This window comes from Uranotaenia lowii, chromosome 1 (assembly GCF_029784155.1).
Source record: "Uranotaenia lowii strain MFRU-FL chromosome 1, ASM2978415v1, whole genome shotgun sequence".
Taxonomy (NCBI): Eukaryota; Metazoa; Arthropoda; class Insecta; order Diptera; family Culicidae; genus Uranotaenia; species Uranotaenia lowii.
In genome coordinates, this window is record NC_073691.1 from 159,496,665 (window position 1) to 159,568,753 (window position 72,089).

At 38.4% G+C, this 72,089-nt stretch overlaps 3 protein-coding genes and 1 long non-coding RNA gene across 4 annotated transcripts; 2 read left to right on the forward strand and 2 right to left on the reverse strand.

Moving 5' to 3' along the window:
• The first annotated feature begins 1,695 nt into the window (after positions 1-1,695).
• LOC129738830 (uncharacterized) lies at positions 1,696-2,475 on the forward strand. The gene is made up of 2 exons (XR_008735653.1): positions 1,696-2,064; positions 2,156-2,475. It is a non-coding gene; the product is annotated as an uncharacterized LOC129738830 (long non-coding RNA).
• A 1,105-nt stretch (positions 2,476-3,580) lies between these two features.
• LOC129740686 (5'-3' exoribonuclease 2 homolog) lies at positions 3,581-19,785 on the reverse strand. The gene is made up of 4 exons (XM_055732447.1): positions 19,503-19,785; positions 15,998-17,942; positions 13,878-14,354; positions 3,581-4,504 (listed from the first exon to the last, which is right to left on the reverse strand). Exons 1-4 carry the CDS (start codon positions 19,575-19,577, stop codon positions 4,005-4,007), a joined length of 2,997 nt encoding a protein of 998 aa, XP_055588422.1. The 5' UTR covers positions 19,578-19,785; the 3' UTR covers positions 3,581-4,004.
• Positions 19,786-23,056: 3,271 nt separating this feature from the next.
• On the reverse strand, positions 23,057-37,000 carry LOC129738075 (alkyldihydroxyacetonephosphate synthase-like). The gene is made up of 2 exons (XM_055729259.1): positions 35,678-37,000; positions 23,057-23,515 (listed from the first exon to the last, which is right to left on the reverse strand). Exons 1-2 carry the CDS (start codon positions 36,998-37,000, stop codon positions 23,057-23,059), a joined length of 1,782 nt encoding a protein of 593 aa, XP_055585234.1.
• Positions 37,001-47,648: 10,648 nt separating this feature from the next.
• On the forward strand, positions 47,649-49,506 carry LOC129738076 (alkyldihydroxyacetonephosphate synthase-like). Its single transcript, XM_055729260.1, has 2 exons — positions 47,649-48,971; positions 49,048-49,506. The coding sequence occupies exons 1-2, from the start codon at positions 47,649-47,651 to the stop codon at positions 49,504-49,506; spliced, it is 1,782 nt and encodes a 593-aa protein (XP_055585235.1).
• The last annotated feature ends 22,583 nt before the right edge of the window (positions 49,507-72,089 follow it).

The following is a 72,089-nucleotide window of genomic DNA, read 5'->3' on the forward strand; positions in this document are numbered from 1 at the left end:
TGGTTGTCAGAGCGATCTGTCAACCGATTTTTTTTTTCAGCGCGTGGAGAGTTTTTTATATTCTCTTAAGGGCTGTATAGCGTTCTCTTCAGCCAATGAAACGAACTTGAAAGTAGCTTTAATGACTTAAATTTTGGGCTGATTAGCATTCTCTTCAGACAGAAACGAGAGCTGATTAAGCTTCTATGAACCCGTTTAAAGGGAATTCTGGTTGCTTGGGAAGTTCTGGCTGTGGAAGTACGATTAGTGAGTGATTAGTACACCCTTTCATTCCCACGAGGTTTTCCGCGTTAAAAAAATTGTTTTAATTGTTCCTAAAACAAAAGATGTCAAATTTAAGACTTTGTTACGGAAAAATATCCTGGAAAAAGATAGCGATCAATCTTTAAAAACTATAAACATTTTGAGGAATGGCTCTCTAGATAGACAAAAAAATGCTTGAAAATTCAGTGCTGTCATCGTCGTCTCTTTGCGTGAGCATATACATATTTCTACATGTTGTTGAAATACGCATCATCTGCTTCTTTTATTTATCAAGCTCAAAAAAGTAAGAAAAATTTACTTACATAATTAAAAATACACCCGCTAATTTCATCGATGGGGAACCTAAAGTGCATAACAAAAATATGCTCATACGATTATAATCTTAGTTTTGTCATGAACTTTCACGTGGAAAAGGAATTTTTGATGAAACATCAATAAGTCACGCAAACGCAACCAATTTTCAAATCATAGCTTGTGGGGAATCATGGGCCACACATCTTGAATCACCTATATTTTTATGTTTTTACACACATTCAGAACTTAAAATACGTTTTTCCTATCTGTAAAGTTTTCTTATGCCAAATGAAGATTCATGAAAAATATTTTGTCCATCCTATATAAGAAATTTTGCCAAAACGTTCGCGAGCCAGGTTTTGGAATCTATGCGATCATACGCAGCGCTCTTTTTTATTTCATCCTCTGAAATTGCTTTAAAATAACGGAATGAATTAGGAAATCACAGTTTTGGATCAACTCATAAACTTTGCATGTCATTTGGTCAATTTGGACTTGGTGGCCCACGATTACCCACCATTTTTCAAAATCCAAAAATATTGCTTTTTTTTTCAAACAGTCAGAATTTGGGGAAAATACCTTTTAAATTTTTTTTAAAAATTGCCTTATGATACCTTGAAAATGTAGAAAACCTTACCATTTTTTATTTTTATTTTATCTTTTATAATAAAGAAGTTATGGAACAACGAAAAAAAGTGGCCCATGATTCCCCACTCTCCCATACATTCAAATCAAAATTGATGATTTTGGTACTTACATCCCTCAATTCTAGTCAATGTTTTCATGCTAAAAATTGTTGTCAAAATTCCATTTCTTCCGGTCTCTGTAAAAACGTTCATTCGGGAGCAGAATCCCGCTTTACCACCTCCGTTAAGCGGACCATAGACTACACAAATGTAATAAATGTTTTCAAGATCGTGGGGCGTTGTTTTTCTTTACAAAAATGTTTCTATTTCAGCCGTATGTGATATTGCTATTTTTGCATCACAGCATGCGAAAATACAACACGTGTTGTAAAAAAAACTAGAAGGCCACAGATCTTGAAAATGTTTTTGTATGGCGAAATTTTCAAAATGTGCCGTAAGTGTAAAAATTTCTACCACTTTTTCCCAACACCAGTGAACTTGCTCTTAGGGCATCCGCAGCAATCGCGAGCAAAGTGAAAATGCTCACGAGTTTAATCACTTCCATACCGCACCGGGGGTTAGTATGAAGGTGAGCAAAATAGGGCCGATGCCGTCGGGACCGACGAAATCACCAAATTTGCTCACTAGAAAGGGGCGAGAGCAAACATGCACTGAAAAAAATTCTACCGTTTTGAGCAGAATTAAACAAACGATGTCGCAGCGTGTAGATGTTTGTTGATATTTATTTTAAGAAAAAACTGTATCAGATTAAAATTGTGGATGGTTTTTTTTGGAATTACCAGTTAAATTTGCAATTTCGTTACATTTTTTCGGGTTTTTCCAAGAATTGAACGAGAAAGTGTACATGCTGGTTCTGATGGTGAGTTATTTATTTTGTATTTTATACTGTTTTGGAATTTTTTCTATCTATGAATTTTAATAACATTTTTTCCTTTCTCACTCAATTTCAGATAAACAAACTTGAAGCATCGTAATTTGTGACCAAAAATGGTCACTCGGAGTTTCTCGGAGTAATAATAATCGAGACCAGTGCGCTGTGCAGGATTTTTGTATCCAACCGGCCAATATGGGTGGCATTCCAGTACTGTCCCTACCGATTCGGCTTTCGAAACGAGGTCTCTCAATAAGTTTGCAACTAATGGGACCCAGTTTTTCGGAGCAGCAACTATTTCAATCAGCACGTTGGATAGAAAAAGAAGTTGAAGATTTTTTAGAGAAGTATGATTTTAATATAAATATAATAAACAAATAAAGTTGAATTTTAGTTGAATTGTTTAGTTTGTTGAATTTTGTTTTTCGGGTGTGTTAGGGTGTGTTTCGGGGGTGTTTCGGGGGTGTTAAGAAATAAAAGTGCCCGGCGTTTTGAAAACAAAATCGAGCTTAATTCGAAAATATATTCTTATCTGAACTTATTCTTATCTGAATTTATTTTATTCAATCAAGTCGTCCTACAATGCAATAAGTTTTTAATCACAATCCAGCAAACGGGTGACACGGAATTGGAAACACCGTAAGGGAAACTCAACGCTTTACCGAAAGGATCAATGTTGAATCGGTCGCCGAAAACAACCACCACCGGTTGAAAGCGGTGTCCTATAGATATGATGACGAGGCCAAGCGAAGCAAACATCCTGCTCGGAAGTTCTTGCTGCATCCGTCATCGGACCCGATTACTGGTGTTCAAAGTTGCTTGGCCTTGCTGCTGCTGTACGGCATGTTCAACCAGGATGTATAGTCTTTGACGTCACGATACGGATAGCAGCTACCCCGTCAAATAACTGCCAACACCCCCAGGCCCTTTTAAGACCAACATTCATTAAAATTTCAGCAAAAAACTGACGACTCCGAAAATTTACTCGGTACGTATTAATTTAAGATTAAGATTTTCTTCAAAAGTTTTCTCAGTGCAATGCCAAATTTAAAAATAATTATGCTACCGCCCGGTGCGCAAAAGAGTGAGTATCCCAAAACCGGTCCGCTGAAATGAGCAAAACCGGGCCGCGTATACTCACTTATTGGTGCGTTTGCTCTTAGTAGAACAAATAAACGTACACAACAAATTTAGCTTACATTTTCGCTTTCTGATGTGTGTTCGCCAAAAAATAACTTTCACCATCTTCTATTTTTGTGACATTCTGAAACTAAATTTTAGTATCTTTAAGTTATACTTTTCTTGTATTATTTGAAATATTTATTGAGAGTCTATGATATTTTGTAAAAAAATAATTTTACAATCTTAATATGAGCCCGTTTTATTATTAAAGCACTGCATAGATTATAAATTTTTCAAATTGAAAATAAATTAAAAGTGACTCAATTTTTTACAGTTAAAGCAAGGTTTTCGGAATGTTCAGAGTTAGAAAACAAAATAAACATCAAAGTCAATCCTTTTTATTTTAGTACACTCTTTTCGCTAAATTTATTTTTAAATATCTGTATGATTTACCATAGAACAATGGTAAACAATAGCGTTAGCGATAGTCTACCAATTTTCTTCAAACTTTTTTTTTAGATTTCCTCCGCTGCGAAGAAACATCTTTTATCGATAGAACAAAATGAATCTAATCGTTCATTGGTTAAAATTGACGGATTTGTTGAATCGTCTATGTTGCAATGAAATTATTTTCATGGAAAAATGTTACACTTTACATACCTCGAAGTATGTCGATGTGTTGATTGTTAAGTGAAAACTGCGGATGGTAAACACAATTCGGTTTATCAACTCGAGCTAAACTGCGTACAAAATTTTAAGATTGGGAATTTTGCACGAAGTGGGTTTGATGGCTTGGTGGGACCTCTTCAGTAGTTTCTTCTATTGTTATTGAACCGATTGCCTCCACCGCCGTTGTTTTGACCAAATCGATTGCCCCTATTAAAGTTGAATCGTTGACCGCCTTGCTGATTCCGCTGTTGATAATTGTTCCCGCCCGAAGCGCCGCCCTGGTTGTGGTAGCTGTTTCCACCACCACCTCGTCCTCTGGCATTGAACTGGAACACACCACTGCGATCCGGCTGCTGATAGTCACCGCCGTTGCCGCTGTTCGATCTTGAACTGTTCGAATTGTTACCACTGGAGTTGTAATCGTAACGGAACTGATTTGCAAACGGATTGGGCAGGACGATTCCGCTGCTGCTGGCGTTTTGATTGATTTCGTTCATCATCTCCTGCTGGTATTGGTTGATCCGGCTGCTCAGCCGTTCGAAGACGGTCAAGTTGCCGGCGCCAGAGCCCCCGCCAGAGTTTCCAGTGCTGGGGCCATGGTGACTCCTGCCGAACGATGAGTTCGAATTGTTGTTATCTGTGACGAGAAGGGTGATTAATATTAGTACAATGAAAAAGGTTTGGGATGCTCATATATGAGACTCAGATAAATTATTCCTAAAACCGAACAATTGAAATTAATGATTCCCATTCACATAAAATTTGTTCCATATCAGATCACTTCAAGTGAAACGAATATTCTATAAGGTTGAAATATGCTATTGCTAAAAAAAATCAGAAAAAAAAACTTTGAATACATCTAGGATTAATGCTTGTTTCTATTTATAAAGTCAGATTATGAAGTGATAAAGACCAAAAAATTGTGAGTAAAACACTCGACCACAGGCATAACAGCTCGCAATGAGAGTTGAGAACGATTCATGGATTTTCAAACAGGAAGGAAGCGGATAAAAAATGGGAACAAAAAATCTGACAATAAATTGCAAATTGATTTCAAGAGGCTTAATGCAGGCACATTTTTTAAATCTTTCTACCTCTTATATCTCAGCAATACATTCGTTAGTGAAGAGTGCATTTTTTGCCGTCATTTAGTCCATTTATCCCAGCTGCAATGAGTGGATGGGTGTACCTATATGGGAATCTCTGTCAATGTCGATCCTTTAGGGGGGATTGGGAAGGTACTTATTAGGAAGAGGGAGAGAGTGGGATAAAAACCAGTGTCAATCGCAAGTGCCCAAGATTATACCACCCTATTGAGCGGGAACATTTGTTCGGTTTTGTGTGGAATTGTACGATGCTGGAAAGGACCCTTGCCGGTGCTGAGCCGGGGTCATCCAGAAGGACGTCACAATGTATTTTTTGGCCGTCTCCAGCAAAACTTCGCGATTTGGACCATATTTCTTGATCACTTTTTCAGATGATTTATGGCCAAGTTCCAATTTTTATCACTTCATGCAGTTTCCATAAGCGTAACTTCTTGCGTGATGGACTTGTTCAGAATGTGTTTTATCGCGGTTTCGTACGAACTTTAAAAAAATCTGTTTCTAGCCATTCTAAACGTTATTTTGTGATTGTGACTAAACTTGGTGATCACCAGTAGAAAAGTATTTCAGAATCATATTTTCAAGCACCCTGATTTCTGACCGTGCGTTTACTGGTTGGCAAGAAATCTTTCTGAAACAATTAGGTATCCGATTTGCAACGTCTTCAGATGGGATCGTGATAGCCGACCGGTAGCATTTAACTCCTCGTAACATGTAATTTGATGCCAATCGGAATTCTTTACAACAATAGACAACCGAACATCACTTTGAAACCAAAACAAAAACGCCTTCACCGCCAGCATGAAAAGAATTTAAAAAAAAGCGTTCAAACTTTTGAAAGATTCCACATCTTTTCCGACGCTAAATGGAAACCAACGAAAAATGCGATACCCATAAAATCCTTTGTCAGAGGGAATGAACTGGAGAAGAAAAAACAAATATTTGGGATCGAATATTAGAGCTAGTAGCAGAGCGTATCATTGGCCTAGATGCGACCCATCCGATAAAGGTACTTATGGAAGCCTAATTGAACCTATCATTATCTGTCAAGCAATCTACTTTTCTTTCTAGGAGCTGCGTTTTGCTTTGCCACGCACGACAATAAAAGCCTCCTCTTGGTGCGTCTTGTACGAAAGCTCGGGATCAAAATAATGGAATCAGCTTCCACAGAAAGGATGAATGAGAGGAAAAAAAAAGGATGCTCAACGAAAGATGAACGTGCGAGTGATATGGCCCTGTCTTCGGCATAATACCCAATTCAGATTCTGTCCTGTGCTTCCTGGTTTTGCAGAAATCCATATAACAAGGATAATACATGACTACATGTGTATGGTGTATTATTCCTGTTCACACATCGTCGCCCGGATGGAGAGTATCCCGCCGCCCGGCATGAGTCCTCTCGGATGGGACGGTTCACTGGCTGGCACGAAATACGTTATGGGAGATCAGAATTTAAAGAAAGGAATAAAAAACAATCGTATTATAATCATCGTCGGGTTGCCTGCGTCCTTTGTTTTTCATGGTGGCACCCTTTGGCCTGTTGTTGTGTCGTCTGCCTCGGTCGAAGCACTTTTGAATAATCTCTCGATATTTGCTTTGTACTTGCATTCCAATAAAGGCCGTCCGATTCAATCTCCTGCCGCAAACAATGCGATGCCGAAACGAAAAATTGGAGTAGTTTGATTGTTGGTGGGCGTTTTATTTGTTTGATAGCCTTCGAGAAAAGGAAGGATCGTCACGGCAAGAGCAAAAGCTGAGAAAGTTTCATCGAACAGGACAACAGATATAAAGTGATAACTGGAAGCCCTGTGACATTGATTGCAATACGATTACTGCAAACAACTTGAAGAAAACATTTTCAAACTCTTTTTTTCCACTGTAACTCCGAAATGTCTCAGCTGATTCGCAAAGAATTATTTTCAAAATATTCTGTAGGCTTTAGAGAAGGTTTTTATCAAATTTCAATTTCAAATTTCAGTTCAAGTCAAGTTTCTGTATAGTGTTTGTGAACGTCCACGGAATTCACCCGAAAACCGGTTTGACCTCCCTGAGATCCCCTGCGGTCTCGCACCCCAACGTTAAGGAACAGTATCTTCGTCCTCGGATTTTGCGGATCCCTAACTCTCAAAGAGGACTTCCCTTCACTTTTCGGCCTGTCCGGATACGGGGGACTCTCGTAGGCAGGCCGATTCAAAGCCAAAGAAGGAAGACGCCTGCAACGACCGTTACCGCTATATACCGAAGGATTTATGTTTGGCAAAGGTAGTTCTATCTTACATCCTCCATTTTTTAATTCTTTACTTCTAGATCATATTTCCCTTATAATTTTGCACCAATCACAGTTTCACCATCATCTGTAAAAAATCGCTGTTGGGATAATTTTTTACGGTTATGCTTATATCTTTGCCTATTGTTCTTTGCTAAACAGGCTAGATTTATTTTCCATTTCCAAATATTTACAACACAAATTATCCATAGTGCTTCAGTATTTGATTTTTTTTCCATTTCCTTAGGCACATCTGTTTGTTTCTCACTTTCAGTTTTTTTAATTTAAATGTTTGTTTCAGTAAAATGGTTCACAACCTTTTTCTTCTTTGGAACTTTTATTTAAATAAATGTCAATAGATTTTTGCAGGAGATCTTTTCTAGGATATAAATTTTTTTAGCACATTTTATTCCTACACTCAGGCGAATTCTTATTATTATTTTCATAAGATGCGACTTTTTAGAGTGTAAAATTGTATTTCATAAGAGTCTTATGCTTCAGTTTTCATAAGAATATCTTATGCAAAATAGGAGTACCGGCATTGTGGAAACAAAATGAACACATTCATTCATTCCATCAGTTTTCATCGTCAAACGAAGCACTCCTGGTGCAGCTTTTAATTTTTTAAAGTGAAATTAAATTGTATTTTTTTAATGGTAAGTTTTTCTTCTAGTCGTTAAATTTTTGCAAACTGAAATATATTTTCTGGCTTACTTTTCAGCATGCTGACCGGCAACAAACGCACGGTCAAAGATCCGGATGTGACAAATTGGAAATTAATTGTATGTGACTTAATTGGAACCGGGTGTTAATGTGCTGCTGATGGTGACCATGCATGAAATTATTCGACACAAATTTGCGAAAGAATAAAATGAAAATATCAAATATTTTAAATTTTTATTATTATACGTGAAATTTCCTGTTTCCATAAGATCATGAAAAGCGGAAACTTCTCATTGAAGTAGGTATTCATCTCAGAATTCATTCGCTTCATAAGACAATCTTATGAATTGCATTGATTTTTCTTATGGCGCCAGTTTATAAGAGAATCTTATGGCATGCTTAAGAGTATTTTTCTGAGTGTATTACCTACATGTTTGAGCTCTTTCAAATTCGTTATTGAAGTCGTGCCATCTCATAACTGTTAATGTAATTCTTCCAACTCGCAACTCTCAAGATTTTATTTCGGTCCACTGATAAGCTTTCATAACGGTCCTCTCAACTCGCATTCTTTCAACTGTCTTTGTGGTTCTTCTAAATCGCAATTCTTCAACTGACATTGCGGTCCTTCCAACACTCAATTCTTAATTTTTTTCTGCAGTCCTGCCTACTCGTAATCCTTAAAATGTTATTACGGTCCTCCCAACTCGCGTTTCTTAACTATCTATCATTGCGGTCTTCCCAACTCGCATTACTTAATCTCATTCAATTCAAGTGGTCCTCCCAACACACTTTTGCTTTCAGCTGTCCTCCCGACACGCTATTGTTTTAGGCGTTTATAGTGGTCCTCCCAACACACTACCTAAATACAGCAGTCCTCACGGGCTGTTTTGTAATCTATGCGGTCCTCCCAACTCGCATTTAATTTTTTTTCACAACTTATCAAATTTACCATACTTACATTTCTTTAAACGTTCTATGATTTTTGTTAGAACAAAAAAACTTAATTCAGCAACACTGGTTCCTCTTGTTTATGTTTTATCACTTTTCTCACTTTATTGCTATGGTGGGTGATCTCTGTTGAAGGTTCGGTTACATACAACAATTAAATCGTGAATTGTGATTGTTTTCATCAAAAAGAGAATTAATATCACAGAAAAAAGTTTGGAAAACTATCCTGTCGGTCGCCAAATGTGCAATTTCGATTGTCACACGAGATCACCCACCGGTAGCTAATCCATCACTCGGACGGTGTTACGGCTCGGGCGCAAACTCTCGTATCTTCATGAGGGAGATTCTTATGCCTACCCAGAGAGAATGTGTTTATGCTTTCATTCATCCATTGGCGTCCCACACAGTTATTTTAGTCAAAACGATGAAATGTATGGTCGAAAACTATGAATTCGAGGACGAAAATAATCGTTGTGTAAACCATACAATTTAAAGTCACCCTTATTCTCGTTTACGGCGTATCTAACTTTCGTTCGAACGGATACTTTCGAACGAATTCGAAAACTGTATTCTTGTTTTCTTACGAATGTGATACGTTCGAAGTTGGTGTTGTCACATCAACTTCGAAATTTTTAAGCCTAGTCCACACTAGGCAACATGAACTGCGATTTTTTTTATGAGACGAACTTTGTTGTCTGTTGTTGTTGTTCGAAACCTGAGACGGTCTCAGTGTCTCCCGAAGAAAATGGGAGACGCTGAGACCGTCTTGAGACGAACCGTCTCCATAGTGTGGACTAGGCTTTAGACAGCCCTGTTCTTTTCAAAACATTGCAGCTATTTTGTTTTTGGTGGAAATTGATTCATTGACCAGCGTAGGAAAATATTGAAAAAAAAAATGATTCGTCGTTTGCCGAGGGCGAATCAGAGAAGCAGCCTAAGATGAGCAGTCAGTAGTCGAGGTGTCTGATTCCAGTAGTAGATTTGACCGGCAAAGTTTCCATCTCCAGGTGCAGTCGACAAGCAGTGCAGAAAGCTGCATCCTAGATGACCCCCAGGAGCTGTTTTTTCCGAACGCAAGCAGCCGGTAGTGTTTGTGAGTTGTCAAAGTGATGCCGGATGCCGTTGCTAAAAATCTCACCCGCTGGGAGGAAGTGGCAAAATTTGGAAGTATAAAATTCAGGAAAAATATTCAGTTAGGCTTCCGATTTTCCAAATCCGAATTGCCGGGCTTCACGCTTAACCACTGCCATCAGATTTTGTACAGCCACCTTGTCCACCTTCTTCGCCGCAGAAAGCCAGTTTGCCTTGAACTGCTGCTCGCCCTTAGCAGTTTTTTGGTCTTCTCTAGGTTCCGCTTGACAATAGCCCAGTATTACTCAATTGGGCGGAACTCTGGCGTGTTGGGAGGGTTCTTGTCCTTGGGAACCACCTGCACGTTGTAGGCGGCGTACCACTCCATGGCCTTTTTACCGTAATGGCAAGATGCCAAATCAGGCCAAAACAGTACGAAACAACCGTGTTTCTTCAGGAAAGGCAGCAGACGTGTATTCAAACACTCATTCACGTAAATTTCTTGGTTGACAGTCCCGGAAGCTATGAAAATGCTGCTTTTCAAGCCACAGGTACAGATGGCTTGCCAAACCAGATATTTCTTCGCGAACTTTGACAGTTTCATGTGCTTGAAAATATCTGCTACCTTTCCCCTTCCTTTTGTCGTATAAAACTCCTGTTCCGGAAGCTGCTTGTAGTCGGCTTTGACGTAGGTTTCGTCGTCCATTACCACGCAGTCAAACTTCGTCAGCATCGTCGTGTACAGCCTCCGTGATCGCGCTTTGGCCGTCGTATTTTGTTTATCATCGCGATTTGGAGTCACTACCTTCTTGTAAGTCGATAGTCCGGCTCGTTTTTTAGCTCGATGCACGGTTGTAGACGATACACCCAGCTTATTTGCGGCATCTCGGAGAGAGAGGTTAGGGTTTCGCTTGAAACTACCGGCAACTCTCTTTGTCGTCTCAGCGGCTTCCGGTTTTCGATTTCTCCCCGACCCAGACTTCCTGGCTGTCGACAAACGTTCCCCAAACACTTTAATTACATTTGTAAAGGTTGATTTGGCAACTTTTAGCGATTTTGCCAGCTGTGCGTGCGAGTAGCTCGGATTTTCGCGATGCGCGAGCAAAATTTTGATACGCTGCTCTTCTTTCTTGGACGGCATTTTGACAACTGAGGAGTGAATTCCAAAATCAAAAGAGGAGCAACATTTTTCACACATACACCTTCAAAATGAGGGGTGTTCAGGTTTTTTAAATGCAAAATTGAAAGAAATATGTCAAGTTGATATTGACCATATTTTGACCGTATCACCCTTTAAAAAGCTCTCCTTAAGACGCTCATTATTGCCCGTCTTACTTCACAAACTTTTGCTTTAAATGCATTAGGTTCGAAACATCAGATATGCGTTTCAACTTCAAAAACGATCCCGGTTCGCAGCATCTGACTCGCTTTTGTTAAGCGGTAGTAAAATACAAATAGTTGTCATTTAAATTTAAATACAAATTTCAGCATTAAAACATATGAACATTCTTTATTATTTTAAACCACGTATCATTTCCTGAATCGTTCAATTTAAAAAAAAAAATATTTGAACGTCCAAGATTCGCAACATAAAACTAGCAGTTTTTTAACAAAGAACAAAAAATGTTTCATCTTTAAAATTTTGTTGTTTTACAACACACAATTTCGCGAATTACAGCAATATTCTTATTTTGAACAACTTTTGAACTCCACAATCGCGATATTAAACTTCACTAATTGCTTTAAACGATCATGATTCGCAGCATCAGACTTGCGTTTGACAGTACATAGAAAAAATACGTTCGATCGAAAACGGGAATGTACTGTTTCGTTCGTACGAACGATGTTCGAAAAATCGAACTGTTCTCATTCGTTCGAACGAAAACAAGAATGCGAAATTGCAAAACTTTCGAACGAATGCCATTCGACCGAAAACAAGAATAAGGGTGAGTATGTACAGTAGCAAAGGTAAAGTTGGACATCATCTGTGAACATGTATATTTGACAATGGTTAATAATTTTTGGCAAATCGTTGATAAACAGGCAAAACAGCAAAGGGCCCAAAACTGAACCCTGCGGTACACCAGAAATAACCGGATTTTGGCGGAATTGTTCTGCATTTCGTCGCGATTAGGGGCCTTTTGTATCTTGAACGTTCGAAGCCCAGCCTTAGTTTTGGCCTTCTGGACAAAACTTCCGCTTGTGGCCAGAATCCGTGCTCGAAAGCTGTACGACCAAGTGCTGACCAAGTTCGACGGATGTATTCTGATGGACGATGAGACCTAAAGTCTGCTTCATTTAATATTGGAACACAAACAATTGCGTGTAATTCAGTCATTTATTAACGAATTCATAATTTGTTTTTCATACAAATGTAGCATTTTCTTTACTTTCATAAAAAAAATTAAAAAAATTATTCATTGCTGTTTCGAAGAAATTCTCGTACTTGGACAACAATGGATTTTCAAGAAAACTGTGCACAATTTGAACTCTCCGTTCGGCTTCCATGGCGGTTGTTTACAAAATGCTATCGTTTGGTGTTATGACATAAATACATGGTGAAAGGTAATGAATTTCCCGACACGTGGGTGAAAAAAGTTTCCAAATCCGTCCACTAGGAGCGCCACAATGAGCAAAAGAATTTGTTCCAATATTAAATGAAGCAGACTTTAGGTGCGGCTTCTTAGCCACATCCCGAACGGAGGTGTTCGGATTTCGGCTGAAGGCCCCAACTACGCGTTTGTAATTTTTGGTGTTGTTCGGAATACTTTTTCCTTCACTTCTGGGCTTCTGATCGGTGGTCAATCGTTCCTCGAATGGCTTAATCACTGGCGACATCGTGGAATTCGCGATTCCCAACGTTTTAGCGATGGAACGATGTGAGAGATCCTTGTTCTCGTGATGAATGCGCAAGATTTTATCACGCACGAGCTGTTCTTTCGACTCCATTTCCGCCAGCTTTTATCACAGGACTTTAAAACTTGCAGGATTTAAACAATGCACTATGAACCAAATCCACCCAAATTTTCATTGAATTCTATCCAACGGTTAAAAAGTTAGAGCAATTTCATCGTGGACTAGCTTCGATTTAATGTCTCACAGTCTCAAATCCGTTTTGCCCTTCTACTAACATAGATTAATAATGTGATACACTCGGCAAAATGAAACTTTATAAGTAAAATGCCTTGATTAACAAACCTTAAAAAAAAGGCTCATATCCATAAGCTGTACAACTGGCCCAACCTACGTATCACTGCAAACGATTTTGCCATTTCCAAAATTCGAAGGGGAGAATAAATAAAGTTTGAGGTATTTTATTGAAAAAATTGTTGAATTCTTGGAAAAAAAAATCTACTACAAATCATGATAAACTCAATCTCCCAAGATTAACTTTTGGTTATTTACAAGTGCTTTACGAAATTGAAACATCAAAATCGTGTTCATTCCCACTTAGCATCGTTCCAACCGCAAAGCAAATCATTAACTTTTCTCCTGCGCTCGGCAATTCGTTGCTTCCCACTCACTTCTAAAGAGAATGTGGGCCCGTCACAATTCAGAAACCTCACGATCATAATTAACCTTCACACAGCAAAACGTGCTCTAGTGCTTAAATCAATCCCTTGCAAGCCAGCAACAAGAAGTAATCACAAATCACAACGACGGAAAGCCAAAATTTTGCTCCACTCAACACGCAAATGTCACGACCGTCGTCACTGCATTGTGTTCTTCTAGTCGGTGCTGTCATTCAAAGGAAGCCGGGAAGCATACAGTCAGTATCATACTAGATACCATCCCACCCAACTACGACTAACCCGGAGGCCGAACGAACAAGAGCGTTCAAATTTACCAAAAAAGTACTCCGTCTCTAACAAGCGAACAAACCGACAAGGAACGGCCACTGATAAAATCATTCGCACGGGAAAATAATAAGGGGCACAAAAAGTCTCTTTCATACTCACCCCTCGAGTAGTTGTTGAAACCTCCACGGTTGCCACTGCCGTTTCCTCCTCTGTTGCCAGCACCAGTATAATGGTTCATCATCCGGTGACCGGCATTGCCCAGTCGAGCCCGATCCGTCCTGGGGCCAAAGCCAATAACGGGACCCTCGTTTGCTCCCAGCACTTTGGGCTGATCCCTAGCGCCTTCCAGCTTCCGTGCCGGGAAGATGAAATCGTCGGCATACTGGGGGTCCAAGAATTTCATCGTCAGCACTTTGTTTTCGTCAACCGGGCTTTCGCCAGGGATAGGCGACGGCAGAACGCCATTATCCGGAATGTTCTCCACGGTTGGAATGATGCTGCCGCGCATACAATCGACCAAAATCGATACCTCCCGTTCATAGTCGACCGTGCCACTGTACAGACCCTTGACCATCCGATAGGCTTCGCTGCCGGGATACAGATATAATCGCGCTAGACCGTTTTCGTTTCTCAAACCTGGAATGGGGGAGATGGCGAATCGTTTGAATACGACAAGCAAATTACATAACCTTTCTGATAAGCAGAATGCTTAATAATCGCTTGTTTATTTGTTTGAACAAATGGTTTGTGCGAAAAAAAAAATTAAAGAATTGTATTCTCTATGTAGGTGAGGTACACCGGGATAAGTGGGGACGATGGCTGTTTAAACAATACTGTGTACTATTTTCATTAACTTTTTATGCAAAAAGTTTAATTAACATGAAATATACCCAATAGCCGTAAAAAAGCCATGATTTCTATAATGATGAATGTTAAAAGCAACTTTTTGTTTACTTTCTATTTTTAACTACGATTCACATCATTCGGAATAACAAGTTAGGAAAGGAAACAACTGATGAAAATAAAGAAAAGTTTTTTTTTTAAACACTAAAATTTTGGGTTTTTAACTTAACCTGAGGTAAGCGAGAACGACTTTATACAGACTTGATATTTCAATTTTCCTTTCGTCTCCAGCAGCTGTTTTCTTCTAGAATAAGTGTTATTATTTTTCATTTTATACTGTTAAGGTGTTTTGCTATGACATTATTAAACTATTACGTTTTCAAAGATTAAGAACTGTGTCAGCAAAAAAGTAACGTATCCAATAGACTGCCTCAAATTTGTATGGGAAATTCAAAACCTGTGAAATGTTATACTCTCCAGGCTTAAATTGATCCTAGTCCTAGTACAAGATCTCATGCCAAATTTGGGCCAGATCGGATCACGGGAAGGGGTCGCTCAACGAGCCTGAAGTTTGTATGGAATTTTGAGACATTTTGTTCGGGAGAAAGATGAAAACCCAGTTTTTCATCAATAACTTTGTTTCCCGTCGGCCGATTTCTTTCAAAAACGGGTTTTCTGAAAGCCTAAACTATGAAAAATATTTCATCCGAAGACTGCATTTCGATAAGAGTTGAGATAAAAAAAGTTATAAATCTTCAAAAATGGGCTTTTTTTTAAAGGATGGTATTCATCACTGTTCATGAGTCGGGGCGGTCGAACATATCGTCGCCTCATTAACACTGATAATTGAATACCACCGTTAAAAAAGTTAGCCCATTTTTAAAGTCTAATAACTTTTTTATCTTAACTCTTATCGAAATGCAGTCTTCGGATGAAATATTTATCATAGTTTAGGCTTTAAGAAAACCCGAATTCGACTAACGGAAATCAAAGTTATTCATGAAAAACTGGTTTTTCATGTTTCTCCCGAACAAAATGTCTCAAAATCTCATACAAACTTCAGGCTCGTTGAGCGACCCCTTCCCGTGGTCCGATCTAGCCCAAATTTGGCATGAGATCTTGTACTAGGCCTAGGATGAAATTTAGCCTGCAGCGTATAACTATTTCAAAAGTCGGGTCATTTGGGGCACTCTAATATCCAACAAAGAAAAGTTTTTTGAGCATTTTCCGCTAAATCAAAGAGAGAAACTATTGTCCCCACTTACACCATAAAGCAGGGTAAATGAGGACACTAGCAGCTCATTACAATTTACGTTAAATTTTTCTCGCTTTGCATTTATCAAGCTAAGACGAACTTTACGAAAAACTGTCGCACTTAGCCCGGTGTACCTTATAAGAAATTCTATTCAAAATCAAAATTTTAGAAATAAACTTACGTTCTTCCTTCGTCAGCAATGGCACCTTTGGATCGGTGGCTTTGAATAATCGCTTTTCGTCTACGAACGGCAGCAGTGCAACACCCTGCCAGGCAAATTTCTTCCCGTTGAGATCAATGTGAAAGTCCACCGGGTAGAAATCGATGATGGGCGATTTGGGATCAACCATCAGCTCGGCAAACGGTGCCGGAACGTGGCTTCTGCTGGCTGCCGGAAATACTCCCATCAGCTGCTGCAGTGGCTTGAACGGTGTTCCACGATCGAAATGTGTCTTAACGTTCTGTAGAGCCTTGAAATCCGATGCAAACGGGGCGTAGTGATAGGGGAAATACCATTCCCAGCTAGCACAACCTTGGTAGTAATATTTCAAAACCCAACAGAGGCCCCGAACGTACTCCCAGGCTACGGTTTGGCGAAATTTTATATTTTGTGGCGAAACATCGAATTTGGATTCGTAATAACGATCCTTGAATCCATCCTCCCATAAACGGACCTCGTCTGGGGCTTCCTCCTCTTCATCATTCTTGGACGAAGCTTGAGAAAGTGGTTCTTCGGCTTTACGTTTCTGACCTCTACGATCCTGCTGGTCATTATTGTCAGCATTTCTCTGCTGATTGTTGTTCATCATCCGGAAGTGGGCTGCTTCTTGCCTGGGATTGGTGATGGCCTGTGGTGTGATTCCCCTGCCTAGCGGTGTTGGTGCAAACTGGGAGTTGTTCATTTGTTGGAAATTGGGACGTTGCTCCCGCTCTTTTTGCATTTTCATGCGTTTGTTGCGTTCTTTGAAACGGTCTTCGGTGACCTTGCGATTACGAAAGATTTCATCTTCAGCATAGCCCAAATCCGTCATGATCAGTTCTACGCGATCCAACGTCACACTACCGGAATCCGTCAGGTACCCCTTGGTCTTGTAGACACACTTCTTATACAAAGTTACCAGTCTATCGATGGCGTTTTCACGAATTTCTAAACTGGGTAGATGTGGTAAAAAATCATTTCCCACAAAGAAACACATAAACACCCAATCATCGATAACTCGTTCAAAATCATACGGAAACGGCAAGTTTGGCATGTCCAGTTCTTTCTGTAGATATTCCTTCAAAACATTCAAACGTACGAAAATAAATTGCGTTTCTTTTCCGGGTGGAGGCGGGGACCTGTCAATGTCTCTCTCCGATTGCAAACCGGTGCAATCTTTCATTTCATGCCCTAAATGCTGGCAAATGTCGCAGGGTCGTTCTTTGTTGGGCAGAAATTCTTCTCGAATGATGGTGAAATGCGTTTCGTGGGTGGCCAGCCCTAACATAATCAAATCGGCATCGGCACCGCATAACACGTGATGAGTGTTTGGATCGTGATCTGGCTGTGCGCGTTGTTTCCGTATGTAATCCATAATTTTGTGCTCTCCTTCACCCGGTACGTTAGCATCCGATAGGATTACCTTGAGCCCTCGCCAGCCCGGATTCGTGTTCATTCGATCGTGGATGTAGTACTGCAAACACTTGCTCAGCCGGTCCATAAACGGCGTACCCGGCGTGATGCAGTTGGAGTCGAAATGGGCTCCCTTTTCCTTTTCCGGTGGCAATATGCATCCCTTGGCAGCGAGCTCCTCTCGGATTCGCTGCACTTCCGCAGTCTTCTCGGCCGCTTCCTTCGAGGCCCGGAAACGGCGGGACCGTTGCTGGTTCATCTTGGCTCGTGGAGCCACCCCATCGATGGCCATGTACAGCACCTTCCGGGGCCGGACGATGTTCATCAGCCGATCGATGCACTCGAAAATGGCGATCATCATTTCGTCCTCATTTTTCGGTGCCGGTTTGTCTTCCGGATGGGTGCACGGGTGTATGATACCGTTCATGTCCAGATACAGGTTATCGAACTCTACCTTGTTCGGGTTCGGTTTGGTCAGGTCGTCGTACAGTACCGCGCCATCCCCGTCCGCATGCTTTGGCGAGAGCAAGAGAAAAACGGCATTAAAATTTGTGGAGTGTGGTTTATGAAAAAGGTATTGATAATAATAAAATTGCAAGGCTTTATTTTCAGTTAAATGAAAGTTATCACTCATCAGTAAAATACCGATTTTGAAAACAAATTCAAAGACAATACACAGAGATGAATCTTTATACGATAGTTTCTTCATCATTACTGAATTTTGTGAAAATATTACTGAACTAAATATAATCACGCGTTTCCGATTAAGCAATAATGTAGTCAGAGATAAAGAGAGAGTGGGGTAACTTCATCACTATTCCTTGTGTTCATCATATCTTTTTGGAAAAGGTGAACAACTCACTGCTATTTTACTTATTTATACTGCTTATGCGTAATATTGAGTTGATATGCTCCAAAAAACTAAGGCGATATGTGGTCGGGTTCGACCAGACCGAACTGAACGGTTCGTGAGCAAAAATCTAAGAAACCCAAGAATACAATCAACACATCTTGTGAATTATTTAAGTTCTTTCTGTATAATACAAGTACCATAAGTTTCAAAATCTGCAGTTTGAAAATTTCTAATGGCGTTAACTTTGCTCTAGTCGGAGCCCACAGAACTAACTCGAGGTTTTTTCACTGCATCATTCTAGTGACCTTTGCAAAGAATCCACATCCAAAACTGGAAGATAGTGGAGTTTTTCATTTTTTATTTCATGACAGTATTTAGTTTTCAACTTTTCAAAAATTATCTTTATATTTCACACCACGGCAACGAAAAATTGAAAACTTAAAATAGAACCATGAAGGTTTTTATGTTAATCTTTATACGAATCAGAGATACACAAATATGAAGCAAGATTTATGTTTTGAGCCAAATTTTAAATGTGGTTAAGAAAAAAACGTAAGTACCTAAGCGTTTTCCTTAAGGTAGCCATTATGCCCTCTCTCCCCTATCTACTTAGTTATCAAAATCAGACGACAGAATCTGCGTCATAGCTCGAGGATTCAGAATAAAGAATTCAAATCCTCTAAAGACGAGAAGTCCTTGCCAGCATTCTGATTCTTCAAAAAAAAAAATAAAATATATATATATATATATATATATATATATATATATATATGATATATATATGATCTTTGAATTACAATTTAAGTGGCTCGGGGGTCATGGCTCTGTGATAGTGTATTGGATTTTTTGTTTTTGTTTTTATGAAAAGAAATCAACATCGGACACAGTTCCGTAGTCTATTCTTGGATTAGAGTTTTCAAAGTAATTAAACTATTCCTTCTGCCCAAGCTATACCAACTCTACTTTTTCCATCATTCTTCGACTAGAATTTCAACCTGTCTTAATGTACCTATGGCAGAAAAATTTTGTAGCATTAATATCCAGCTCAATATAGCTCACCCAGATGTTCTTATAAAATCTCATAAAAAACATTTTTATCGGTCATTCGATTTGTTAAAGGTACTTTCATCAGTCTTTATACTATGTGTAGTTTAATTTCTAGATCAAATAGGATAACTTTCATTTAAGCAATTTTCCCTCCATCTGAAACCCGCTGCTTACCTTTTCCTCCACGCACTCAACTATCACGGAGGGATACTTCCGCGACAGCCAGCGGAAAAATGCTGGTACTCCCATGGCGCTCGATCGGTTCCGGTCGTTTCCGCTTTACTGACGTTGCTGGACTTCCGGTGCTAAGGGTGGTCAACTTTTCGGTCCGAAATGCTGCCGGAACGGTACCGATTTAAGGGAAAACAAATTCCGATTTGGCCGAAAAAAAGTTGCTGCAAATGGATGCAAACAAAAGCCAACCAAACGCGACGACGAAGTGCGGGTTGTTTTTATCATTTTGACAGTTCCTTTTTGTGCTGCCATTTTGGTGATTTTGACTTGCTCTGCTGGTGAAGCTGTGAACAAAATTGAAAACGTGTTCTCTCACACATAGGTGTCTCTGTAAAAGAAACAGTGTCATTACTTTGAATATCGAAATGTAGGTGGCTCTCATCAAATGTTATCGACACATAGGTAGCTCTAACAACACTAAGAAGACTAAAATTTTTATTCCAAGTTAGGGATGTCCACTTATAAAAGATATTGAACAAAATAAACTTTAAATAAAATACCAAATTTGTCACACCCATGCCTAAGCCAAAAAACTAAATTTGGTTTCGATTTTTCAAAAGGGCGTTTGTCAATTTGAAAAATTCCTTTAAAAATCTATTTACCAACCGGAAGCGCATTTTAACAAGCTAGCGTTTGTGGACGACTATGCCACTGTCCTGAAAACTTCTGATGAAGTAGCACAGATGAAGAAATAGGCCGTGGACTGCACATTTGCAAGGAAAAACAGTATTGAACAAAGCAGTTTAGGATGAATAAACCCCAGAAATTTGAAATAAAAAAAAACAAGTGGAGGGGAGGTATTTAAGGACGAATTATAAATTGATTCAATTATAAACAGTCGAATATGAGTACAGTATTGTTCCGATTTTGTCAGCCCCATCTTGAATTTAGGGCTGACAAAACAGGGTACCTGACAAAATCGGGAAAAAAAAATTCTTGAATATAATTTCAATTTTGATTTGATAATTGTCCGTTTACTTGTTATTTCGATATTTTATGTCAATACCGTGATAAGGGGTGACATAGACCCCTTTTCTTTATTTTTTACTCTTCTTACAAAGAAGGGTATACATGTCGCTTGAAAAACCAACTTCCAATCCGAGGCCCAGGGGGCCAAGTGTCATATACCATTCGACTCAGTTTGTCGAGATCGGAACATGTCTGTATGTGTGTCTGTATGTGTGTATGTATGTGTGTATGTGTGTTCCCTAAAAGGCTATCCATAAACCATGTGATCAAAATGTGGTCAAGTTTAAACCTCCTTCCATTCCACATCAACGCACACTGGTACTGAACATAAATCTAGCGGAGCTAAATTAATGGCGCCCAGGGATGAAGGGATGGACTTTTAATGTCTTGGACAACATTGCATAGTTTTGCAAGGCGCATGCTTTGAAATAAAATATAGAGCTGAGGGGTCCACCAATGGCAGGATAAAAGAGCTAACTTTTCTGTTAAGCATTTTAGAGCTTTAGTTTCTTCTGCAAAGTTGTTTATCTTAACAAGATACATAACTTTGCTAAACAAGCCAAAGTTCTACAGTTTCATTCTAAGGAGTTGCAATGAGATTAGAAAAGTATCTTGAAATAAACAGTTTTTAAAGTCTGGAACGTTGTAGGTAAGAGAAAACAATTTTCAGTCTTCGAAACAAGTTGAAAAGTGTTAAGATCTACAATTGTTTGGTACATTATTATGTGTTTTGAAAATGCTGAAGTGCTGTAGAAAGCATTTAGTGTAATATATTAACAATTTTCAAAGAAAAGTTTATCGAATTGCGCAAATTTCCGCACCATTAGCCAATGTGGATTTTACTATTGGTGTTAAGAGGAATCATAACTATATAAAACTAGCGTGGAACTCGGTGAAACTCGAAGCAATTTTAAGATTGAAAATCTAGTATTTTGTTCACAAATATCATTTTTTTTAGACACGTTATTAGTTTCTTAGTTTCTTTGATGCAATAAACTTGCAGAATTTGAGAATTAGAAATAATTAGATGATTTACCCTGTTTTCCGTTTCAAATTGATCAATATAATCTGTTCATTATTATATAAATGATATCTGTACCAACACGTGAAAGTGATTTAACTCCAAAAGTAAAGTTGCTTTCAGCTTTCAGTGGCAGGCTAATTTTGGCTCGATTTATCGAAAAAAAAAACACTTTTGAGATAATACGTTTTCGTTGGATTACAAACTCAATTTGATTACAGGATATATGACCATTTTGATGAATTTGAAACGGAAAACCTGTTAAATCATCTAATTATTTCTAATTCTCAAATTGTGCAAGTTTATTGCATCAAAGAAACTAAGAAACTAATAAAGTGTCTAAAAAAAGTGATATTTGTGAACAAAATACTAGATTTTCAAATTCAAAATTGCTTCGAGTTCCACCGAGTTCTACGCAAGTTTTATATGGTTATGATTCCTCTTAACACCAAAAATAAAATCCACATTGAATGTTGGTGCGGAAATTTGCGCAATTCGATAAACTTTTCTTTGAAAATTGTTAATATATTACACTAAATGCTTTCTACAGCACTTCAGCATTTTCAAAACACATAATAATGTACTAAACAATTGTGGATCTTAACATTTTTCAACTTGTTTCGAAGACTGAAAATTGTTTTCTCTTACCTGCAACGTTCCAGATTTTAAAAACTGTTTATTTCAAGATGTTTTTTTAATTTCATTGTAGCTCCTTAGAATGTTAAGAATGTTAATTTTGTTAAGATAAACAGCTTTGTAGAAGAAACTAAAGCTCTAAAACGCTTAACAAAAAAGTTAGCTTTTTTATCTTGCTATTGGTGGACCCCTCGGCTCTGTATTTTATTTCAAAGTGTGCGCCTTGTGGAACTGTGCAATGTTGTCCAAGACATTGGAAGTCTGTCTTTTCATCCCTGGGCGCTATTAGTTTAGTTCCGCTAGATTGATGGTCTTTACCAGTGTGCAATGAAAAATCTTATGAACCTTTAATCACCCCCAACCCTTAAAATACCAAGTGGTTAATGGCTGGTCCTCTACGTGGGTCAGGACAACCCCCAAAAAACATACAGTCTTAAATGACAGGGAATTTTAATTCAAAAGCAGAAAATTTCAACTAAATTTAAAGGCTGACAAAATCGGGATAAAATGCTGACAAAATCGGGGATAGACAAAATCGGGGGTAGACAAAATCGGGAGCTGACAAAATCGGAACAATACTGTAATCATATTCTACTTAACAATATTCGAATTTGTTAGAGGGATGAATGACATGCAGATGTTAAAATCCTAAAGACCTAATCAATTTAAAAAAAATGGATTTGCGTCGCAAGATTTTTTTTTATAATTTCTGAATTGTAAAGATTCACATTTTACTTATTATAGTTGTGGTAGTAGTTTGTTCCAGAAACAAAATAATTAAATTGTTTTTTTGTTGCATTAAAATGTATTTTAAAAGCCAAACGCTTGACAACAGCTATTTACAATATGAGCAAAACACTTTTTCCCCTTAAAGCTTCGCCTTCTGTTGATCCCGGCCAATGAGATTTCCGGCCGCAAAAATGTTCCCCGGATCCAGTTCATTTTTGACGGCTTTAAACAAATCAACGCCGACCTGGGAAACGCTGGCCGGGTACCATTTGCTGCGCAGTTTTCCCACCCCGTGGTGATGCGATAGGGTTCCCCCGCAGGCCAACACCTCGTCCCGGGCAATGTCTTCGATTTCCATGTACAGCTTCAACGAATCTTCCGGCACGTCCAGATGTTTGAACAGGAAGTAGAAGTACACGCACGCCCCCGCATCGTAGCTCTGCGTAACCCGGCTCGAAACTGCGTAGTACTGGATGCCCCGCTCGTGGCACGATCGCACGATGCAGGCCTTCACGTTTTCGCAGAGCGCCTCGCATTTGTCCCAGGACACGGAGGTTTCGAAGGATTCGCCGACGATGTTCATGTCCCAGGCGAAATCCTGGAAGAAGAATAATCATTGCATATATTTAGGGGTAAAAACAATCTTAAAATCAACGACGCTTATGACAATTCTAGGGAAAATTGAAAGCCAGAACAGAATCGTCTGGATTGAATTCTGATAACACTTTTTCGATTAAATGTTCGAAAACAAGTCACTGTAGTAGTCAATATTGTAATTTGTGGAACTTTCTTATCCGCTAGCTTATAGAAAAATTATTGATAAAATCAATTCGTTAACAATTGGCACCAGTTGGTCTTCGGAGTTTTTAGCAAATCAGATTTTTTTTGCCGGACACTGTAGATTTCCATACTAGCAGATGTTCTTAAAAACCAATATATAGTAATAAAACCAATATACCTCACTCTTCAAAAAACAAGGCGACACATCAAGCACGCCGTCATGTGTTTTACTATATTTGATAAAAGGCATGAATGATTTATCATAAGAATTATAAGCATAAACTGAAGAAAAATGTACTTTAAAATTTCAGAAGCAAAGTTCTAAAACTCCATTTTTCCGAAAGAAGTCCTTAATGAATCCGACAAAAAAACTAAAATCATACAAACTGAAACCTTTGAATGCAAAGTGTGGTTAAAACTAGGGTGGTTTAACAGGTTTTACCGAAACCGATAAAACCGTCCATTTTCCAATACCGGAAATACCGGCCTTTGAGACAGTAAAAACTGGTATTTCCGGTAAATTTTTCATCATTCCTTGGCACTGTAATAAAATTGACACAGCTAAATGTTTTATTTTACCAAATATGTATGAGTACAAATACTGATATTTTGTTCAATCAGTTTCAAACTCTAAGCTCAATAAACCTTACTACAAGGTTTATGTGAGATTTGATTATTGCTAAAACTTGCCGATGTAACTTTTTGAATTTTAAGCTAGAGTTGCGTTTAAAAGAGCATTGACAAGCTGCCATCTCTCTCTCTCAGATGATATTTTTTCATGACACTTTAGGGGAGAGTGGGGATACTTGATCCCCTTTTCTTATTTTCACCATATCTTTTTGGAAAAATTTAGCAACTCGCCGTCTTTGACATTTTCTGACAGCTTGTAGCTTCAAGTTTCTATGCTCCAAAAATTAGAACGATACTTGAACCTGTTGATGAACTAGAAGCATTTTCGTGGGAGTAAAAAAATTGCGATTTTTCTGAAGTTAGGGAAGACTTGATCCCCTATTGAAGGAGATTTGATCTTTTATTCAGGAAGCCCTAATCCTTGTATAAAAATCAAACAAAACCCCAAGATAGAATGTTAATTGACTATTTTGGTCATGTTTGTTCTCATTTCACAATTTATAGCAGACATTAGAAGAAAATTCTACTTTGTCTCAACGATAATAACATTGCATACCTTAAGGCGCTATTTTTTATAATTAAGAGAAAATTAATTATTTTGGCTCTTTTCTTCAAACAATTGTTTGATAAATATTAGTTTTTGGATAAATATTAGTAATTTCCTAATCAGCAATCATAACGATCAAATCAGAAGAAGAATATGCCGTTTGGAAGGGGGATCAATTGTAATCATAATCAACATTTTAGAAAACTTTTTCTGAAAAAAGTTGAGAGTTTTCCATTGCTTTGAAAATATGGCATTATGAAGTTCATTTTACTCTCGAACGATTGATACATTGGAACAAATATTTTTTTATAATTTTCCCATGTAAGGAACATTTTAAAGTGATGAAAAAAGATCTTCAAGTTACATTTAGGGTAGGCTTGCCAGATACTTTCAGAAAAAAGCGGGACATTTCACGACAAAAAAGCGGGACACAGCCGAAAAAAGCGGGACATTTTAAAAACTCTTAGAAAAACTTGATTGTATAGCAAACTTATATTTACGAATGTATGTATACCATTAGCCAAAGTTGTTCATAGAAAGTACACTTAACTCAGTTTTTCTTACATGACTTCTATTTACATAATATTCACCATTTTGTCCATGGTTCTCATGGATTAACACGTTATTTGAGATAAAATATTTCAAGTCGTACATGTAAATCTTTGTGTAATTTGAAAAAAATTGGTATGTTTGGTAATTTGTTCAACAATTTGAAAATCTAAGAAAAAAAACATTCGATTTGTTAAAAGAAATCTTACTCTATTCCCAAAAAAAAAAATCTAAATTAACTTTCAATCTCAATCTAAATTCAAGTTTAAGTTTTAAATTTGGCTCTTGATAACACTGCAATAATATTTTTTATAGATTTTTTTACGGGATATTAGATAAATGTTTCTTCATCCGCAAATACTTTTCGTAAAAATGAATTTCTTAAATAAAATCCTGTGGATGTGGTTTTTTTTTCTTAAATAAAAACTGACTGACTTCAGTAAAAAAAATTTGTATGTTTACTCTGTATCAGAATTCTGAACCTGAATATAAATTCAGGTTCAAAGTTCAGCATAAATATTCAAAATTCAGATTAAGCTCATGAATAAGTAAACGTTATGAAGTTTACTAATTATGAAATTGAATTTAGGATTTTTTCCTAGTTTCAATATGATTTCTGGAATGTTAAAAAACTAATTTTAAATTCAGATTTCAGATCAATATTTCGATACGAGCCAAGAATTGAAACTTGTTTCAGAGCCCTCAATTATCAATACAGTATTTTATATTTGATGTCTTAGGTTTCAATATGTATTCATTATGTCATTTTTATATTTTGAATCTGAATAAAAATATGAACTTCGAATGGTGAATTTAATTTAAAGATTTAAATTCTGGATTGCCATTTTGAAGTTTTGGATTCTAGAAAGAATAAAGTTAAAGGATTTTAAATCTGAACATGAAACAAAAACTCAGGATCATTTCTAAAGCTACTATCATTTAGAGTCCGGGCCCTTCATTTCGGCCATACCTACATTCCTAAAGTTCGGATATGCAACATTTTGGCAGCGTTGTGTAGGTAATGAAAAAGATTATCTTGCCTTTTTTCAGATGTCTGAATTACGTGTATTTGAGATATTGACAATGAAAAAGGATATGGTATTATAGCGCCAGCACTAAATTTTACTTCGGAAGTCCGGACTTCCGATCCCGAACTTACTTCCGAACATTTGACAGTTGTGTTTAAAAAATAACAGTGTATTATATGCAACGTTGCCACACATAAATTTGTATCCACCAGACTATCTCTACATACTTTAAGCGGGCCACAGACTACACAACATTGGTACAAATGCGATGAAATTTTGTCGCTGTGAACACGATTTGCATCGTGAATGGCACTGCTTGTATGATCGCCTAAACGGTTTGAGTAAAATCGGTCGGGATCGAAATATTTTGTACAAACCACCCTCTGCCGGGGTGGAAATGTTTTTTTGCTGTTGCTGTTACTGTTTTCGCCAGCAATCGTTTGTGTTCGCGTGAAATATACTCTTCCGGGCAAGAATGAGATACACAAACGATTCAAATGAATTTTTGGCAACGTTGATTTTATGTGAATTTTGCGCACGCTTAAATAAAACGACTCAATATGTTTTGGTCGGAAGTCAGCCATGATGCCAGTTCACCAAAGACGTTTATAAAATTTTTATCTAAACGCACAATAAAAATATTTTTACACAACCATCTCGAAAATCTTTCTTTGTCGACTTGAAAACTCAAGTACTGTTGCTTTTTCTGAATTTTTTGGCTCAATTTGCACAGAAATATAAGGAGGCTCACTAGAATGCTCACGTTTTTCGACCAATCAAATAGTTTGAGTCATAAAAACTATGGATCAAATTTTAAATGAAATGCGAACTAAAAATCAAAAATCCTAAACCAGATAGGGTATGTGAGCCTTAACTTGGCATGCTCCTTATCTTGGCATGCCAAAATGCATTGTGGTAATTTATATGTCAAACATATGCCTAAAAATATAAAATAAATCAAACATAAAATAAAATCGCATTTGTCTACATTCTGCATAGCATTTGTCCGCAATTGAATATAAATAACTGAGTAATAATTTTTTTTCACATGACGAACTGGAAGTAAAATTACGATTTTCGGAAAAAATCTGAAATGAACCTACCTTGCTAGTGCATCTGCCACTTTCGGATCGATTTTAAAAACACACTTCCCTATGAAAAAATCACTAAAAAATACCGTTGGTTACAGCAAAACGTGGCAAAAAATATAAAATTTTAACCTACTCCAAACAACGTAAATATTTGATCTAAAATTGAAGAAAATAAAAACAATTTTTTCGCCTAATCTTGGCATGATATCCCACTAATTGAGGTTTGTATGTATGTGTGAGAACGAAATCAGAAGGCAGACGGTAGCCGGCAGCCGACAGCCGAATTGTCGGCCGTTAGTGCACAGTGGTCTGGAAATTTAAAACCGGTCGAAAGTAAAAAGAATGATTGAAATTTCAATCATTCTTTTTACTTAAAAATACCATTAATGTATTTTGGACTATAATCAATTTATTTATCTCTCAAGCGTATTTGGCATCTTAGATGGAATTATAATACTACAAGTTTAGCTGCCTTTTGTGGGTAAATTTCTAGAACTTTTCCTCTCAATTTCTGAGCACGAAATCAACAGGATTCGGATCCGAATCGATATCTTGGATCTCAACTTTGAAGTAACTTTATCCATACCCAAAAAAAATTTACAATTGGAAATAAGGTTCAACGTATTTTTATTTCATTTTATTTGTGCTGGAGATGAACATTTGCCGTATATGTGTCGCTTTGAAAGAAATGGTTACAAAGTTCAAATTATGACATTCTAAATATTATGTTTATTGAAAAAAGTAATGGCATTACAATGTTGAAAAATTATGTTATTTAGAGCTAAATTTTATTGTTTTCAATTTCATGTGAAATCAAAAATCATATTTTGACCAAGTTTGTTTTATATTATGGATCACTGTGCATCAGCAGAGGTGACGCATTTGTTTTCCGTAGGAAAGGAATATGCGAAGGAAGCGCTGCCGAGTTTGGATGATGATTTTGCATTAGTGCGAGTGAGATGCAGCTTGAATTTCACCCAGGTTGTAAATTTGTTGTTCGCTTCCATTGACTATAGTCCCCAAACGAACGAGTGAGATGCAAACTATTTCAATCAGGCTGGCTGGAGTGAGCGATAGTTTGTCTTGTTGTGCTATCCGGGTGTACGCAAACGATTGCTAGAAAATTCCTAAGGGCGACATTTTAAATATGTAGGTATGATTCAAAGAATCGTTCGCTTACTTGAGTTTTAGGTTTAGCTTGCTTCTTGCCTCGGTAATAATGGTTTTTAAAATGTCTTTCCTCCTTTTATGGGAGTGGAATAAAAAAAATATGAACATTCACAATCGTATGTTAACTTCAATGGAAACAGATCTATCATGATTATATTTTAAAAAAATGAACAAACGATTTGTTTGCTCGGTTAATAAACATATTTATGTTAACCAATGCAATATTTTGGAACCTATTTGTTCTAAATTGTCATTCTGATAATAGAAATTTTAAACACACCAAAAACTGAAACGAACAAGTGAAACTTTTTTACGTAAGATTATAATTCTGATTATAATTAAATTCTAAAAATTGGTTGACATTTCGTACTTTCGACTTTTTGAAAACAACACAGAACATTGTTGTGCTTCCTTCCAGGATATTATCAACGAATTCGTGGGGGCTGTTGTTGTATTAGTGAGGCAAATTTCTTCTAGAGGCGGCCAATTTAAGGAACTCATAAAGGGCCACAATTCGGAACGGGGGCCACAATAAGGAGCATTTCAATCAATAGTTTGATCAGGTTTATCTCAAATTATCCACCGCTTTAAAGCAAGAACATATTTTTACTACATTTCAGGCTAGTAAGCAATCATATTTGTCGAAGGACTTTTGAAGGTACATATTACAGGAAGACTACAATCATGGGAAATATAGTCAACCATGCCTTAGGGGCCAAGTTCGGGTACATTTACCCTACATAGTGCGAAATATGAAAACAAGACTACAATTTAGATTTTGATTTTGATAATAGGGAACCAGAACCCAGGAATGATTTTAAGATATTAAAATATAGTATTCAGAAATGAATTTCTATCATCAAGTTAGAAAATTTTGGAAATCTGTGGCAGAATTCCTCAAACATTGGTTGAACGTGCTTTAAGAACGTTAAACTGAATCAGAATCTTACTGTAATGCTAAGAACTTTACAGTTATTGAGCATTGTCTTATATTAACAAGGAACAATGCTGCTTATTTGAGAAAAAGATGTATTTGAAAGATCTTCTGTGTTAAACCAATTAATCTAAATGGAGACTAAAGTTTGATTTTTTCCAGTGTAAGTTAGTGAACATTGTAAAAATTTTCCTAGAGAAAAAGCGGGACATTTTGAGGAAAAAGCGGGACATTTTGAGGAAAAAGCGGGACAGCGGGACATTCAACTAAAAAGCGGGACATGTCCCGCTTTTGCGGGACGGATGGCAACCCTAATTTACCTAGTGAAATTTTTCAAAAAAAGTTCAATTACTCAAACAATTATTTTGTTAAAAAAATTTAAACTACAAGCATTGTTATTTTGCTCATTTTGGCACATTTTTCTAGAACATTTGATCTTTGTAAGACATTCCAGTTTCGAGATATAGCTAAGGAATCAAGTATCCCCAGGGATCAAGTATCCTCATTCTCCCCTACTGTTTTAATACAGAATAAATTCCCAAGCAACGAAAAGTCACATATTTACAATGAGGGCTTTTGAAGTTACATTTTGGATGACAAAGGGAAACAACTACCCAATTTCCTTGCGTGAATGATATGTTCTCATTGATGAATATGAAAGTTGTAAAATTGATTTATATGTACGTTGTGAGGAACAAAATTCACAAATAGTTTGTGTACCGGATTTACCGGATTTATTAGGTCATAAAAGGGCATCGAAGTGCTTTCTTCCTAGCTGGCTGGCGGTCTAGTTGGGCGGATGCGCCTGCACGTATGATACAAAATCATATCACCACTTCAAGTTTTAGTTTCAGTCAGATATTTTCAAGTTTCAAAACAAGTCTAAATGACCTTCTATTCAATTTCCATCCAAGCAACCAAAAGTTCGGAAAACATTCCTCTAACAAGTTTGATCAGCTCAATTGTGTATTGTAATACAACTTCTTTACACCTACCTTCATTTTGAAAGTAACTAAACGAGCTTTAAAGTTGGCAAAAAGTTCGCTAAAAAACCTCTAACCAGCTTCAAGAAGTACTTAAGCAGTGAAAAAAAATCGATAAAATAACTATTTCCCTCTTTCAAATGCCTTCTCAAGTCCGCTTATTTGATTCAAATTAATCAACCAAATTTGTAACTAACTCACATTTAAATACAAAATTCCAAAAAATCTCAAGAGAAAAGTTCTCGGACATAATTTCACATATCAAAAACTATATAAGACCCGGTGTGCTTTGCGGCGCCTTCCAAAAATTACTGAAATTTGTGGTATCTAGTTATTTAACTAGATTAAATTAAATTTCAAAATCATTAAAATGTTTTTTCAAAATTAAACTGCAACTTTTTTTTTTAAATTTTGTAAACTTAATTAATTTCTTTTTCAAATTTGAGTTTTAATCCTTTTTATGACTCTGGATTTCTTTGCTTCATAAGTTCAAAACTTATACCAAAATCTTCGCTGTCCCTTTTTAATGTGGAGAGGGTTTCAAACTATCCTTGAAACATGTTTTGTAACAAAATAACGCCACGGGACACTTATTTCACCTATTCGTTCTCGTAATATTATACAAATTTTGAGAGTGACCCTCCTCCATTCCTTTATTCCTTATGAAAGGAAGGGGAGGGGGGGGGGGGGGGGGGGTGATTCATAACATCAGAAGAACACTTCTTGTATGCAGATACGATCCCTTGTCATATATGGCTTTATTCTCGATAAGTTTTCGAGTTCTTCAAAAAATGGGTGACCCTCTCCCCACTTTATATCTCCCCTCTGGCAGGAGAAAGCGTCTCAAACCATCGAAGAAAGATTGCCCGTACGCAAATATGCACCCATGCCAATTTAGTTCCATTTTCTCGATAAATTCTCGAAATATAAAAAAACCACGAGTCACCCTTTTCCCACTTTTAATCGTTCCACTGAATGGAGGGAGGGGTGCCAAACAACTGTAAAAACGTGTCTTGTGCTCGAATACCCTCTCTTGCCAAATTTGGTTTCGTTAGCTTTATTAGTTGTCGAGTTAAATTTGTATCAGAGCCCCTCTTCCTACCCCCTACCTGGTAGGAGGGAGTCTAGATTAGGGTTACCATATCCTTCAACGCCAAAAAGAGTACGTTGAAATCATATTTCAAAATATTTAGGAAAAAACGGAAGAATCCAGGATATTTATATTCAAATAGTGACAATTAGTTGCTATTTATGTGACTGACCTGGCAATTAGGACTTTTCAAAAAATACTTTTACAAATTGAAAGTTCTCTATTTTTGTTCTTTTTCTTGCAGATTTTTCGAGAAAAGTCAAAGGGTCGCAGGATTATTCGAAGAGATAGAGATCAGAAAAACATGAGAAAATGTTGCATTTCAAAAAGATTTCAAAATGCTGTTGTGCTCTTTGCCAACTGTTTGGGCGCAAACTGCATATTCGATGGCGCTGATTGCCTGCAGAGTTTATTTCGACGCCTGGGAGAAGCTTTTGTCAAAAGCGGTTTTAAAACTTTCGAAATGGTTGTATTTTACTTATAGGAAAATACTGCTGATGAAATAGAAAACTTGTTTTTACGAAATTTTGGATTTTAATCGATTTGTGATGCTTTCCATTTTAATTCATCGTTTGGAAAACTCAACAAGTACCGGAGAACCATGCCATGGATGCCTAAGTTTGTTTCTCTTATAAAATGTCTTTCAACAAAAAAGAGTACAAACCGCAAGATTTCACAAAAAGAAGAGTACGCTCATTACTCGATCGAAAAAGAGTACATGTACTCTTAAAAGAGTACGTATGGTAACCCTAGTCTATATCAAACATTCCGTGTATTCAAATACACTACTATGTCCAATTCTGTTCCATTTGCTCGATTGTATGATTGTTCCCGTGTCATATTTGGTTCCATTTTTTAGATAAGTTCTTGGTTTATGCAAAACAATCGTATGTGAGCTCCAGTCTTCTCTAACTGTATCCCCAATTGAAGGAGAAAGAAGTCTCAAATAAGCAAATAACCATTTTACGTATCTAAATGCTTTTCCATTGCAAAGTTGTTTCCATTTGCTTGATTAGTTTTCGAGTTATGCGAGAAATTGTAAAGGAGCCCTCCTCTCTCCCTCTATCAAGCAACTTGAAGAAGTGCGTAGTACCAAATATTCGCAAAAACATTCCTTGTGCTTAAATACCCTCCCAAGCCAAATTTCGTTCCATTTGCTCGGTGTAAAAAATTGTATGTGAGCACTCTCCTCCCTCAAGATTTTCCGACTTGAAGAATGGAGGATTTCCAAAATATCAAAGAAACGATCCTTGTAATTAAATACCTTTCCACGCCAAATTTGGTTCATTTGCTTGATTATTTTTCCAGTTATGCTGAAAATTGTAAAGGAGTCCTCTCCCCACTTTCAATGTCCTCACTGGAAGGAGGGAGTGGTACCAAAATATTCATAGAACTATTTATCGTACCCAAATACCCGTCCGAGCCAAATTTGGTTTCATTAGCTCGAATAGTTTTCAAGTAATGCTATAAAAAAGGGGTTAAAGCCCCCCTCCCCCCTCCCTCCTTCTTGTATCTCTAATGGAAGGAGGGAGAGATCTGAAATAATCATAGAACCATTTCTCGTATTCCACTACCCTCCCATGCCAGGTTTTGTTCCATTAGCTTGATTAGTTCCCCAGTTATGTAAAAAATTGTAAGGTAGGCCCCCTTCTCTCCAAATATTCTTAGACACATTCCTCGAACCCAAGTACCGCCCCATGCCAAGTATGGCATGATTTGCTTAATCGGTTCTCGAGTTATGAAGACTTATTACTTTTATATGAGAGACACCCTCCCCTTTCCAGGAAGAGGGAAGGGTTCCAAACTATCAAAGGAACCTTTCCGGCCTCCAATATACCCTCATATGCCAAGTTTCACGCAAATCGGTTCAGTAGTTATCGAGTCTATAGGAAAGAGACAGACAGACAGACAGAAATTCATTTTTATATATGTACTAGCTGATCCCATACGAACTCCGTTTCGCTTTCAACTTGGAATATGTCATGAACAGTTTGTATGAAAGTCAATTGCCAAGCATTTTCCAGATGCAGTTTTGAATTCATTGCTAAGTAATAATTGCAAAAATATTGGAAGATCACTTTTCCTGTCCTCTGTTACTAAATTTGAAATCAGGAATCAATTGACAGTGCCAAAAAACCCCGTGTATAAATTTTGACTCGATCATTGCATAACAACGCAATTATGGCCGAAAAGGTAAACCCCTTTCGGTGGCCACTTATACAATCTTTATTATCTGAAATCGATTTCCCTTCCCTCAAAACTCCCGTGTGCAAATTTTCAAAGCAATCCATAATAACGTCAATATTGCTAAAAACAGTGAAAAATTTAATTAATATGGACGACCCCTTTCGTCGACCCCTGGCAAAACATTTGACATCCGAAATCGATTGCCCGTCGCTGAAAAGAACCGTGTTCAAATTTTCATCCCAATCCGATGTATAATAACGACAATATTGCAAAAATATTGAAATGTTAATATGGACGACCCCCTTCGCCGGCCCCTTACACTGAATTAAATACCTGAAATGGATTGCTCGTCCCTCAAAATCCTCGTGAACCAATTTTCATTTAAATCCGATGTAAAATAATGACAGTATCGCATTAACAGTGAATAGTTAATATGGACGACCCCTTTTGCTGACCCCTGACTTAAATTTGGATGAGTGAAATCAATTTTTTGTCCCTAATAACTCCTATGTGTAAATATTCATCCCAATCCGGTGTATAAAAACGTTAATATCACTGATATATTGAAAAGTTAAAATGTACGACCCTTTTGCCGGCCCCTTACACTGAATATGATACATCGAATCGATTGCACGTCACTCAAAACTATCGTATACCAATTTTCATCTGAATACGATCTATAATCACGTCAATATCACAAAAACAACGAACAGTTAATATGGGCGACCCTTTTGGCTGATCCCTTACACAAAATTTGACACCTGAAATCGATTACTCGTCTTTTAAAACACTCATGTGCAAATTTTCAACACAATCCGACAAAAAGTAACGTCAATATCGCGAAAACAATAATTGTCTTATATGGACGACCCCCTTCAGAAGGGGTCATCCGAAAATCTGAAAACATTTTTCATCATTCCTGGTCCTAATGAGCATCCATGCCAAATTTCAGGTCTCTTGCTGTTAAGACGGCCGAGTCTATAGAGGACAAACAATCAAACAAACAAACAAACATACAGAAATTGCTTTTTAAATATATAGATATAGATAACATCAATTTGTATTTTTTTTTCATATTGAAGGTGAATAAATTTGCTATCGATCACTTCACTTTACTTTTTTTATGAAATCAACAGTATTGTAACAGTAAGTAATTTTAATGTTACTGTTATCGGCATCTCTTTTACACACTTGCTCGTCGTCGTGTTTATTTGTATGTGAAAATTAATAAGAAGTTTTGGAATGCCGAACGCGATGTACGCCTTCAGTCAGATCAAATCATTCAGTTAACGAAATTTGAAGAGAAAGGTCGAGCGTCTTTTTAGCCGAAAAAAACATTTTAAAGAAAGTCACTACACTCAATATTATTTAGACAAACAAGCACAATTGATAGAGAAAAACAACCATAACTTTTACAACTTTCAACTGACTTTTTTAAACAACCTCTAGCATTCTTGGCTTTGAACTGACATATAAGGTCAATAGAAAATATTTTTTTTTTAATTTCAAAGCTGGTCCAAAACCTCTAATGAAATTAAATGACATATCTACATTGCTGTTGATTTCACAAGGAATGGATTAGAGATAACCACTGAAAGTTATTAATAAGTCGTGTTTCATCACCCAATTTAAAGATTGTTCGAAAGCGTTAATCTCATAATTTTTTGCCTTTGTCAATTCCAAAATCACTAGTTATCCAATTTGAACTCTAAAAACTTCTCAAATTTTTACTTTTTTTTATAATTTTTTCTAGTTCAAAATTAAAACTCACCCTCACGTAGGCAACGACGAACGTCAGCATGTAGCCTTTTTTGCCATTTTTTTCGCCACCCCTGATGCCGCCATGCTTCTTCGCTATGGAGCAAACCACCTTCTCGTGATCGGCCACCCGTCTGGATTCGCCCTCGAACAGCAAAGTCACTGCCACGATACTGTCCATTTGAAAGCCACAAATGGTGGTCAGATAAAACCGTTTGATGATCTCGTAGAATCCATCGAAGATCGAGCCAGCCGGATCCAGCAGGACCCCACATTTGAACTGAATATTATCGATCAGTCGGATACTGGCCGGTTGAAGTCGTTTTTCTGCAATTTCCCGCAAAAACCTCACACCTGTTGAGAAATCTGGAAAAACCAATGACTCGTACCGTCTGACATCCGGCATTCGGCGGATTTTTATCACAGCTTCCGTTACGATACCGAGGGTGCCTTCGGAACCGAAAATCACGTGATCAAAGTCAGGCCCTATCGATACTCTGGGGGCTGTGAAATTCTTTTCTAAAACTCCCTTGGGGGTAACCATTCGCACTCGAACCACAATGTCTTCGATGTTCCCATACAGGTTCTTCTTCATCCCGGAGGCACGGGTGGCAATCCACCCTCCCAACGTGGAAAACTCAAACGAATCCGGCTCGTGACCCAAGATGAATCCAAGTTTGTTCAGCTCTCGTTCGATGTCCTGTCCAACGATTCCGACCTCGAAACAAGCAGTCAAATTTTCCTCCGAAATCCACAACATCCGGTTCATCTGGGTCATATCGATCACAGCGATGGTTCGGTCGAAAATTTCCGGAGTTGTTGCGGCCAACGAGACCGATGTGTTCCCACCGACCGGAATCAACACAATTCCCGTTTCAACGGCCATTTGCACGACCTTCACTACCTGATCGTGACAGCTGGGCCACACAACCACATCCGGGATCCGTTTGTACTTATGTTTCCGCAAGGATTCCACATCGGTTAAGGTCTGCCCGTGGCATCGCATCATTCGATCCATTCCGTCCTCGGAAAAGTCTATCCCAGCGCTACCCAGCTCCGAAAGAAACTTTTCACACTTCACAGGTTCCGGAAACTCGGTCGGCGGAATGGCCGCCGCATTGTACTTTGTGAGATCGATTTTGAACATATCAACCACCCAATCCCGGAAATTATTCATTTTTCCCCCGGCAATCGGATATCGACTGCCCTGGAACGTGATACACCCATCCTCCAGCACAAATTTGGAATCCTTGTAGCCCCAGCCATCCCATCGAAGCACATCGTGACGACGCTTCGGAAACACGCTGGAGATCTTGCGAGCCCCGGAATTGTCCATAGCTTGAACCGTTGCGTTCGAATTATCCAACTCAACTGATTGGGGTACGCATTTGTCGTTAGATCCACCGATTGAAAATCTTACCTCCTCTTATCGTCTTCTCGGTGCTAGGCTAAGCTTGAGACCAAACCATTCGGCACCGAAAACGTTTTGGGCTCACGCATTCATTAGCTATCAGCAGTTTTAGATGAGATTTGACGAATGCGTTTCAGAATTAATTATTTGCGCTATGTCAACTTTGACCTCAGCTGGTACTGGTGAAAATATCACTACCTTGCTGGTTACTGATAGGTATCAATTAAATTATTTGTAAAGAAAAAATCCTGGCTTTTGAACATCTCACACAAAGACTGATTCAAAACCATCTGAACACTCTTTTGGAACTACGACATTAATTTTTGCGCTGTACTCTAGTATTTCATAAGATTTGTGCCAATTTTATAGGTATAGAAGATTGTTAAACCGTTTACCCATAATCTTTTGCCCAGAATGATTTTTACACAGACTAATATCCAAAATCAAACCCCAGAAAAATTTTCCCCAAAAGGCATAATTTTTCTGATTTTTTTCCCCCTAGAATGGACTATTTTCCAGACTTTTTTCCCCAGAATGCACAGTGGTCAACATTGCGAAAAACATAATCAATGCTTATAACTTTTTGGTTCGCATTTTAGGTTATTGATTTCTCCGGAGAAGTTTTTCAGAAAAATTAGTTCTATAGTAAAAAAATAATCTTTTTTCTGGAAAATCTCCCTACGAGTGAGATAAAATTTCTAACTTTTCTATTCTAGGCTTTAGCTCTTTGATGTCTTCGACATAGTTTCATAGAAATCGTTCTTTTTAATGCCACGTTTTTTCTTAAGTTTTTTTTTTATTTTTCTGTAGTTTAATCCGACTTTTTTTTGAAATTTCATATGATTCGAGATCATTTTCCAAAATGATTTTTTGAATGACGCACTTGGTTTAAAGTTGTCATATACAATTGTTTAGAACCAGTCAGGCCCGTTCGAAGGACCCGTCCTTGTGGGGAGACGGGAGGTTTTCAAAATCAAAATTCAGCTAGAAAAAACAACGATTCCAAAAATGCAAACAACAGTTAAGAGCAACCCCGATGATTTACATTTAAAAGGGCTCCTTAGACACATTTCTAAAAAGGTCGAAATATGCAAGAGAAAAGCTAAGAAGGATTATTATGAAAACCTTCTCAATAACTCATCGCATGCCAAATTATGGAAAAATATAAACACTCTTTTAGGAACTTCCAAGAAAGATTCGAGACCAGAGATGAATTTGAATGTAAACAATCGCCATAATAACAATAAAAAAGATATTTGTCAACACTTTAATTTCTAATTTACAAACATTGGAAAGAATCTGGCCAATAGTATTGTAACCGATCCATCCTTTGATAATTTGTCATTTATAAATAGAGTTTCAAACACGATTTTTTTACGTCCTGCAAGTAGTAACGAAGTTGTTCTTATAATCCAATCTTTAAAAAACAAAAAAAGTAGTGGTCCTGATAAAATACCTAGCAGCCTGCTAAAATCTAATTGTTTGGAATTTTCAAGAATACTTTCTGAGTGTTTTAATAATATTTTGGAAACGGGAATCTATCCAGAAATCTTAAAAATCGCAAAAGTTGTTCCCGTCTTTAAATCAGGTGATGCCACATGTATCAACAATTACCGTCCAATTTCAACGCTTAGTGTATTTAGTAAAGTGTTTGAAAAACTTCTAATAAACAGACTAAACCAATTCATTAATGAAAATAATATTTTATACAACCTACAATACGGCTTCAAAGCCGGCTGCAGTACATTGATAGCTATGTGTGAACTGATTGATTCTGTCATAGAAAATATAGACACAAAGAAAATTGTTGGAGGATTGTTTCTAGACTTGAAAAAAGCCTTTGATACTTTAGATCACGAAATCCTTCTCAAAAAACTTGATCGGTATGGTATAAGGGGTGTTGCTAATACCATCATTAAAAGCTACCTTACAGGTCGGAAACAATACGTTTCTATCGACCAAACAGAAAGCTCTTTGGAACCACTTGATGTGGGTGTACCACAAGGCAGTAATATTGGGCCATTATTATTCTTATTATACATCAATGATTTAGGCAATCTACCTTTACACGGCATTCCCAGACTTTTTGCGGATGACACTGCTTTGTTTTATCCTTGAACTTGCCCAAAGATTATAGTTAAACAAATGGAAAAAGACTTAGAAATTCTTCACAAATACTTCAATAGCAACCTTCTAACTCTAAACTTATCGAAAACCAAGTACATGATCTTTTGCTCGTCCAGAATAGTTATCACCAGCAGTTATCACCTTTTTTTCGCAAATTCTACAATTGAAAAAGTTGACAACTTTAAATACTTGGGTTTGACACTGGATGAAACACTTTCCTGGAGTCCTCATATAAACAACATAATCACAAAAACATCGTCCTTGAGTGGCATTCTTTGGAGAGTCAGGAATTTTGTACCGCGTCATGTTCTAATGAAATTTTACTTTGCATTCATTCATTCCCAGTTTAACTACCTTATAGCAGTGTGGGGGAGGGCATCTTTGTCCCTTCTTGCCCGGTTGCAGACGTTACAGAATCGTTGTATGAAAACTATCTTCAAACTACCTTTCCTCTATCCAACTTCATTACTTTATTCAAGTACATCTCATAATGTTTTGCCATTATCTAAACTGTGCAGCTTACAAACATTAATGTACGTGTTCGATAATTTAAACTCCACAGATAATAACCGTAATTTATTGTTTAGCTCAGGTATTCGCTCTCGAATTACTCGTCAGTCGAATCATTTGCTTCAAAGTCGCTGTTCAGCATCTTTCGGTCAACGCAGAATCTCCTACATTGGACCATTATCTTACAACAGTCTTCCAGAAATCTTTAAAAGCACTAACAACCGTAGCTCTTTCAAAACCCAACTCATTCGTCACCTCAAAGGAATACTCTAGTCAATAACCAAATCACCTTGCCAGTTTTTTTTTGCGTATTAGTCAATAATTTTTAGTAGTCATTAGTAGTAAAACATTTAGTAGTAAAACATTTTTTTTTCATTTTTCTTTTGTAAAGCTTTAGTTTAATAGATTCTTGTTTAATTTTTGTTGTTTTGTTAAATAAAATGGATCTCTTAAAAGGAAATCATTGTCCACTGAGATTCAAATTTAGTTTATCGTATCGTACCCTTTCCCCGCATAATGTAAATATTTTTTTAAGCTCTCAGCATGAGTAAATTTTGCTCGCGTTAAGTTGTTGTTGATAATTGTTTTTTGCTGTCAGGTATGCTGAGAACAGAAAGCGTCCATTACCAGGGGGCTCAAACGAGCCTCTTGGTATGGGGGAGTGTGGTGGGGCGCTTTAATAAAAAAAAAAAAACAAATAAATTTATTTCAAAAACCATTTTCTTACTTTTGGCTATCACTAGATCTCGAAAAAATAATAGTAATATTTTCTATTACGATTCCTAATAAATCGGAATCAAAGTAACACTTACGTCCAATGATAGCTCAGACTTAATGTTAACAAAGCGACGAGGGGTCGTTCAATACTGAGCAACGAAATAAATACTGTTGAAGTAATGTGGCAGTTCAATATGCCGGACCCTGTAATAAAAACCTAGGTGTTAAAGACGAGGTAGGATTTTTGTATGTTAAGTTTAGAATTTTAATACAAAAGGGTAAGTAATTGAATTGCAAATCGAAAGTTAGAAATTAGTTTCAATTCGTGAACGTCATATAGTCTCGTAAAATGAAATGTCTCAAGCCTAGGGTGATTTAAGACTAAATTCCACCGGAGGCGAGCCAAATTTCTGACTTACTTGTTCACACTTATTTTTAAACACCTTTTAAGATCAAGTAATTTCCCAATACTACGGTGAAAATTTTACTTGGAAGAAATTTACATGGGGGAGGGGGGGGGGGGGGTTGTTAACACCTAACCCCCCCTCCCCCGTACTCACGGCCTTGCATGAGAGTGATAAGAAATATTTTGTAGTTCAGTTTGACTTCAACCTCTGAGTGAATCACATCATTTTACGACAGCAAAGTTAGGCATTTTTTTCTATTTAAATTTCGGTATCGGTAGTATCGGTAGTATTTTTGGAGACCTGTGCGAGTACCCTACTAAGTGCCTATAGTAGGAGAACACGAAAGTTGGCCGCCGATCCAGGTGGCGGAACCCCACCGATCTCGTTTGGTTCAAGGTTTCAAGCTTTGACCGTTGATGAGGAAAGCAACAGAGCTATTGGATGGAAAACAGCCAAAAAGCAAAAAAAAATGGGAAAAGGACAGCACAGCGAAACGACCTCCACGAACAACAATTCGTCAAGCAGTTGAGGACAGGAGGTTGCGACAATGGCGGAAGGTTTTTGGTCGTAACTAGGACAGATCCAGAAAGCACCATGGACGATCTCAATCCCTTTGTTATTAAAAAGTGCATCGACAACATAACATCTGGAGTACAAATTTCGAAGTCCAAAGAAGGTACCTTTCTTCTGAAGACCCTTGATCGTTACCAAGCGAAAAATCTCTTGAAGCAAACGAGATTTTGTGAAAGAGTTTCGTTAAAATCACTGAACATACCACGATGAATCGATCCAAAGGAACCATCTTTTGCCCGGATCTGAACAAGCTAGATGACACTGAAATATTGGAATATCTCACAGAAGGCCATGTGACTGAAGTTAAGCGCATGCAACGAAAGAATTCCAAAGGCAAACTTGAGGACACCGGCTCGTTTATTCTCACCTTCAATCTGAGTTACTTGCCACAGACGATTGAAGTTGGATTTTACAGCTGCCGCATAAAATTGTACGTTCCCAAGCCAATGAAATGTACTTGCTGCCTCCGATTTGGTCATCGAAAAGATCAATGTAAGGGTAACCAAGTTCGCGCATCTTGTGGACTTCTATTCCACAACGGAACACCCTGCCCCAGACCAATAATCTGCATCAATTGCAACGGAAGCCATCATGTATTGTCGAAACAATGTCCGAAATTCATCGACGAACTAGAAATCCAGAGAATAAGAGTATCTGAACGAATCTCGATGAAAGAAGCCAGACAAAAACGACGCCTCCAGGTACCACAAGCAGTCTTTGGATTTTCACCATCATCTCGACCAACATTCGCCCACGTTGTGCAAAGCAGCGTGGCCCCAATTACAACACCAACACCAAGTCAACAACCCCAGCAACAGCGAGCATATGAACGAAAAATTAACAACCCACCATCAAGCCCCACCCGTTCTATTGAGTTACCGGAAACAAGCAGTTCTCACCAAAACTTCTCTCTATTGTGCACTCGCGACGTCGATGGATCTAGGTACTGAAGCCCGAACGCTGACCGAAATGATGCCGAAACCACTGTTGCCACAGGCGACAATGACGAAGGCGGATACGACTAATGATAGGAATAACGTAAATATACCACAGTTTACTAACACTATGTACAAAGCTCCTAATACTAATGATACCACTGTTGATATTACTGAAAATTCAAATGATCACCCGCATGGCCCAGATACTAACGATATAATGTCAGAAAACTTTAGGATTTTGAGTGATGCTGTTAGAACGTCTGCACTACTGCACTGACTTAAAAAGGTTTTGATTGTACGATTTTTGACTGTAGTCTTAAATATTTTCAAAATGACCCTTCTACAATGGAACTGTAATGGTTTTACGCCCATTTCGAGGAACTGAAAATGCTTATTGCAGAATTTAATCCGGTTTTAATTTGCATTCAAGAATCCCACTTCAAAACTTCTCAAATACCTACAATGAAAAATTATTCTATTTTCTATTCGATTGATACTTTACACCTTAGAGCTTCAGGTGGCACAGCAATTTGTGTCCGTAATGGATTTGAAGCTCAAGAGATAGATTTGAACACAAGTTATCAAGCAGTCGCTGTTAAGGTTTTCTATCCTATTGAATTCACTGTTTGCTCACTGTGCTTATCTCCAAATGAATCGTTATCCACAGCTTGTCTAAAGAATTTGATTGACCAACTTCCAAAACCATTTCTTATAATGACAGATAGTAACGCCCATAACATTTGTTGGGGATCCAACAAGGATTGTGTACGAGGAAAAATACTTGAATCTTTATTTGAGGAATTGGATTTAAACTGTCTCAACGATGGGTCAGCAACTCATTATAGTTTAGCCCACAATTCATACTCTTCTATCGATCTTACATTTGGTTCTCCTATAATGTCAACGTTATATGACTGGAAAGTACATGACGACTTGTGTTTTAGCAATCACTATCCGATCATTCTCACACCTTTATCCAGAGATGTCAACATTTCGAAACGACCTCGATGGATAACCGATTCCGCTGATTGGGAAAGTTTCCAAAATCTAGTTACGATAAATATCAACAAACAAAAACCATCGGATACATTGACAAGAGTCGAACACTTCACACTTTCTGTAGTTAATGCTGCTTCGGAATCTATTCCTAAGTCTTCTAACAAAATTAAACGATTCAAACCACCGTAGCGGAGTTCTGAAATCGCTCAGAGCATTAAAAACCGGAAAAAAGCCTTACGCAGATTCAATAGATGTATGACAACCGAATCAGAAATCGAATATAAGCTTGCCAATGCTAAAGCCAGAAAACTTATCAGACAAGCTTCCTCTAATTGCTGGAAAGAATTTGTTTCATCGGTATCCATTTCTACTCCTAATAAAACAGTTTGGAACAAAATTCGTAGCATCCAAGGTCGAACAAAGGAAAATTTCATATCATCCCTGAAAATTAATAAAATCCTTATCACAAATCCAGTTGAAATTGCAGAAGAATTAGCAACTCACTTTTCTTTCATCTCAAGTTCTGAAAATTATGACTCAGAGTTTAAATTGAAAAAAGATCGGTTTTCAAATGACACTATAATTTACGAAGAACCTGCGGCTAGTGAACTTAATGTCCCTTTCACTATGGTAGAGTTAAAAATGTCATTGGCGACATGCAAAGGTTCATCAGTTGGTACTGATGAAATCCACTATCATATGCTTCAAAATATGCCACCAGATGGAATGTTTTATCTTTTGGAAATTCTAAACTCTGTCTGGCACGATAGAGTATTCCCAGATAAATGGAGGGAATCAATTATAATAGCTATTTTAAAAACCGGGAAAAATCCATTAAATCCATTCAGTTATAGACCCATATTTCTAACATCATGTCTCTGCAAATTAATGGAAAAAATAGTTAACCGTCGTCTGTTATGGTATCTTGAATCTAACAACCTGATAGATAATACACAATCAGGATTTCGTAGGTATCGTAATAAAAGATTGTTTTAAGTTCAAATTGGAAATTGCTCATCCAAGTTTTGAATCCAGGAGAATGGTCTTCCACAAGGTTCAGTATTGAGTGTCACACTTTTCCTAGTAGCGATGAACTCAGTTAGTAAAAATTTCCCTGTAAATGTCAAAAGTTTAAAATTCGCTGATGATATGGTGGCTTATGCAAAAGGAAAATCTCTGAGTGCTATTCAGGAAAAATTACAAACCGTACTAGAAAAGCTTCAAGAATAGAGTAAATCTATAGGTTTTCGTTTTTCGGCTAATAAAACGAAAATGATCCACTTCTGCAGGCGATCCGATTGTCGAACGAATCCAGAACTTTATTTCAATGGAACAGCTATTGAAGTCGTAGAATGTCATAAATTCCTTGGTATCTTCTTTGACCGGAGACTGAAGTGGGGCACTCACGTTAGAAATCTGAAGAAGAATGCTGATAACTCTACAAGAATTGTAGACATTGTCTCACACCTCGTGGGGCTCTGATAGGAAAACACTGCTTACATTAACAAAATCCTTGATCTTATCGAAAATTGATTATGGATCGGTGGTATACAGTACGGCTAATGAAAGGCTTCTGAAACAATTGGATGTAGTATTGTCGCTGAATCCCCAAACCGGAGTTATCGTCAATGAGCGCTGGCGACATTTACTGGCGACAAGTTATTATCAGGACGTGTACAACTTCGGGTGTGTTCTTATACCAAAGATTTTTTATTTCAAAGGAAAGTGCCGCAAAAACAAAGGATTTTTTCCTTTGGTTTTGGTGGCTGGTCCGACTGGTGATTGCCGTTGATGATTGGGCCGAAAAAATACGACCGCGCCGGGATTTGGGGAAGTGTTACTTTGCGCAGCTTTCTCCATGTTCGAGAGACTTGGAAATCTATCCGTCGGCCGTGGTCCTGTAACTATACAAGCGTTTTAGAAAATCTTGAATTCACTTAAATATTCACTATTTATTAACTTACACTTACCATTTTGCATCCTGAATCCTCCTTATTTATAGCTTACTCCGATTCACTGGTTTGATTTTTAAAACGAGCGGCCGAACTTTATTCGATTTTTCGGTTTTCTGTTCTTCTTGCAAGTTAATGCAAAATATCTTCTAAGTTTGAAGTTTTTGTTTCAAAAAATTATTCTTTTCAGTTTAAAACATTTTTCTTCGGTTGAAAGAAAATTTACTTTGTTTCTAAAGAAATATGCAATTGAACAAATTTCTTTTGAATCAAAGAATTTGTTTGAAATCAAAGTCCAAAGTTATTCAATTCAAAAAATTTATTCTTTTTTTCAAAAATTATTCTTTTGAATCAAAACTATAATTCGTTGATTCAAAGAAAACAGGAGCTGGATTTAAAAAAATGAATGTTTTGAATGAAAGTCAGATTTAATTCGTTCCAAAATTCAAGTTTACTCTGTGTGAATACAAGGAATCGTCCATCTTGTGACAGGCAATCGTAATCATAGGCATGGTAGGCGAACCATTCGCTGTCAAAAAGCGCTCCGTCTCCACCCCCCATCAATGAGAAACTTTTGGTACTCCTTGCCTACTTTTTCTCAATATGCAACCACCCGTAGCTGTATAGGCACACTGGTTATTACTTTACAAAAGCGTTGCCAGTAATGATATTTCACAACGTCGCTAGTTGGCAAGGTTGCCGATCACCAGCGCGAAAACTTCGGATTTCAACTTCAATGACAATACACCACAAAGGAATAAGATTATCAACGGGTGCATTTCGTACGAGTCCCATTGAAAGTTTATATGTTGAATCAGGATTACTCCCTCTGAATTATCGACCTGATTTATTGACCATGAAAGTTGGATTTAAAAGTTGCTCTCTACCTCACCACCCTTTGTACAAAATCTTGTCTGAAACTTTGAGAAAAAACTTATCTGGATTGTCTAATGATTTCTGAAATCGATGTGTGGAATGTTTCAAAAAATACCAAGTCATGTACCATGAACCTATGAACAGGGGTTTCCACGAAGTTCCTCCGTGGATCAAATCTAACGTATCGTTTGACTTCAGTTTGGAAGTTCTAAGAAAGGATGAAACCTCTAAAGAAATGTATATAACGAAATTCAGGCACACTAAGAACAAATATAGGAATTTTAAGTTGTTATATACTGACGGATCCCAAACTGACAATTCTGCTGGATTTGCAGTATTTGATGGATTGAATAATACCAAAAAAAAGAGTTTCATCAATGACCTCGATATTCTCAGCAGAAATGTTAGCACTGCGAAGTGCGGTCGAAATGGCTATCGATAAGGACGAACCTTATCAATTTTTGATTCTATCAGACTCTCTAAGTTCAATTCACGCTCTCCAAAATCCTTTCAGTGAAAACCCTTTAGTTCAACAAATCCAAACCCTTATGAAGAAAACTCCAGCTAAAGAATTCAAATTTATGTGGATTCCTAGTCATGTAGGGATCATAGGGAACAAAAAAGCTGACGAACTAGCGAAATCAACGAGACATGATTCTATCACATGGTATGCTCCATGTTTACACGATATAACATCAGTCTTTAAAAATCTAGTATGGGTAGATTGGAATCAAAAATGGAACACCATGGAAAATAACAAGCTGTGAATGATTCAGAAAACTGTCAGTGAATGGAAAGGTGTAAACCGATTTTCTAGAAAAGATTCTGTTATACTAACTAAACTACGGATTGGTCATTGTATATTAACGCATAAATACCTCTTAGAACGTACAACAAAACCACAGTGTTCAGAATGCCAATGCCCCTTAACTATTTTTCACGTGCTCAACGACTGCCAATCTTTTTTTACATTTGAGAAACAAATATAAAATAAGTATGGATAGCTTGAAAAATAATGGAAACCATGAAAATGTGATACAATTTCTCAGGGAAGCTACATTGTATGATGAAATTTAGATTAGTTAGTTTTGTAAATAATTAGATAAGATTATTTTCTTTGTAAAGTTAGCTAAAGTACAGATAGCCATTGTATGTGCTGAGTACTGAATTAAATAAAAAAAAGAAATATTTTGACCTCATAATGTCTTCTGTAGTGATAACTGATGACAGAATTTCTTTTCCCACTTCTTGGGTAATTTGTTTTCATTTTCTTTCTAACACAATTTTTCGAAAACAATGGTTGTATTGAATAATTTTATTCAGATGAAATGTTTTTCGACGCATGTTTTCGGCTGCATGAATGTGGGACATTATCGTTTCAAATTCAGCCTCGCTTTAAACTATAGAACAAAAGGGAACCAATTTTTGAAATTCCAACCAGTTGTGGGTTCAGTGATGCAGTAACTGTTCGACCATGAAGATCGTCAGAAGCCAACAAGTGTCAGGAACGCTTCCCAAACGGCGCCATGAAGTGATCCGATGGGATGGTTGGGGTTATAAGGATTGTAAATTCGAATTTCGGGACGGGGTGATCTCTTTTCGTGGAGATCGTTATCCCATTGCCGGAAAAAGGTTGAATAATTTTCGGCACTGGATCGAGGAATTGTTTGATCTGAATTTGGAGAAGGATATTAGACCACGAGTTGCTGAACCTAGCACATTCCCGGAGCCGATTAGAAATCACTTATTTTTGGAAGATCTTAGGAAAGCTGGGGTGAATTTTTCAGAGGACGGAATGGATCGGGTGATACGGGGTCACTGTCAAACGTTGGTTGACTTGCAAGTTTTACGAGAGCACCGTTACGAAAGGATTCCGGATGTAGTTGTGTGGCCAAGTTGTCACCAACAGGTTGTCGAGATTGTGGATGTAGCTGTAAAGAGTGGGGTGGTGCTGATTCCGGTAGGTGGAAACACATCGGTTTCGCTGGCAGTGTCAACACCAGCAATTTATGACCGTACCATCGCTGTGATCGATATGACCCAGATGAACCGGATGCTGTGGGTTTCGGAGGAGAATTTGACCGCTTGTTTCGAGGTAGGAATCGTTGGACAGGACATTGAGAGGGAGCTGCACAAACATGGCTACGTGTTAGGTCATGAACCGGATTCTCATGAGTTCTCTACTCTGGGCGGATGGATTGCTACCCGTGCTTCCGGGATGAAGAAGAATCGATACGGAAACATTGAGGATATTGTCGAACGAGTTAAGCTGGTGACGTCCAAAGGAGTTTTGGAGAAGAAATTCACCGCTCCAAGGGTTTCTATTGGTCCCGATTTTGATCATGTTATTCTGGGCTCCGAAGGTACCCTGGGAATTATAACGGAAGCTGTGGTGAAAATCCGACGAATCCCTGAAGTCAGACATTACGAATCGTTGGTTTTTGCAGATTTGGAAACTGGTATCAGATTTTTGAGGGAAGTCGCAGAGAGACGCTTACAACCGGCTAGTATTCGATTGCTTGATAATGAACAGTTTAAGTGTGGCATACTTCTCGATCCACCTGCAATGTTTGGAAATTTATATGAGGTTTTCAAACGGTTCTATCTCTCAAAGATCTGCAGGTTCCATCTGGATAAAATTGTAGCAGTCACATTACTGTTTGAAGGTGTGAAGTCCGAAGTTGTTCATCACGAGAAGCAGGTTTACACGATCGCAAAGAAATATGGTGCAGTCAAAGGAGGAGAAAAGAATGGCAGAAAAGGATACATGCTAACTTTTGTCGTAGCCTACATTCGAGTAAGTAGCAATTTCAGAGTCCTACACTTTTCCAGTTTCAACTAAAACTTATTGTTCAATATTCCACTTCTCTTAGGACTTCGCCTGGGATCTAAGTATCTACGGAGAATCATTCGAAACGTCCGTTTCCTGGGACAAATGCCTAGCCCTCTGTACCAACGTGAAAGCCTGTATCGTGCGGTCATGTCAGGCACGCGGCATCAAACATTTCGTCGTATCCTGTCGGGTGACGCAAAGCTACGATTCGGGAGCGTGCGTATATGTCTACTTCCTGTTCAAACATCTCGGTGCCCCCGAGCAAGCGGTTCAACTGTACGAGGAAATCGAAGACGAAGCCCGCGACGAAGTGCTGGCCTGTGGGGGGACGCTCTCGCACCATCACGGAATCGGGAAGACCCGAAGCAAATGGTATCCGGCCAGTGTTTCCCAAGTCGGGGTGCAGTTGTTCCGGGCCATTAAAAAGGAACTTGATCCCGGGAATACCTTTGCCGTTGGAAACCTGATTCCTGATGAGATGATGAAGGCGAAACTATGACAAACTTTTTGAAAGTAAATTTGTAAAATTAAGCATGTCGAAACCGATTAAAGATGTTGTTGTTCAAGTTGTTTCAAATGTCATAAGGTCGGGGATTGACCAGTCCGAGCTGAACGACAAAAACCACTTTAGTTCAATGTAGGGGAAAGAAGGGCATGACAAGCACCCCGACGAAATAGGCAGCCCTTTAATCGACGGAATTTACTTTAATTTGATAAGCAGCAACGCCAGTTCAAGTGTCACAGGGCATAACTATATATCGTATGAAGCGCCACTGGATAGCCTCTATTTGTTCTGATAGCATGGGTGCCAAACAGTTGATGGAAATTAAATTTTTTTTTACACAGTACAAACTTGAAAATCCTTGGTAACCGTTGGGCAAGGATCGTGGATGTAGTCTACCCAGGTAATTATGTCGTCTTCAAGAATGTACTGCGCATAATGAGGGTTCCGATTGCGAGAAAATGATACATCTGCACATTTATTGCAATTCAAGGGCAGACAGTTAGGATCACACCAACAAGCGTGTTGAACTGACTTTGTAACAGAGCTATGTTTTCTTGGCCTGTGATGGTATGGAAAAGTTTGAGGTCATCAGCATAAGCTAGTTTTGGATCGTAGAGGAGAGAAAGTACATCGTTAAAATACAATAACACAAAATTATCGCTCCCAAATGCCTTCCTTAAGTATGGCCGTCCATGAACTATTGAGACGGAAGCTCAGATACCTTAAGCTGATTTCTAATGTACATATTTCCACAAAGATTTAGGATTTGTCTTAAAATTGTTCTGAAGTCAATGTAGAGAGCTCTGATAGCAACGCTTACAGCTACTTTTGAACGCTAAGTTTAGTTGCGGTGTACGTACTAAATGTGAAAGGACTTGTGCTTGTTGTAGTTCGGAAGGGCATTTTAGATGTCTTCAGTCGTCATCGTTCATTAGTGAACCAGGGAGCGCGTGAATATTTTCGGCACAAAATTGACCTAATTGTCCGCATAACACTTCAGCACGTCCTTGGAGTAGTGGCATGAGACCAAATCCGACTAGAAGATTGTTGGAACGTCGTGGGCCGTCAGGAGAGGAAGCAGCCGCTTCTGGAGGCACTCTTTCATGTACACCTGTCCGTTCGACGTGTTCTGGACTCCTGGGTCACGAAAGGAACACTCCGCTTTCCGCACGTGCAGATGGCTTGCCAAACCAGGAATTTATTCGCAAATTTGGACATCTTCTGAAAGCGAACATGCTCTGGAACGCTGAACTTAGCCTTGGCCGGGAAAAACAGGTTGCCGGGGATCTGTTTGAAGTCGGCCTTCAAATATGTCTCGTCATCCATGATGCAGCATTCAACTTTCGTCAGCATGTTGATGTTCAACTTCCTGGCACGGGTTTTGGGGAAGTTGTTCTGCTTCTCGTTGCGATTAGGGGCCTTTTGTACCTTGAACGTTCGAAGCCCAGCCTTAGTTTTGGCCTTATGGACAAAACTTCGGTTTAGATACAGCTTCTAAGCCACATCCCGAACGGAGGCGTACGGAATACTTTTTCCTTCTCTTCTGGGCTTCCGATCGGTGGTCAATCGTTCCTCGAACCGCTTAATCACTCGCGATACCATGGAATTCGCAATTTCCAACGTTTGAGCGATGGAACGATGCGAGAAATCCTTGTTTTTGTGATACATGCGCAAGATTTTATCACGCACGAGCTGTTCTTTCGACTTCATTTCCGCGAGTTTTGATCACAGGATTTTAAAACTTGCAGGATGTAAACAATGCACTATGACCTAAATCCACCCAAATTTTCATTAAATTCTACCCAACGGTTAAAAAGTTTATTTAAGGCTTTCGAACAACCATGGCTAATAAGATAAAACTTGCCCGAAAAAATGCCTTTTAGAGAAAATAAAGATACTTGAATGACTCAATTTTAATTTGCTGTTTGATTTTGCAAATAAAGATTGGATTCATATTTCAAAGAACTTTGCACGGCATAAACTTTTTACTCACATACTGAACGGGTTGTCAGTTATGTGAGAATAAATTCGATTGCAATACTTGTATATCCAAATGTAACCAAGATAGATGTTTGGCATCGCCAATGTTTTTGCACGTTTTCAATTTATTTTTCGGAGAGTTGGAGTTTAATTTCGATTTATTTTTTTTTATGAAATAAAAATTCATTTACGAGATTTTTTGTCTGTTCATAACAATCCTATTGGATATAGAATGTTGATATCGAGAAATAATGTTCGGTGAAGTTGACCTCCCGAATCGTTTAAAAATCGTTCAAAATAAAACCACTTAAAAAGATAGTTCTAAAAAGAACCAACTGAATCGCAAAACCTGTAAAATCTGTGTACTTTTAGGAAAACTCGTTTAAAAACATGTGGAAGATGATGGACTCCCATTCAAATTCGTTATATTTTATTTTTTGAACCGAAAATCAATGAACAATTCCAGCCTTAATAGCCTCAGACGTTCAGTATTTTATTGTTGACACAAACATCAAATAAGTAGTGTAAATCTTTGTAGAAACAAAAAGCTGTTTGTAAATAAACACAGTTAAGCATAAGTTTTAGCACAAAAAAGAAGTTTATATTGTAAAAAAAATTGAGGTTTCACACGATTCGATTGGGATACATACTGTGAACCAATCTATCCATCTCAAAAAACTTGGGCAAACACAGTACTATCTACTAGTTGACATGACATACTCATTGACTCATTACTCTAAACTAGCTCAGAATTAGTCAATGACACCACCAAACATACTTACTCTTAAGAAAGATGCTCCATTCTCGAGAAACCTTCCGAGCAGAACATCTAATCAAATACGGATTCGGAAAGCCACACGTGTCTGTTCGAGTTGTGTTGTTAGTCAAATAAATTGGTAATTGAGAAACGATACCTGGTAAGCCTACGTAATTGACCGAAAGAGTCATTTTGCTTGAGAGTTCCTAATTTTGGAAGCAACACGTATGATTCATCAGAAACGACAGTTAATTTGCGCACAGTACAAAAGGGTCGTTCAACTCGAAGTACGCCCAAACGAAAGCGACCCGCCTAGTCCATTCATAGTTTTAATCGTGTTTCTTTAATGAATCGGTGATAAAGCTGCGACCTTGTCAATCGCCAGTGGCCCATAGTAATGCTTCCAAAAGCATACCGCAACCGAGCTCATTACTAATGCCATTATCGGACGGTCACTGAGCTTTAGCTTTAGGTTAGAAATTTGAAAGATGAGCCACTTTTGGCAAGGTTTTTTTCATATGCGACCTTAAAGGCTTCGTTGCATTGACAAGCGGGGAGACAAAAATCATGAGCAAGCATCCGATAAGCGACCCCAGAGTGAGCAAACGGTGTGCTCGGAGCCAACGAACCGCAACGGAACATTCGGAAGAAGGCTGCCGCTGATGACCCCCATAAGTAGGACTAATGCTACTGGTTTTGTGAGTTTTTTTTATTCGCCCAGTTACTTTCACTGACACGTTATTCGTTGCCATGTTCTATCGATCTCTAACGAAAAGTGTGTATGATAAACCAAACTGATAGATGGGGGAAGTGTTCCTAAATGCAATCTGGGACCCGGGGCAATTTTTCTCGGGGGCCCCTACGAATCATTTTTTATTTAATATGCCAACTAATCGAAAATGAAATCTCTTTCTCGTTTCGTAAATATAGATACATATTAAAATATTTTTATTTCATCTTTGATAGCTTGGTACGGTTTCATCGAAAGCAGGATAATTATTTCCTTCATAACAATTGTGGAGTAACATTAAGATTTTAGACTTAGAATTCAAATAAGACTTAGAATCCAAAATTTAAAAAAAAAACCCAAAAGAAGCAAATTTAAATTCTACGGAGATACGGATATAAGAGCTCAAGAGTATACAGACTGTTCCAGAAATTAGATGTTAACGGTTATTTTGAATCTAATTTTTTTTTGAATTCTACACGCAAACTATTTTAGAAACTATTTATACAGGATTTTTCACGTAACTTTAGATTTTGTTGCATCATATCGTTTTTACATACTCAAACGTGTGTTAATAGATTCTTATAAGAAAAGAAGCCGGCATCGGTCTGCAGTTTACGGTTATTTCATGGTTTTCCGGATGCAACCGTGGTCAAAGTTTCACGAAACAGGAGAATTCATTCAGCTACAGGCCGGAAAGTGATTCGATTTGAGAAGTTCCGGCGCATCGAGGTGGAAGCCATGTTTGGTAGAACTCCGATTAGTGGCTCCAAGAAACCGTTTGCATTCTGGTTAGTTCGATTTAAGATATCTTTTTATCGGTTTCGAATTCTATTTTTTTGGATATTTTTCAGGAGCAAGTCAACCGTGATCTTAATGGAAGCAAACCAGAAAGAAAATGGAAGGCCATAAGTCATCATAAAAAAGTACAGTGACAATAAGTGTTGTGTCGAATAATAATGGTGGAAATAAATTGGATTAAATTTAATTTTGATTGTTATTTTTTTTGTAAATTCTTTATTTAAAACGGCTCATACCTTTAGGCTTTAAGGAGCCAAACTCGTTTTGTTTGATTACGATTGTGTGCTTATATCTAGTTCACTTTTTAAAGAAAAGATAGAAGATAGATAGGGAAATGTGAAAATAAAAAGAATTATAGACGAAGATCAGTAGCTTTTAAGGGAAAGATATATTTCGAACATGTAGTCCAAGTCTATCACAGCCAGCACATCTCTCACTGGAACATAGGGTGGTTTTCCTCGGGCCCGAAGGGAGTCTATCAAATTCGTTCTAGCGACAAGATGGACCTCGCACGACCAAACAATATGCGCGATGTCATGGTAATCTTGGCCGCAACCACACAAATTGCTGCCAGCAATATCATAACGATAGAGTATCGCGTCTAAGGAACAATGATTGGACATGAGACGGGAAAATACACGAATAAAATCCCGACTCAAGTTCAATCTATTGCATCATGGTTTAAGGCTTAAGGCGCCCGCACAATAGCCCGTCAGACGTCGCGTCGCGTCAGCGTCACGTTGACATTTCACTGAAAATCAAAAATACCCAAACTTGAGAACTGCCACCCGCCAAACCTGAGTTCGATATTGACAACTCAAGTTTGTGAAACAATCACAGCTTGAAAATAAGCCAAACTTGTCCTTCAAGCGGAGAACTGTTTTTTTTTGGGGGGGTTTTGTTGAAAGCGAGTCTGATTCTATTACCTCCATCATGGCAGGTTTAGGTTTGGGGGGTAAGTTCAAAGCGAAGAACTGTTTTTTTTTTTGGGGATAACTTTTATTCCCGCTTCATTCGCAGAAAGTTTCGCATATACGATGATGTAGCTGCCTCTCTCAACAATTCCTCGGTGGTCGAGCGGTTAGCATCCTGAGATGGTAATCGCAGTGCCATTGCAGGTATGGGTGTGATTCTCGCACCTGATGTAAATATTTTTGTTTTGATTTCCTTTTTATTGCGGCATCAGAGTTTGGGGGATGAGTTCTCCTTTAGGAGCTTAACTTTGGGCTAAGCCACCAATAGCCAAACCTGTAGGGAGGGAATTTCATTCGGGTTGGCGGAGAAAGTTCTCACGTTTGGGTATTTTTGAGGTTCAGTGTACCAGTTTCAGTTTGAGCCACCACAATGGTGCGTCGCGTCATTGACAGCATTGTACTAAAAGGTGAAACATGTTCTAAAAAGCAGCGTTCTCCGGCGTCGACGTTTTGGTTTTGAAGAAAATCAAAACTGTCTCGCGTCAGCCAGCGTTTTGAATATTCCGTATTTATGTTTTATGTCGAATTTTGATACAAACAAACCAAACATTTAAATAAAAGTCAACTTTCTCGTTTTCGTAGAAATTATCAAATTCTATCATTCAAATTATTTTTCAACATTTAAATGTTCTTTGATACCTTGGGTAACCAATGGTATGGAACCGTCTCATGAAAGTATTGATGTTGTGCCAATGGATTTTCGGATGTTTAGTTTTTCTTTAACAATAGTTTGAGTCAATACATTTAATTAACTATACCAATCAAATGTTAATTTATGCCAACCTTTCATGCTGCCTTTCCGTGCAGTTGAGTAGTTGAACTAACCTGGTCCGTTCCACAGTTTAATCTTTCCACCGCCGGCCGATTCAAATCGTCCCCGCAACCCATCGGCTACCGAATATGCTTCAAAATAGCTGGAGGCCGATTCCTGAAACAGAAAAGAAATAATTATTTTGCTTTTAAAATAAATTGGTTTCAATATTTCAGTAGTATTTCAGATCCCTTACCAGCTGTACCTCTTGATGATGACCTAATTTTCCATGAAGAACCTCCTTTCTGTGAGGCAGCAGCCGTCCTTCAAGCAGCGTAAATACCGGGAATACAAAACTTATATGTATCTTTTTTTTCGCAAAAACAGCGAAAACAAATCAGACACGAAAACCAACTTCGTCCCGAAACAAATCAAAACAAACTTTTGGTTGCTATGATTCTTGACGCTGTATTGTGATGCAAATTTTTTCGGTTGCGTCGCGTCGTCGTTTTAGTACTCGACGACGGCGTTGACAGCTGACGTGACGCGACGTTCGACGCGGTATTGTGTTGCTGCCTTTACCCTTGGGATAATCGAGTAGAGCCACCGACCCAACTCATCCTCGTCCCATTTGCGCTGCCAGTTGACAAGAGAGTTTCTTCGAACCAAATAGTAAAATTCGCTGAAGACGATTTCACGTTGATACGTGTCGCCTTCCATCGCCCCCACCTTTGCCAGAGAGTCTGCCTTCTCATTGCCCATCATCGAGCAATGCGAGGGAACCCAATCAAAGGTGATGGTAACGCGACGTTTTGATAAAGCACTCAAATTATTCCGTATCTTCTCGAGGAAGTACGGCGAGTGCTTTCCCGGTTTTATCGAATGAATTGCTTCAACAGAGCTCAAACTATCCGTAACAATATAGTAGTGTCCAACTGGCCGTGAAGCGACACTGTCCAAAGCCCAGTGAATAGCTGCTAACTCTGCAACATATATAGAGCATGGTGACTCGAGACTGTAAGAGGCGCTAGATATTTCGTTGAACACTCCAAATCCTGTTGTTTCTTCTATAAGTGATCCATCGGTAAAGTACATTTTATCAGCATCGACGTGTCTATATTTAGCTTCGAAAATTCTTGAAATCAGAAGAGGACGATGCGAGACCGGGATTCCACGAATTTCCTGCTGCATAGACAAGTCAAACTGGACAGAAGAATGATCGTAGTCTGGGCTACAAACACGAGTTGGAGAATACGAAGAAGGGTTTTCCTGCATTGACATGAGGACATGGTATATAAACATAAATCTAGTTTGAAGATTTTGCTCAAGTAACCTTTCGAAATTTACAATCACCAAATGGGTTCATGTCCTCACACCTGATGAGGAACCGGAGTGATAGTAAATTGAATCGATCTTTAAGAGGGAGTATTCCTGCCAAAACCTCAAGACTCATGTTATGCGTTGAGGGCATACAGCCCAGAGCGATGCGGAGACATTGGATACGCTCGAGTTTGATGAGGTGAGATTTGGCAGCTGACTGGAAACAGAAACTACCATTTTCCATCACTGAGAGAATAGTTGTTCGATACAATTTTAAAAGATCTTCTGGATGGGCTCCCCACCAGGTGCCAGTGATTGACCGGAGAAAATTGATTCTTTGTTGGCATTTTCCTTTCAGATACTCAACATGGGCTCTCCAGGTACACTTGGAATCAAACCAAACCCCAAGATACTTAAAACACCTCGATTGAGTGATCGTTCTGCCTAGGAGTTGAAGCTTAGGTTGAGCAGGTCTATATTTCTTAGAGAAAACAACCATCTCCGTTTTCTGAGGGGAAAACTCAATCCCAAGCCCCGAAGCCCAGGAAGACAATCTGTCTAAAGTATCTTGTAAAGGTCTGTGCAGATGAGACTCGGAAGATCCTGTGACAGACACCACGCCGTCATCTGCAAGTTGTCTTAGAGTGCAGCCTTCAGAGAGGCAACTGTCGATGTCACTTACGTAAAAGTTGTACAAAAGTGGACTCAAACATGAACCCTGTGGGAGGCCCATGTAAGATGTTCTTCTAACTGCAATATCTCCGTGAGCAAAGTTCAGATGTTTCTCACAAAGCAAACTGTATAAGATGTTATTCAATAAAGGAGGCAGACCCCTGGAGTGCAACTTGTCTGACAAAACCTCTATTGAGACTGCATCAAAAGCTCCCTTTATGTCTAGAAACACTGGAGCCATTTGATCACGTTTTGCGTACGCCATTTGTATCTCTGAAGACAGCAAAGCAAGACAATCGTTTGTCCCTTTGCCCCTTCGAAACCCAAATTGTGTATCTGAAACGAGACCATTTGTTTCCACCCATTTGTCCAAACGAAACAAGATCATTTTCACCATCAATTTGCGTATACAAGACAACATCGCTAATTTAACGAAACAATATTTATTTATTATTTTGAAAGTGTACATAAAATTTCTGGAATAGTCTATGAAGCAAATTTTTTAATCGCAATCATTTACAAACATCTTCCTGAAACTAACAAGGTTTGGAAGAATTTTAAAAAAATCGTGTTGAAATGAATTAAGAATTTCAAAAACTATCTTTCAACTTTGATGAGCCATAAGTTTAATAATACTCAAAATAACGACTTTAAACCTGTTTAGTTATGTTATTCGCATTGAAATGTTATTATTTCACTGAATCAATAACTGCAATTGTCATTTAAAAAATACCCTGCATTAAAGGGTTAAAATGCAACTTTCTGCTCCAGATTTTCTTCAACAGTGGTTGCAAACGTTCCTTTTTCGTACGTTAGATTTCTACTTTTCGCAGCTACATAGAAACCAGCGGTGGTAGATATTGTTCAACTCCACTTACTACAGCACAACGCCTTAGCTACTCATTAAAGTTTCAACGGGTTTTCCAGTTCGGCTCACATTTTTTTCCCGGAATCATTTCGGTGTTAAGAATGAAGTGAGAGTCCTTTGTTCGTTATCCCGGAGTAGATAAATAGATTAAGACTTCTCAACTTCCCTTCAGCCATGTCTTGGCTAGGAGGGCGGAAAGCTCGATAGAAGAATAAGTACCTACATCTTCTTCTCCATGTGGCTAAGGAAGGAAAGCTGGCAACGAAGGCTTTCCGCCTTGCCGGGCATTTATGAAGATTAATGATTCGGCTGATCTAGATACGGACACGAGAGCATTGACGAATTGCTAGGTAGACTCCGTTCTCCTTTATTGATTCTTATACGTCGTCGTCCTCATTGACTGAAATTGGAAACGTATAAAGAGCTAACTCCAGTTGCGGCATTCTGATTGATTACTGATAAATTATTCCGCTGACAGGTTATCTTTGAGAAGCGCCTTGAAGTGGAAAAGTCGATGCTGCTTACTGGATGCTTTCATATTCTGATTCATTCCGATATTAATAATATGAATCAATCTTGAAGAAAAGACCCAACTTTAGCCGTATTGCCCTGAAAATACAACGAACATGAATCGTGTCATGCTGGAGCTACCCCAATTCAACCAAACCAGGGTCATTGATTTATTTTCACGAAAACAGAAATGCAATCAAATGATCCGAAATTTGATTTTCCCTATCCGTATGCATCCAAATAAGCAATCCAATCTGAGAATGTAATTTGAAATCATAATGATTGCACTAAATAAGCACAGCATTAACACATCCTCTGCGAATCGGTTCATGTTTTTCGATACGGAAGCGATACGTTCGTCGCCGTGAATGGATACCGGGAACAGGTGAACCATTTCAAATTGCATAGACCATGTGTTCCAGTTTCCGGTGTGAATAACCGTCTTCGGGATGTGTGTTTGTGTATGTGTGATTGTATGTGTGTCGTCTGCTGTATCCAATTATACCATTATGCTGGTGGAGTGCAGTAAAAAAAGCTTTTATATAGTGCTTTTTCTGCCATTTCCGGCTTGCTATAAACCGATTGCGTGTAGATTTTGGTTTAGTTCAGTTGATTGTGGAAAAAAGTTTATCGACTATAGTTCAAACCGTCGGGGACAGGTTGTTGTGCCAGCTGTTGAGCAGGGTTGCCACTTCAGCATAACTCCATCAGGACCGAATATTACCAAATGATTGTTAAAAGTCTCTTAAGCCACAAATCAGACTCTACTTCAATAAAAAACTTCCGTGGAGGTGAAATTATTGGCATAAGATTTTATGCCGGTCCGGCATTAACAAGCTTTCGAATAACTGGCATTGACCGAGGTTCAAAACATAGTTCGATTCTATGAACTTAAAGTTAACAACAAATTTTAATCATCCTTTAATTCCCTGAAAATAAGCTACCCTCAAAAAAAAAAGGATAAATTCGAGTTCGACTGCCAAACTTAGTATTGAGTATGCCTATCAGAACTAAGTTTTGCTATTGCCCAGTCAAACTCAAAGTTGAGGGCTTCCACCGAAGTGCTGTTTTGAACCAAAACTACTTAATTTTGAGTTTAAAAACAAGAGCGTGCACTAGCCATGATGAGCTGTGCGTGTGTATGTGAACCGGCCGGCAATAGGAAACAGTTTCTAGTCTCCCATTCCCACCACATCCTCCTCCCATTCTCATCCCTTGCTCATCAAAGACAAAGGAGAATGAAAAAAAAAACCTTCCAACCGGCAGACGGCCAATGCAGTGCAGTGCTAACCGACTAAAATGGTGCACCGGGTAAGACCTTGACCTGGCAGACGATATTGTTTTGCTCGCTCAAACACAACAAGACATGCAGAGCAAACTCGACGACCTCACCGAAAGCTCCAAGACAGCAGGTCTCAAAATCAATGTCGGAAAGACCAAGTCGATGGAAATCAATACAGAAAATCATTCCAATTTCGTGGTAGCTGGACAACAGGTTGAGACAGTGGAGTGCTTCCAGTATCTTGGTAGCCAGATTACGCCTGATGGTGGTACCAAGAAGGACATCGAAACCCGGATCAGAAAAGCCCGATTTGCGTTTGTGAGTCTTCGAAACATCTGGCGGTCACGCCAGATCTCTCTACGAACTAAGATCCGAATCTTCAACTCAAACGTCAAATCCGTATTGCTGTACGGGTGTGAAACTTGGTGCACATATGCAGTGACGACGCGAAAACTGCAAGTTTTTGTGAATCGCTGCCTGCGGAACATCATCCGCGCTTGGTGGCCTGGCAACTGGATCTCAAACGTTGAACTTCATCGCCGGTGTCATCAAAAGGCGCTAGAAATCGAGATTCGGGAACGTAAGTGGAGATGGATTGGGCACACGCTGCGAAGAGATGAAAACGAGATTTGCAGAGAGGCGCTTGACTGGAATCCAGATGGGCATCGAAGAAGAGGCAGGCCCAAAAGCTCGTGGTGGCGAAGTCTAGCTGCTGAAATCCGCACAGTTGACGAGAACCTTGGCTGGCAGCAAGTGAAGACGCTGGCTCCGGATCGCCAGCAGTGGAGATCTTTGATCTCAGCCCTATGCGCCGGTCAATCGGCGCTGGACCCTTAGGTAGGTAGGGTAAGATATCGGATTGGCAAGCCGAGATAAGGAGCTACAGTGAGTTCGATTCTTGCTATATATTTTTTAGAATGAAATATGCAATAGGATGAATATCCTGCTTTTCCAATCATATCATCTTTGGTACAGTACCTTTGGTACTTTTCAGTGGATTTTCGGCACAGAGATTTACTGGATACGTATTGGATTTTTGCAACCTCTGCTATGGGTGTAGAAAGTGTTACTTTCATCGTTTTGGGTGCGAAATCGTTTTCCGTAATAATTTGTACTTTTCCTTATTTTTTGTGCCAACTTTGAAAACTACATTGCCAGTATACAAGTTTACGTAAAGTATCCGAATTTTCCAACTTAAGTTTGACCCATGACTAGAAAATACTAGGCAACACTTCCGTGTTGCACCTTGATTCCACCCGAACGCTTAACAACAGTGCAGGTGGTCCATTTGTCGTCGCAATCGGCAAAAAAGCTGGTAAAACATTCCCGCGGATCCGGATGTTTGCTGTACCAACATAAACCCGATAGATGCAAGATTCGAGGAAAAAAAGGCACCATCCAGTTTGGTGAAGCACACCGTCAACATCAATGGTCTTGCTGCACCGAATAGGACTCTGGCTGGTTCCATGAAAATGGTACCTCTGAAAAAAAAAGAAACAAGATGAAAGCATTGGATGGAGGGCTTCTCTTCTCGCCATGAGAACATCGCCACATTGCATTCAGTGTAGCTGTACCTCAAAATTACACAAATATGGCATCCCACAACGAAAAAAATAGTTCGCGAAAGGAAATATGCAAATTCACAGTTCAATCTATGTTCATGATTTTTTGACAGATAAAAAAAAGTTACAAACATTCGAATGCAGTTAATATTTAGAATGTCATCAATGTCCCTTATTTAGCGAAACAGAAGACACACATCGAAATACGTGTCGTTTTGTCTGTGGAAGTTTACTATTCACTATCGTCGTGATCCTGTACCGGTCGATAAAAAGCGAAATCATATCGTGTTGGCAAGGTAGTTTTTTTTTGGTTATTGTCCAACACTCCATGTTGGGGCTTCCATTTCTTGGACCGGGACCTGAGGGCGCTTCGAGGTGAAATATGATATTATGGTGGTATTAAATTTCTGCGAACGTTTGAATGGCTGCGCGGACGCTCATAATAAATTAATTGATTAGTTGCTCGTTAACTGTACCTCGGCTCACTCTTGGGTCTAAACTTGTTGCACCGGGGGTTGATAAATCCATAAAAAAAATGAGAGTGGTAGATTTGAAATACGATCGGTTGTACGGGATCAAAGGTGGTTAGAGTTTAAATAAAAGGTGTATTAGAGCAATTGGAGTGAAGATATCAAAAAATATTAAGGATGGAAACTGTGAGCTGAAAAATAAAAGATGAAAGCTTGAAATTGTAGCTTCAATCGTCTAATCGACGAAAGACAAAAGACGAAAGACGAAAGACGAAAGACGAAAGACGAAAGACGAAAGACGAAAGACGAAAGACGAAAGACGAAAGACGAAAGACGAAAGACGAAAGACGAAAGACGAAAGACGAAAGACGAAAGACGAAAGACGAAAGACGAAAGACGAAAGACGAAAGACGAAAGACGAAAGACGAAAGACGAAAGACGAAAGACGAAAGACGAAAGACGAAAGACGAAAGACGAAAGACGAAAGACGAAAGACGAAAGACGAAAGACGAAAAATGACAATTGTTCTTTTCAACAAATATTGAATTCTTCTGAAAGACGAAAGACGAAACATGAAAATTGTTTTTTTCAACAAATATTGAATTCCTCAGAAAGATGAAAGACGAAAGACGAAAGACGAAAGACGAAAGACGAAAGACGAAAGACGAAAGACGAAAGACGAAAGACGAAAGACGAAAGACGAAAGACGAAAGACGAAAGACGAAAGACGAAAGACGAAAGACGAAAGACGAAAGACGAAAGACGAAAGACGAAAGACGAAAGACGAAAGACGAAAGACGAAAGACGAAAGACGAAAGACGAAAGACGAAAAATGACAATTGTTCTTTTCAACAAATATTGAATTCTTCTGAAAGACGAAAGACGAAAAATGACAATTGTTTTTTCAACAAATATTGAATTCCTCAGAAAGACGAAAGACGAAAAATGAAAAAAAAAAAAACATTTGAGTTCTTCAAAATTCTTTTAACCTTAAACAATATTCTTGAAAAAGCTGTTCCAAGCGTAGAACGAATGACACATATTTATTTATTAATGATGTCCCCTAAAAGCTTTCGAAAGTAGGATAATGACCATTACTCGGAGTTGGCATCATTTTCATAGGAACTGGATGCTGCAGTTTTTTCGAGCCAGAGTGAACGCAAAGTTGCTCTCGACTTGACCACTAAAAGAAAACGTCACGTGCCGGTTCCGGCAATTAATTATGTAATTCGTTAGTGAGCATTAATGGCAAGCTGAATGGTTTTTCGTTGGTTGGAAAGATGATGACCACAAAATTATGAATTTTTGGACGGATTGAATCGTAGACTAAATTTGCTTGAGTTTCATTACAGGGCATCGCATAACAAGTATTTTTATTCTTCCTCTCTACCAGATCAGGTTATTTTTAAATTTTTGCATACAAGTGTTTTGAATTAAAAAAAAAATTTAAACTGTGAAAATTCAGAATTGAGATTATCATGACTTACTGAATAATAAATCATGAAATAATTTTGATTTATTCGAAATTATTGTTGAGGCGATAGTTGGATTGGTATCAAATGGAATTGTGTAGCGACCTGTAAAAGGATGATAAAAGCATACCAATGATCTAGAGAGTATCCTTTCTGCCGAACAGCCCACCTATGTTTGTCGAAGGGGCTTTGTTGAATAAATTATCTCCACTCTAAGCTTTCTGATGATTTATATGATTTTGAACCAACAAACAAACACAGCAGCAAGAATGGAGAGCAAAATAAATCCCGTCCTCTGCTCGAAAATTTCCAAGCTACTGGCAAAGCGGGGAGAAAATGATTTTCTGAAAATTTGCTTCTCCCCGGAGGCAGGAAGATAATTAAACATCATTCACACCATCGCTGCCGGTTCTCAGCAGCAGCGAACTTAACGAGCCTTGAAGCCTCCCAGGAAATTGTATGCGAAACGTCCTTATTTGGTGGCTTGGCCTGGGAAATTAAGCTCTGCCTTTCATCTTTGCTAAGTTTGAGAAAGTCTTCAAGAATGGCATACATTTTCAGTTTGAACTAGAGTTAAAAGGGCCAAAAAAGCTAGTTAAATCGCGAGTATGCGTTAAGATAAGCTTGCTACTTTAAACGGTTTAAGAATAAACTATGGAACCTTCAAGTTCTTTCAAATTTCATATTAAAGCAATTTATCATTTCGGTTTGAAGCTATTTAAACATACTCGATTTCAATGTAGACTGACGCGGGTAATTTCCTACAGTTCTATTTTAAACTGTCAGCTCTGCATTTTATAACTCCAATCGCTCTCGGCCATGTCCGTCCAATCGAGAGGAATGAAGCGGAACGGAAATCGAATCCGGGGTCATCACTAGTGAAATGAAAATTTTCTGCACTGTTTTCCGTACTAAATCTATTTTTGAATGCCGCCCACCATCGATGGGCATCGTTTCCGGCTTGTTTCTTTTTTTCTCAATGTCGTCCGATACTACAGTACGACTGTTGAAAAAAATGCGAAAATCTGACATCAAGGTTGAAAAACACTTTTTTTGATTCGGATCGATCTTACTGGATTTTATTTTCCGTTCATCTCTACAAATTTTACCTCTTTTACAGTGAGTGCCGACCGTGGATTTCCACTATCCGGCTCCGGTGGGCATGGTCCATCAAAGAGAGAACGTTTCACAGTTGCTAGATGACATTCTCCCAGCAAACATGAAATCGTATCAGAAATGATAACTCAAGTCGTTTACAATGGTGTATATCGTATAAAACGTCGTCTGAAGTTAGTTAAAATCGGATATGATAGAAATTCCGCCATGTTTGTAAATTTTGTAATGATTTTGCTCCCGCGCGAGCTTTAAGTGAGAAAATTATCGTCATGTTCTATCCAAGGGATTGAAATCGAGAGAGAATGAATTCTTTGCATTTGGAATGAAAATGATCAAAATTCCACAACTGTTTCACAAATTGCAACAATTTGCAACAATAAGCACATTTTCACTTTCTCTGAGCACTGGTTTCTCTCATTTTAACTCAAACCTTCTAATTTTCTCTAACAAATTGTGTGATCATGTTCGATTTTTCTCCCTTCATCTCAGTCTCCCCGTTCTATCTGCATCCAGCAGTGCATCCAGATGGTTAAAAATCAAATGGGAATTGAGTAATATTAACCAATGAGAGAACGGGACAATATTGACGGTGGCAACAACTTGAAGGATATGAGATCAAAATCTTTCGCTCTCTTGCATTCTTCCAATAGGTACGAATAAGGTGTTGGATAATGCCCATTTGGTGTAGTTTTCGTCGCTTTATAAAGAAATGAAATTTATGCATGAATATTTCCTCCACTTTGGTAGGTAAATGGTGTTTTTTTCAACTTTCATAGATCATTCTAAAATGTATATGGAACGTATATAAAAAAACATTAGTATACAACTGCAAAAATGCCGCCGTAATTTGCTTGAAAGATTTTAAGGCGAGAAGCAATCTGGTTACTATTTTCCTTACGACCATCTCGACGATATTCCGTTATAGCCAAGTAACACATATTGAGCTAACTAGCATAAAACAGTTTTATTATGGCATTTTAAATGCAGCTAGTTCTATAACTGTTTGGGCTTTAAAAATGCTTTTAATCATGATTCAACCATTTGTTTCCAGGCTTTTACTAAATATACTGTTAAAGTTGTTCAAAAAGTGTTCTGAACGCTCTATTAAAACTCCAATAGAACGTAAACTAAGTAAAAATTTAGATCCAAGCTTTTTTGTACCCAAGTAACCAAAAGCAATAAAATCTAGCACCAATCCTGCTCTAACGTCAGCTATAGAGCTTGATTCTGTGCATCATATAAACTTTGTGAGCCTGGTTTGGCGAAATTAACTGTTGCTATAGTGCAGAAACTGCTATATTACTATAAAATCACTTTATTATCATTGGTTGATGCTATAGTATTGGCGGGCAAAATGTTGGGAAAATACAAATGGCTATCAAATGAGGAACGACCTTGCGGAAAAAATGATTTTTTCGATTTTTCTTTGGCTTCATTTTTCTGCCATGATACTTAATTTGTCTTTCATTTATATTCGCTTATATGCATATTTAGGTTAGGAGATCTAGAATTTTCTACATGATTTATTTTTATTTTTCGACTGAAGAGGACCTGGAATCAAACTCATGACATCTATGGCTCTGACAGTTTTCATTGACTCTGCTTGCGGACCTCTCAGGTCTGGTTTAAATCTTTGAAAAAAAGCCCTATTTGAATCAAATTTCTAACAAGTAGCAACCGGTGCCCTAAATTTGCATTAATTCAGCAACAATCAATGCTAATGTGCTTTGGCCTTATGCCACTGTATGTGATTACATAGTGCTAAAAAGCATTAAAGCAAGCTTGTGTGATGCCAATTTATTGCTTAAAAAATATAGCATTTGTTATTCTGATTTAGAGCTGTGTTGCATTTCAACTGCATTGTGTAAAGCTGATAAAATGCTAGTTGCATTTTAAAAGAGTGGTATAGTTCTAAAATGATGCAGCATAGCACTCGGAAGGTTGTTATATTGCAATATTGCACTCGATGTACTGATATAGTGTAATTTAGCACTTGAATGCTGGTATAAAGCTATAAAAATGCAAAGCTTTAGTGCTTATGGTTACTTGGGCATGATTTATAAAGCCACTCAGTGCATGATTTTAAAACCGTAATAAACTAAGGTGACAGTTTCTGATCAAAATATCAAAACAGGACACATTCAGGCTTAATTGCACATATTTGAATTGGAATTCCTACAATATTCATCATGGGTGAAAGGGCTATACAAAAAAAAAGTCCAATTTGATATTCTGACGCCATCTTGAAATCCAATATGGCGGCTTCGGCTTTTCTTTTCAAACCTGTATATTATTGATAATCGCTTGAAACCCTCATAATATGGGTATAAGTTGTAAAGTCTAATCTCACTTTCTGACGCCATCTTCAAATCAAAGATGGCGACTTCCGTTTAAATTTAAAATGATTTAAATGACTTAAAATCGCATGAAAACCGCACGATATGGGTATTGGGTGAGAGGGCTAAGCTAGGAGAAGTCAAATTTTACTATCTGACAGCATCTTGAAATCCAATATGGCAATTGTGCTGAACTTTAGAACGCTGTGAATCACTGAAAATCGCATTAAATTTTAATGAGATTTTCGACCATTTGGAGCATTTTAAAGATTGAAGAAAGTCACCATCTTGGGTGGCGTTGGATAGATAAATGTGACTTCTACTTCTTTAGCTTTTTCCCCCAACACCTATATTGGGAAGATTTCGTGTGATTTTTAGAAGTTTACTGATTTTTAAAGTTAATCGGAAGCCGTCATCATGGATTTCAAACTTGTATCAGAAGGCGAAATTCGACTTATTTAAGTTTAGCTTTTTCACCAGAATACAATTTTTTAGTGATTTACAGCATTTTGAAGTTAAGCGGAAGCCACCATCTTGGATTTCAAGATAGCGTCAGTCCAAAAATAATCCATTACAAAATTCGGAACTCTAACGGAAATCGACGGACAAAATCAAAAAGCGTCACCATCAAATATTGCGACAGAAATTCAACTACTCAGTATAAACACGCTAAGGAGAAAAAACCAAATTTATTTTACAGGATTTGAAAAAAAAAACTAGCAGTGGTGGTGTGTGGTGTAATGTTTACGTCAATTGATAAATTAAGGTTAGAGCTCAAACACACACTCAAAAAAAATGTTATAAACAACCCAAAATTGATTGTTAAAAATTTTCCTATTTTTTATGGGTCGTACTGCACATGGTAAAATGAGGGACCATCAATGGGACAGAGAGTTAACAAACATACATAGAGGCAGAAAAAGATATTTCCATCCCACAACTGATGGTTTAGTATCGGTCCCATTGTTACGCAGACTTCGGAGCCTTCTCAGAGCAGAACTGCTTCTTACGCCATCAAGGTCGGACATCGATGACTTCAGCTCAGGACCAAGAAAATCAGAATAATCGAATTCCGGTGAGGTGTGAACGGCTTCCCATGAATGAATGGCAATCAATCCAGAAGACCCCGCACAGTATTGCCAATCGATGCTGACATAGACGATGATGGAATTTCATATCCGGTGACATGTGTCCAGTTAATCTGGCCGTATACTGACAAAAGAATAGTTCCCTTGGAATGAATCATGATTTTGATTTATTCCATCCTGGAAGAAAAAGAGCTCACAGAACGATAGCTTCCAATTAGTAACGATTCTGGTGAACGTTAATAGATTGATAAATCAATGAAGAAGCATGGTCGGTCGGCTCCTCCCAGACAACAAAGAAAAAAAAAACAGCACTGTCTCGAATTCAGGGAATCTTTTGGAAACGGCCATACATTTGTCCTAACTACAAAACGTCAAACATTTACCCGACATCGCGGAGTTTTTTTTTGGTACGTTTACAAGAAAAGACGCTGTCCTCTGAACGCTAGCTTTGATAGATGTTTTGCCAGAGAAAAAAACCCAAAATAGTAGTGGGCAGGGTTCCCACACGTACAGATATATCTGGAAAAAGGTCAGTTTTTTCATTATTTTTTGGTCCCGTTCTGTCCACTCAGAAACCAGATTATGTTCAGATAGGTACAGATTTCACCATTTGAAAAATGAAACCACGAAAAACGTTTCGAAACAGGAATGAGAAACGCAATCGACTGAACACATTTATTTTTTTTTTTTTATAAATTACTTTATTTGAAACGGCTCATACCTTTGAGTTTTAAGGAGCCAAACTCGTTTTGTGTTTATAACAATTGATTACTTAGGTCTAGCACTTTTTGTTTCAAGAAAAGAAAAAGATAGAAAGGGAAATAGGAAATTGAAAAGAATTATAGACGGAGATCGATAGCTTTTAGAAAAAGATAAATTTCGAACATGTAGTCCAAATCTAGCACAGCTAACACATCCCTCACTGGAACATAGGGTGGTTTTCCTCGGGCCCGAAGGGAGTCTATCAAATTCGTTCTAGCGACAAGATGAACCTCGCACGACCAAACAATATGCTCGATGTCGTGGTAACCTTGGCCACAGCCACACAAATTGCTGCCAGCAATATTTAAACGATAGAGTACCGCATCCATGGAATAATGATTGGACATGAGACGGGAGAATATACGAATAAAATCCCGACTCAGGTCCAACCTATTAAACCAGGGTTTGAGGCTTACCTTTGGAATAATCGAGTGGAGCCACCGACCCATATCATCCTCTTTCCATTTGCGCTGCCAGTTGACAACAGAGTTCCTTCGTGCCAAGAAGTAAAATTCGTCGAAGACGATTTCACGGTGATACGTGTCGCCTTCTGTCGCCCCACTTTTGCCAGAGAGTCTGCCCTCTCATTACCCATTATCGAGCAATGTGAGGGGACCCAAACAAAGGTGATGGCAAAGCAACGTTTTGATAAAGCACTCAGAATATCTCGTATCTTCCCAAGGAAATACGGCGAGTGCTTTCCCGATCTTATTGAACGGATTGCTTCAACAGAACTAAGACTGTCCGTTACAATATAGTAGTGTTCTGTTGGCCGTGATGCGACGCTTTCCAACGCCCAAAAAATGGCTGCTAACTCTGCAATGTATACAGAACATGGTGACTGGAGATTATATGAGGCGCTAGCTATTTCGTTGAAAACTCCAAATCCCGTTGATTCCTCTATTAGAGACCCATCGGTAAAGTACATTTTATCAGCATCGACGTGTCTATATTTAGCATCGAAAATTCTTGGAATCAAAAGTGGACGATGCGATTCCGGGATTCCTCGAATTTCTTGCTGCATAGACAAATCAAACTGGACAGAAGAGGTGTCGTAGTCAGGGATGAAAACACGAGTTGGAGAGTACGAAGAAGGATTAAACTGCATGGACATAAAGACATGATATATAGACATAAATCTTATTTGAAGATTTTGCTCAAGTAGTCTTTCAAAATTTACGATCACCAATGGGTTCATGACCTCACACCTGATGAGGAACCGGAGTGATAATAAATTAAATCGATCTTTTAGTGGGAGTATGCCTGCTAAAACTTCAAGACTCATGTTATGCGTTGAGGGCATACAGCCCAACGCTATGCGGAGACAACGACATTGAATACGCTCGAGTTTGATGAGGTGAGTTTTAGCAGCTGACTGGAAACAGAAGCTACCATACTCCATCACTGAGAGAATAGTTGTTCGATACAATTTTAAAAGATCTTCTGGATGGGCTCCCCACCAGGTGCCAGTGATTGATCGGAGAAAATTGATTCTTTGTTGGCATTTTCCTTTCAGATACTCAATGTGGGCTCTCCAGGTACACTTGGAATCAAACCAAACCCCAAGATACTTGAAACACCTCGATTGAGTGATCGTTCTGCCTAGGAGTTGAAGCTTAGGTTGAGCAGGTCTATGTTTCTTAGAGAAAACCACCATCTCCGTTTTCTGAGGGGAAAACTCAATCCCAAGCCCCAAAGCCCAGGAAGACAATCTGTCTAAAGTATCTTGTAAAGGTCTGTGCAGATGAGACTCGGAAGATCCTGTGACAGACACCACGCCGTCATCTGCAAGTTGTCTTAGAGTGCAGCCTTCAGAGAGACAACTTTCGATGTCACTTACGTAAAAGTTGTACAAAAGTGGACTTAAACATGAACCCTGCGGGAGGCCCATGTAAGAGGTTCTTCTAATTGCAATATCTCCGTGAGCAAAGTTCAGATGTTTCTCACAAAGCAAGCTGTATAAAATGTTGTTCAAGAGAGGAGGCAGACCCCGGGAGTGCAACTTGTCTGACAACACCTCTATTGAAACTGCATCAAAAGCTCCCTTTATGTCCAGAAACACTGAAGCCATTTGCTCACGTTTTGCGTACGCCATTTGTATCTCTGAAGACAGCAAAGCAAGACAATCGTTTGTCCCTCTGCCCCTTCGAAACCCAAATTGAGTATCTGAAAGGAGACCATTTGTTTCAACCCATTTATCCAAACGAAACAAAATCATTTTTTCCATCAATTTGCGTATACAAGACAACATCGCTATTGGACGGTACGAATTCGCATCGGACGCTGGTTTTCCGGGCTTTTGGATAGCGATAACTCTCACTTGTCTCCACTCTTGGGGAACAATGTTATGCTCCAAGAATTGATTAAATAAATTTAACAAGCGAAATTTGGCAGCGTCCGGAAGGTTTTTCAACAAGTTAAATTTGATTTTATCAATACCCGGAGCTGAATTGTTGCAAGAGAGGAGGGCAAGTGAGAATTCGACCATCGAAAAGCTGGAATCCATACCACACCTATCTGGAGGCACATCCCGTATTATTTTTTGTACAGGCGTAGAGTCTGGACATACTTTCCGTGCGAAGTTAAATATCCATCTATGTGAATATTCCTCACTTTCATTCGTAGTTGATCGATTACGCATGCTGCGTGCCACTCTCCACAAGGTACTCAAGGATGTTTCTCGTGATAAACCACCCACAAAATTCCTCCAGTACGCCTTTTTCTTCCCCTTGACCAATTTTTTAAACTGATTTTCAAGGGAAACATATACTTCAAAAAGGGCGAGAGTTCCATATTTCCGGAAATCTTTGAATGCTTGTGATTTGTCCTTATAAAGCTTGGAACACTGCTGGTCCCACCATGGGTTTGGAGGCCTTCGAGGAACTGATGAATCTGGGATGGGTTTTGTTTGAGCACGAAGTGCACTTTCATGTATTAATCGTGAAAGAAAGTGGTACTCCTCTGTAGGAGGTAAAACATTCGTAGCACCGATAGCTGATGTTATTTCGTCCGTGTACTTTTTCCAGTCGATGTGTCTTGTAAGGTCATATGTCATATTTATTGTGTTTGAAGAGCTGACCCCATTGGTGATTGTAATTTTGATAGGCAAATGATCACTACCATTGGGAT

Bases quoted from the DNA above. Each gene is read 5' to 3' on its own strand.
- LOC129740686 (XM_055732447.1), bottom strand. From the start codon at position 19,577: ATGGGAGTACCAGCATTTTTCCGCTGGCTGTCGCGGAAGTATCCCTCC. The intron at 17,943-19,502 runs GTAAGCAGCGGG...CTCTCGCCAAAG, and splicing joins TTGAGTGCGTGGAGGAAAAG to CATGCGGACGGGGATGGCGC. The intron at 14,355-15,997 runs GTAAGTTTATTT...CCCCCATTCCAG, and splicing joins ATTGCTGACGAAGGAAGAAC to GTTTGAGAAACGAAAACGGT.
- LOC129738075 (XM_055729259.1), bottom strand. From the start codon at position 37,000: ATGGACAATTCCGGGGCTCGCAAGATCTCCAGCGTGTTTCCGAAGCGT. The intron at 23,516-35,677 runs GTGAGTTTTAAT...TTCTTCTTCCAG, and splicing joins TCGTCGTTGCCTACGTGAGG to GATTTCGCCTGGGACATGAA.
- LOC129738076 (XM_055729260.1), top strand. From the start codon at position 47,649: ATGAAGATCGTCAGAAGCCAACAAGTGTCAGGAACGCTTCCCAAACGG. The intron at 48,972-49,047 runs GTAAGTAGCAAT...CACTTCTCTTAG, and splicing joins TTGTCGTAGCCTACATTCGA to GACTTCGCCTGGGATCTAAG.